The 72,089-nt window shown below is 44.1% G+C and overlaps 1 protein-coding gene, 1 long non-coding RNA gene and 1 pseudogene across 4 annotated transcripts; 2 read left to right on the top strand and 1 right to left on the bottom strand.

The window, feature by feature from the left end:
* The first annotated feature begins 9,781 nt into the window (after positions 1 to 9,781).
* Positions 9,782 to 10,328, top strand: LOC116552620 (annotated as a pseudogene).
* Positions 10,329 to 36,825: 26,497 nt separating this feature from the next.
* On the bottom strand, positions 36,826 to 59,359 carry LOC116553085 (Golgi apparatus membrane protein TVP23 homolog B). 3 transcript variants are annotated; one of them, XM_032280216.1, is made up of 7 exons: positions 59,005 to 59,359; positions 52,566 to 52,648; positions 51,232 to 51,376; positions 45,459 to 45,548; positions 44,180 to 44,311; positions 39,306 to 39,434; positions 36,826 to 37,992 (listed from the first exon to the last, which is right to left on the bottom strand). In XM_032280216.1, exons 1-7 carry the CDS (start codon positions 59,014 to 59,016, stop codon positions 37,966 to 37,968), a joined length of 618 nt encoding a protein of 205 aa, XP_032136107.1. In that variant the 5' UTR covers positions 59,017 to 59,359; the 3' UTR covers positions 36,826 to 37,965. The 3 variants fall into 3 exon arrangements, with proteins under 3 accessions (XP_032136107.1, XP_032136110.1, XP_032136108.1); XM_032280219.1 differs by lacking the exon at positions 59,005 to 59,359 and adding an exon at positions 58,817 to 58,949; XM_032280217.1 differs by lacking the exon at positions 59,005 to 59,359 and adding an exon at positions 58,014 to 58,032.
* LOC116553088 lies at positions 40,694 to 42,081 on the top strand. The gene is made up of 3 exons (XR_004269630.1): positions 40,694 to 40,780; positions 41,259 to 41,260; positions 42,035 to 42,081. It is a non-coding gene; the product is annotated as an uncharacterized LOC116553088 (long non-coding RNA).
* Positions 59,360 to 72,089: the final 12,730 nt, after the last annotated feature.

Below are 72,089 nucleotides of genomic sequence, written 5' to 3'. Positions count from 1 at the left end.
AACTAACCTCTATCTAGGGACTCTCCACTTGAACCAATCAAATATTTTCTTTTCTTGCTTTCTTGAACATTTTATGAAAGGTTCCCGTGAAACCCCTGCCATGTAGCACTGAACCACCTGTCATCTGGTACTGCCCAGTTCATGAATTGCTGAATGCTCGAATAAACGCGTTAACATTTTAATGTGCCTGAGTTTATCTTTTAACATTTCTTTTGCTTCCCCTTCTCGTCTCCATAAAATGTTTCTGATCTCTTCTTAAGTGAGAATATTTCCACTCCACAATGGGGAGGAGGCCAGCCACCAGGAGAGTGGAGAAAACAGTCCCGCATGGGGTACCCAGGCTTCTGTGCCTGAAGTAACCTCATAGAGTCCCACACACCCTTCAGGGTTAGGGGAGCAGCCATGTGCTTGTTCTCCCATGTAGCACAAAGGGGTGCAGGGATGGAGCTGAGAACCGGATGTGTGAGGGCCAAGATGACAAAGCAGATGCAGTGGGGACCACATGACTCAAGGCCAGATAGGGACAAGGACACATCCCTGGGTACCAGTGCAGACCTATTACATCCCTGTGACTGACGTCTCTCACCACTCCCCCTCTCCACCCCTGCCCCAATGTTAAATAATGGGTGTCTGAGCTCAGATACCTTTCCTGAAGGACACTGGAAGGTGGAAGAATTCTAGACTTAAATTTAAGAAAAAACACAAAAAATTCTTGAAGTGACTGAATTATCAGTTGTTAAGATTGTGCTTTCTGGTATCAGGTGAAATGAACCTTAGGATTGAGACTCTCGTCTCTAGCAATGATAGTAATAGTGTAAAGATTATAATAAACAAAACTCCCTTTCTTGCAAACACAAGTTACAAGGCTTGAAAATGGGAGCCCACCCCCCACCCACCATACACACGCAAATTTACACAGAAATGTAGAGGCTGAAAAGAAAATGTGGATTTTTATTCTACAGATGGGGCAAAGCTGAACTGAGTAAATACTTCAACTGGAGTCACCAACATCAGACAGTTAAAAACCAAAACCTGAGGATGGCTGTTTTTGCCTTGGCTTTCATCCTAACTACCATACAAGCACATGCTCAATGACTATGCAAGAAGTGCTTTGGCCTCAGAGACATTTGGAGAGCACTGAGAACAAACATCAGTAATTTAGAACGTTCCCTTGGAACAGATCGCTTGGGCGTTGGGTTCTTCAGAAACACTAGAATTTTCTTTACGGAAACCAGGATGAAGGCAGGAACTGGAAAGAAGAGGTGGTTAAAAGAAGCTAGAGTTCTAAAAAGGCTGCGGATCCTTTTCAATAGAACAAAATAAGCAGTTTCAAACAAGTTCTATCTTGAAATTTCCATACAGATTCAAGTTCCCAGAAAGCGGCAAATTAATCCCGACAAGTGATAGCTGTAGTCAAAGCAAGTCCTTTTCTCCTGGCAAGGGTGAAAGGGCGTAACTACACAATTCCAATCATTTTTAAAGCCATCCTTTAAAGCTTGCTCCAAAATTAAGCATATACCCCACACACATAAATCAACATACTATAGAGCTCATCAAATGTTAGAACTGAGAAGTGCTTCCAAAATTATCAAGTCTAGAGATCTCATTCTGCAGATAAGGACTCAGGCACCCAAGGACGTGCCCTGCCCATTATTACCAAGTTAGTTAGAATTGGAAATAAAACTCTGGTCTCCCAGTTCCTAGTGCAGACCAATTTCATCCATTGCTACTATTCAAAAAAAAAAAAAAAGTGGTAGCATTGTTTGTTTTTCCAGTACTGACTTTCTCCAATATGACAGCAGGACACGGCAAGGAAATAAAACATACCAGTGTGAGTTGGAAGATGGTAAGTGGACAAGAGGCTTCAGTCAGGTGAGCTTTGACCCCTGAGTGAGGAATTAAGTTAGTTCCAATAGTCTGGAGTGATGGTTTCCAAATGTTTTGATCATGTTGTTTAAAAAGTTTGAGCATTAAACAACATGTGATCAAAACATTCGGAAACTATGATAGAGATAGAGGTAGATAGATATAGATATAGATATAGATATAGATATAGATATAGATATAGATATAGATAGATATAGATAATGTTGGACTTGAAGATGTTTAACTCCTGACATTAATATTTGTAAGCAGGCCAGACATAGTGGCTCACATCTGTAATCCCAGCACTTTGGGAGGCTGAGGTGAGCATATCACTTGAGGTCAGGAATTTGAGACCAACCTGGCCAACATGGTGAAACCCTATCTATACTGTGTGTGTGTGTGTGTGTGTGTGTGTGTGTGTGTGTGCGCGCGCGTGCGCGCACATATATATATGTATATATATACACACACGCACACACACACATATATATATGGGGGGGAGAAACATAGCAAAAGATAAGGAATTTTAAAAGATGATATTTTAAAAATAAATTTGAATAGAAGTTGACATGGCACAAGGTAAATCACTATAACAAATATATCTCCCAAATTTCAGTGGCTTGACAAAATAAAGTTTCTTTCTTTCTCGTGTTGGGATTGGTAGAAAGGGTGTTGGCCCCTTGCATTCATTTGAAGATGCAGGATCTTTCCATCTCATGGCTTTTCCATCCTCTAAGGCCTTGGAATCTTCTTCATTTAACCAGAGAATGGAGAAACAGAGGAAGACTTGAGGCCTGCACGGTGCAAGAAAACTTAAGACCTAGACCTGGAAGGGGCAGCACTATGGTAGCATGACTGCCCTGACTCCATTCATCCAAAGACAGTCATGTGGTCCCAGCAAGGGAGGCTGGGAAACATAGTCTAGCTTGTGCTTGGGAGGAAAAGGCAGTGAGGTTTGGTGAATACATAGCAAACTCTAACACAGAAATTCAAGTCTCTCCATATCCCAGAAGATTTTTTGAGCACCCTGCAGGGTTTCCCATTTGGAAACTATTAGCCTGGAAGACTAAACTATTAGCCTGTTAACCCCCATTCCTCTCCCACAGAGCAGAACTCCCTGAGGAGAACAGATTTAGGGTCAGATGAGAAGATGTTAATAATAGCTAACATTACTGAGCATTTACCCTGTGTCCAGCACCAGCTAAGCAGTTCACATGCATTGACTCATTTAACCCAACAAAAACTCAGTGATGTAGATGCTATTATTATCCCCATTTTCCAGACGAAGAAATGAAACTGAAGCCCAGAGAGACTGTAACTTATCCCAAATCACACAGCATCAGCTACGGAATTTGACATCCATCACTGGCTCCCGAGTCTGTGCTGTGCATCACTATATTGTGCTGAGCCTAGAGGGAAAATGCGAGAATAACTCCCAGCTCGGCAGGCTTTCCACGCCAGGTAGAGACAGGGCAGGAGAGTGGCAGGCTGGGGCCGAGGTGGGTGGGTGCCATGAGTGGGGCTGCACAGGGAGAGCAGAGCCAGACAGGAATAGGAGGGCTGGCACGAGGTAAGAGAGGTGAAGAAAAGTGAGCTTGCAGAGTCAAGCTGTTGGAGCTCAGCCATGCCATGCAGAAAGCAAGTGCCATGTGGAGGACTCAGAGAGCCCAGGTAGTGCCCGATGCCCAGGGGAGCCCCTTTCACGCTGGTCCCTGCCCTTGATTAAACTTGGAATGACAACTGGGAAGAAGTTAGCCCAACAGAGGTGGTCATGGCCTGCCCACATCCCAGCTGCTCCCAGAGCTCATGCCTGTTGCACCCCCAGGACAAGCTCAGCTACTTGCCTGCCCTGGCAACAGGGTCTGAGTGTCACCAGCATTGCAACAGCCCCTGTGGCGTGCTGGGTCCTCCAGACTCACGCTGGCCCTTCTGATGCCCTAGCCCCTTGGGCTGCCTTCTAAGGAGTCCACCCTATCCTGGTCTCCACACCAAATGGACCTAATCTACCCAGGTAGAAAAACTCTCAGTGGGTGTTTCCAGGGTACTGTCCCCACTGTCACCGCATCATATTCTAAGCCAGTGGCTGAACAACCTCGGTTCTGGCTCCCCTTGGAACGTGATCAGAGTCTGTCCATGGGTAAGAAAACAAACTATCAGGTCACGCACTCTTGTGTTGCTCCCGCCATAACTTTGACCTCCAGCAAATCACTCAGTGCCTCAGTTTCCCCACAGTAAAAGTAGCTCAGAAATCTGATGACTCAAGCCCCCAAGGAAATTCTGGGTAGTTCTGTGTGTCTTCACTTCAACACTGCTGAGTCTTTTTTCCAGGTGGCTGGATGACAAATCTTCCTCAAGGACGTGTGGGGTTGTAATTTGCACTCAGAGATGCAGGTGGCCCAGGGGTCTCCTTTCACAAATGAGAGGCCTGTCTCTGCCACATGAAAGGCTGACTGTGAACATCACAGAGGTCACCCTAACCTCGTCACAGAGCTTCCCTACTGTGGTGGCTGTCAACTCTCCCTCTCTGCTGGTCGGAGCCCACATCTTGTTCAGGGATCCGGCCCCAGGAAAGAAGGAGCTGCATGCCTTCTCTGCTTCTATTCTGATTTTTTTTTAATTGTCCTATTTATCAATCCGGCATGTTACCACCTGTTTTAATCAGTTCGCACTAGATGTAATGGGCAGAAAGTGCTAAGCCATGCAGTATATTATGGAATATGACTGGCCCACCCTGGAATACTTTGCAAGGCTCTGTCACCCCCATATCCCACTTAGCCCTTATAGCTGTCCCAGGAGAGCCCACCCCCGCCACCCTTGAATAGACAATAGAACTGCTGCACAAAGAACATAAGAGACTTGGTCAAGATCACTGAAGCAACTGGGATTCGAACCTAGGACTTGCCTGACTCCGAATCCCAGCTATTAACACCTCGCTCTGCCTCATCAGGAGGAGAGAAAAATTATATAAGCCAAGGAGTGGTAGGTTACATGGAAAGAAAATAAAGAGGGGAAGTGAGTGGTCTCAGCCATGGAAGGTTTGACAATTCAGGCCATGCACTAGATTATTATGGTAGACTTACTATTTGACCTCTTTGAACTTGTGAAATAGTTTTTATTCTATAATTTATTTATTCTTTCTTTCACTAAGAATTTACTGAAAAATTATCATGTGTGAAAATGTCTTATAAACTCTTCCCCCACCCGCCAGCCGAGACGGAGTCTTGCTCTGTCGCTCAGAGCTGGAGTACAATGGCATGATCTTGGCTCACTGTAATCTCCACCTCCCAGGTTCAAGCGATTCTTCTGCCTCAGCCTCCCAAGTATCTGGGATTACAGGTGCATGCCTACCACATCTGGTTAATTTCTGTATTTTTAGTAAAGACGGGGTTTCCCCATGTTGGCCAGGCTGGTCTCGAACTCCTGATGTGATCCACCCTCCTCAGCCTCCCAAAGTGCTGGGATTACAGGCATGAGCCACCGCACCCAGTCTGCAAACTCTTAAGTACATAAGCAATTATTAATTTCTAAACCTTGTGAGAGCTGCAAAAGATTTCTGCCCTTAAGGAATTTATAACTTCTTGAGCCTAGAATACGTATTTCCCTTATATTTCTTAGAACAAGAATGAAGCATCCTCTAATAACAGTGGGAAGGTACAGGATGTAGCTAAAGCATTTGTGTCCAGATTTTCCCACTGTCCCTTCCTATTCATCACTGTCCCTGCCCGTTGACTCATTTCAACTTGGGATTCACTATGACCATTAGATCCTTTTCTTCTCTATTTCTCTTGAAGTTCATTCTAACTACTTGGACATTATTTAATCCCATATTCACAATGCCCACCTTCCCAATCTTTAACTGACTTGGTGACCTATTAACAAGAGTTCTGTTTCACCCAATGACTCACTGAGGAGAGAAGAGAACCTCACATTTGTGGGACCGGCCACAGTATGCACCCAGAAGCTGTGGGACTAATAGCCACTCCCCAGAGAGTCCCTGGGGAAAGTGAGGCATAACAGACCCTAACTGCAGTAAGTCAGCTGGCCCTGGCCTGGTAGCTCTGAGTCTTTTCTGTCACATATTTCCATTGAAAGACTGCCTTCAGGAGCAAGGGAGTTTAATGAGGCTGTCCACAGTGGGGCAGCCAGCGGTAGTGGAACTGAAGTGGAAATCATGTGATTTCGGTGAAAAAGTATAAACTGACCAGATTTAGTGAGCCACCACCCAGCTAGAGAACAGATGTGACCTCTCAGTGGGCAGAGCTGCACAAGGCCACATCCCCTCCCTCCTCAACCATGAAGGCAGCCACTGGCCCAAAGAGAAGGAGGGAGAACCAGACCTCACTCCCCAAGCCAAAGAGGGATCACCACTGAGGCACAGCCCAGAGGGAGCTCAGGGGCCTCCTCCCCCATCCCTCTCCGTGTCCTTCCCACTGTGACCTCCTTCAAGGGCGTGATCACCCAGCCTGTTAGGCACTACGTAGTAAAACGGGTCAGCCTTTAAAAGCACTTTTCACTACGAAGGCCCAGAAAAAGATAAAAGATGACATTAAATGGGGGTTGGGGGGGAGGGCAGGGCCCAAGAGGGTGATTGAAAAAAAACATAGATAGTTTCTGGAATTGGACTTGTTAAGCCTTACCCATTAGTCCCCGCCCTCGGAAGTAAGGGCCTGTCATTCTGTAAAGGGACACAGCCACACGCAGAGAAGAAGGTGGAGGCCTCCACCCCTTCCCTCTTGGTCCCCGCCTAGGAGGGACTGTGGTGCCAGTAAAAGAGGGACTGCCTGGCCCGGAGCCCTGGGGATCCCCTCCTTTGTCTGGAACCCTCTGGCTCACCGCGTCCTTCCTCCAGGCCACGTGGCCCTGCCCCGCAGGGCAGGCGCGCTGGGGGCTACTCAGACCGCGCAGGGAGGAGAACCTTGCGGGGACCGCGCTGCTGCCTCTCCTCCGCCCTTTTCCCCTTAGTTTTTCAAGCTCCCAAGAAGAGGAGCTTCAGATTTGTGGGTTGTTTTTAATGCATTCCACATGCCGGAAGAAATGTTGGCCCGGCCTCAGCAGTTGCTCTGCCTTTGGGAGTCTCCCCGCCTCCCCTCCAGGCCCCAAAGCCGCAGGGAGAGAAATAGGCGGACGGGCGCCATCTGTTGGCAGCTGCCTGGACCCGCACGGAGACGCGGAGGACTAAGGTGGGGCGCAGGTTGCCTGTGAAGAGTTCGATCAGGGATCTTCGGGAAAGAATTAATGTCTATCTGATGAAACGTCCTCGAGGGATGGCCCAAGCTGCAACTCCCGCCTGTGATCCCAGGGCTTTGGGAGGCAGAAGCGGGAAGATCTCTTGAGCTCAAGAGTTTGAGACCAGCCTGGGCAATGTAGCAAGACCCTCACTCAACAAAAAATAAAATAAAAATAAATTAGCCGGGTGTGGTGGTGCACGCCTGTGGTCCCAGCTACTTGAGAGGCTGAGGTGGGAGATGCAGTGAGCTGTGACCACGCCATTGCACTCCAGCCTGGACGACAGAGCAAGACCATGTCTCCAAAAAAAAGTCCTTGAGGCAAAAGGTGACATGCTTTAGAACCCTTCAGTCCTTAGGAACAGTGAAGCGACTGAACATTGCAGGGGCACGTGCAGGACCCTCTTGGCCTCCTTTTGCTGCCTCATTATGTTTTATTTCAACTTTAAAAAGAGTTGCTGGCATTAGAATGTCAAAAAATTGGTGACATTAGAATGTCAAATTCTTTGAAGGATGGAGATTTTTGCATTCAGTTATGTGTTCACCAAAATCAGCTAGCAGAATATGCTGTGCAAGTTAACGTGTAAGTTTATGGTTTGGTGAAATCTAATAGGTAGAGAAGGGGGAAATGGAGCAAATGGAAATAAATGGTTGTTATGGTTAGGAAAAGGCCACAGTGAGACTTTTCATGGCTAGCATGCAGACCATCGAAGTTCTATCCCAAACGGAAGGAAGCTCTTGTAGGATGGTGAGTTATGGTAGGGTTCTAGGAGAGGTTCTCAGTCTATTGGAAGGGGGAAGGGAAGGGTTGGGAAGGGTAGGGGGAAGTGAACGAAGTTCCAAAGCCAGGGAGCTAGGCACAACCCCATGAGTAGCACCAAACCTAAGGATGGTTTCTCAGGGACACTCAGAAAAAAGACCCCTGTCTCCTGAGAGCAAGCATGTAGCCCTGACTGTCTCCACATTTCCGCTGAACATGGTCCTGTCCACCAAATCAGGCCTGAGGATTCTGAAACACCTCCAGGCCCTGGGCCGTCACCCCCTAGACAGCCCAGGAACCAGGGGCCTAGGCCCAAAAAATGGGAAGCTTCTGGTACTCGGCTTTATATTACTGCATTTTTTATTTTTTTAATTTAATTTTTTTTTTTTTTTGAGACAGAATCTCACTCTGTCGTCCACGCTGGAGTGCGACGGCGCGATCTTGGCTCACTGCAACCTCCACCTCCTGGGTTCAAGTGATTCTCCTGCCTCAGCCTCCTGAGTAGCTGAGACGACAGGTGCGTGCCATCACGCCCAGCTAATTTTTGTATTTTTAGTAGAGACGGGGTTTCATGTTGGCCAGGCCAGTCTCTAACTCCTGACCTCGTGATCCACCCGCCTTGGTCTCCCAAAGTTCTTGGATTACAGGCGTGAGCCACCACGTTCAGCCTAGTCCTGCATTTTCAACTGGAACAAGACTTTGTGATGTGTGGGTTTTCACACCCTTTCTCTAAGAGGGAGCCCTGCCTCTTAGAGCCACTTTTGTCTTTGCCAATTTGTCCCTTGGGTTTGGCAACACAGAGGCAGTGGCCAGAAAAGAGAGGCAGAATTGGAGTCATGATCATGGGACTTTGGCTTTGGACAAGGCCAAGATTTACTTGGATAAGAACATAAAAACAAGGAGCTGCTGGAAGAGAAGAGCTGAGCTTTGGAGGGGTTTAGTAAGAGCTGAGAGCACGGAAGATGACAGTTTTGGAAATCGGCTGCAGTAACGTGGAGGATACTGACAATCACTTCAATAAGGACAATTTAAGAGACAGGGTCTCACGCTGTGGCCCGGGCTGGAGTGCCATGGTGCGATCACAGCTCACTGAAGCCAAAATCTCCTGGGCTTAAGCAATCCTCCCACCTCAGCCTCCCAAATAGCTGGGACTACAGGCACATATATCCATGCCCAGCTCATTTTTAAAGTTTTTTGTAGAGCCAGGTTTCACTGTTTTGTCCAGATTGGTCTCAAGCTCCCAGGCTCAAGGGACCCTCTCTCTTCAACCTCCCAAAGTGCTAGGATTACAGCTGTGAGCCACTGTGCTCCACGTAGGATGAGGTTTTTAAGGTGATTTCTGGTGCATCGAGAAGATAATTCCTCACCTCCCTCTGATCTTTAGGGGTTTCTTGAGGAACTAAAAATTGGAAGGTACTTATCATTGCTCTGCTGGAAAAAGAAGAGGGTCCAATAAAACTGCGTTTCTTTGAGCCCACATCATGCATAGCGCAGGCCACAAGGACCCCCAGTTACATACTGATGACACATTCAATGCCTGTGTGTTCTCAGCACTGACGAGGTAGTGGTAATGAAGGCAGACGTGGAGCTATCGTCCTAGACTTTTTTCCCTTTAATATTTAAAGCAAACCTGTTCAGCAAAACAAAGGAGGCCAGAGGAAAAAAAAAAAAAAGTCCATGTCAGTTTTTAGAAAAAATCTGGACTATGTGTCTTTCCAAGATGCATGAAAATCGTTGGTCCAAGTTGCCGCTGATGAGCCGGTGGGCGGACTGGGAGTTTATTAGTGGAGACCTACAGTACACCGTGGAGCGCATGTCAATTCTCCCAGCAGTCTCAGGCAGTGATGCTAGCGGTTTAGAGCACAGATTCTAGATCAAGACATTCCTGGGTTCAGATCCCAGCACTGTCACTTCCTTCCTGTATAACTCAAGAAAGTCTTGGCTTTTGCAGAGGCCACCGCTGCTGGGAGCCCCATACTATCAGCCATGGTCAACCCCACCATGTCCTTCGACACCGCCACCGATCATGAGCCCTTGGGCCATGTCTCCTTTGAGCCGTTTGCAGACAAGTTTCCAAAGACAGCAGAAAACTTTCATGCTCTGAGCACTGGAGAGAAAGGATTTGGTTATAAGGGCTCCTGCTTTCACAGAATTATGCCAGAGTTTGTCAGGGCAGTGACTTTACATGTTATAATGGCACTCGTGGCAAGTCCATCTACAGGGAGAAATTTGATGATGAGAACTTCATCCTAAAACATACAGGTCCTGGCATCTTGTCCATGGCAAATGCTAGACCAGACACAAATGGTTCTCCGTTTTTCATCTGCACTCCCAAGACTGAGTGGTTGGACGGGAGGCATGTGGTCTCTGGCAAGGTGAGAGAAGGCATGGCTATTGTGGACACCGTGGAGCGCTTTAGGTCCAGGAATGGCAAGACCAGAAAGACGATCACCATTGCTCACTGTGGACAATTCTAATTAAAGTTTGACTTGTGTGTGTTTTGTTGTTGTTGTTGTTTTGGGGTTTTTTTGTTCGTTTGTCTGTTTGTTTTGAGACGGAGTCTCACTCTGTTGCCAGGCTGGAGTGCAGTGCGCAATCTCGGCTCACTGCAACCTCCACCTTCCGGGTTCAAGCAATTCTACTGCCTCACACTCCTGAGTAGCTGGGACTACAAGCATGTGCCACCAAGTCCAGCTAATTTTTTGTGTTTTTAGTAGAGATGGGGTTTCACCATGTTGGTCAGGATGGTCTCAATCTCTTGACGGATCTCGTGATCTGGCCACCTCGGCCTCCCAAAGTGCTGGGATTACAGGAGCGAGCATGGCCCCAACTTGTGTTTTACCTTAATCACCAAAGCATTTCTTCCACAGCTCAGGAGAGCGCTACTCCACCCCATTTGCTCGCAGTATCCTAGAATCTTCGCGTCCTTGCTCAGTTCCCTTTGGGTTCCTTGTTTTCCTTGCTCCCTTCCATGCCTAGCTGGATTGCAGAGTTAAGTTTATGATTATTATATAAAAACTCAATAAAAAAAAAGAAAGTCTTTATCCTCTTATGCCCCCATCTTCTTATCTGTAAAGTGGGGATAAAAAAAAAGGACCACTCCTTTAGAGTTCATGTGAGGAGTAAATGAATTCGTAGGTGAAAGTGTTAGCACAGTGGCTGCCACATTATAATGTTTATTAAGTGTTAGTTACCAGCCAGGGAAGGAGAACCATCTCTTGACACAGACAGACTCAGGACCTTTGGAAATATTTGTGGTCTGACCATTCAGTCAGATCAGCCCAGAGCCCAAGCTGCACACATGTCCCGTGGACTGACTGCATCCCTAGGAGGCACTCCTCTGCTGGGATGAAGGCATCTCTGAGTTGGTGGGGACCAGCTCCAAGCCCGTCACCTGACCCTGGGGTACTGTGATTCTCTTGCCCACCTCCCTGGCCCACAGTGCCTGTCTGTCATTCTCTGATCTGGCTTCAGGGAGGTTTTCTTGCTATATCAGCCCCCAGGGTTGTTCTCCAACCAGAGTAATAAGCACAGCCTCTAACAGAGGGAAGAGCCTGGCACCAACCAACCAATCAGAGGGACCTGGAGGCTCTGGCCTCAGCCCACATGAACCCCATAGTTGCAGGACCAAGGGGAAGTGCTAAGGGGCAGCCCACATGACAGGATGCACTTGGGAGGCCTGGAGCAGCTGCTGGTTACAACAGGCAATACTTTGGAAAATTCACAGCAAGGAGTGCTGAATATCAGCACTGACTACAACTTCTTTCCAAGTGGTCGTTCCTACCAGCCGCACCTTTGCGAGTTTCTTGGTCTTTGCTTATACAGATCCCTGAGAGTAAAATGCCCTTCCACACTTTCTCTGTCTATTAAAATTCCACTCATCTGGCTGGGCACAGTGGTTGACACCTGTAGTCCCAGCACTTTGAGAGGATCACTTGAGCCCAAGGGATGGAGGCTGCAATGAACGATGATTGTGCCACTGCACTCCAGCCTGAGCGACAGAGCAAGGGCAAAAAGAGAAAAATCCACTCATCCTTCAAGCTCTAGTAGAGATCCTCCCCTATCACGGAGAACCCTCTGATGCTCTGAGTTAGATGGAAGTGCTCCTTCCCTGACTCACAGGGCGTGCTCTGACTTAGCTGTTACTGTGCTGTTGCTCACCGTGAAGGCAGACTGTTAAGCTCCTGAAGGGAGAAACTGTTATATTTCAACAAGCCTAAGATGCCATGGTTGTAAAATACATCATTATTTTATGTATCTCTAACAAAGAAAAGAACCTGCCAATGGACCATTGAGTGGTAAGACATATCCTGATTTCAGAGATGTTGAAATTTTTGTAAAAAAAGCAAAAGTGCTACTTAAAATGAATGACATGTGGTGGCCAGCTGGCCTGTGTCTCTGCATCGTCCATGTCTAGCATCGTGTTTGATTTGCAGCAAGTGTTCAGGAAATGTTCCTCTTTGCTGTTTTCAGGGTTCTAGTCAGGAGTTCCAGGGGAGGAAGTAGAGAGGAGAGCTGGGCTGGAGGAAGATGACGATGAGACCCGAAGGACTAAGACTTGAGCTAATAAACAAATCAACAAGAAAAAAGCAAACGACCACATAAAAAGTGGGCAAAGGACATGAACAAACACTTATCAAGAGAAGACGTACAAGTGGCCAATAAACATGAGAAAATACTCAACATCATTAATTATCAGAGAGATGTTAGTCAAAACCAATGAGATACCATCTTACACCAGTCAGAATGGCTATTATTAAGTCAAAAGTAGCAGATGTTGGCCAGTCTGTGGAATAAAGGGAATGCTTATACGTTGCTAGTGAGAACATAAATTAGTTCAGCCTCTATGGAAAACAGTATGCAGATTTCTCAAAGAAACAAAAATAGAATTACCATTCAACCCAACATTATACCCAAAGGAAAAAAATTGTTCTACCAAAAAGACACATGCCCTATTCACAATAGCAAAGACGTGGAATAGACCTGAGTGCCCATCAATGGTGGATTAGGTAAAACAAATGTGGTACATGTACACCAAGGAATACTATATAGACATTAAAAAGAACAAAATCATGCTTTTTGCAGCAAGATGGATGCAGCTGGAAGACATAATCCTAAGCAAATTAAGACAGGAACAGAAAACTAAATACCATATATTATCACATACAAGAAGGAACTAAACTTTGGGTACTCATGGATGGCAACAGTAGACACTGGGGACTCTAAAAAAGTGAAGGGAGAGAGGGAGGGAGGCAAGGGTTAAAAAACTACCTATAGAGTACTATGCTCACTATTCAGATGACAGGTTCAGTTGAAGCCCTACCTCTGCATCAGGCAATATATCCATGTAACAAACCTGTACATGTGCCCCCAGATCTGAACTTTTTTAAAAAAGGTTTTTTTAGGCCAGGCACTGTGGCACACACCTGTAATCCCAGCACTTTGGGAGGCTCAAGCAGGCAGATCACCTGAGGTCAGCAGTTCAAGACTAGCCTGGCCAACATGGCGGAAACCCGTCTCTGCTAAATTAGCTGGGCATGGTGGTGGGAGTCTATAATCCCAGTTACTCAGGAGGCTGAGGCAGAAAAATCACTACAACCTGGGAGGCAGAGGCAGCAGTGAGCCGAGATCACGTCCCTGCCTTCCAGCCTGGATAAAAGAGCAAGACTCTATCTCAAAAAAAAAAAAAAAAAAGCTTTTTTTTAAGCCTTGAGTTGAAATTGCTGAAGCCTTCCTCAAGTGTCACGTGTCTGCTGCCTGCTTCGTAGTGTTTCAGGGAAAGGAGTTTGGAGCTGATTTCCCAGTCACCTTAGTCATAGTTCCAACTCTACAATGGCCTGTATGTCACCAAAAAAGCCCCTAATTCACTCTGAGATTCCCCATATTAAATGAGATAATAGGATAATAAAAATGACTACAATTTGCCAACTTTTAGCAACATGTCAGTACTTTTATACATATTCATGTATTTTCATGTGTTTTCTGGAAAAAAAAAAAAACAGAAAAACAGTATCATTGGCCCTTTTTATTTTTAAAAAAAGACAATGGGGCCGGGCATGGTGGCTCACGCCTGTAATCCTAGCACTTTGGGAGGCCGAAGGGGGTGGATCATGAGGTCAGGAGTTTGAGACCAGCCTGGCCAACATGATGAAACCCTGTCTCTACTAAAAATATAAAAATTAGTTGGGTGTGGCGGTGGGTGCCTATAATCCCAGCTACTCAGGAGGCTGAGGCAGGAGATTTGTTTGAGCCCGTGAGGCAGAGGTTGCAGTAAGCCGAGATCACACCATTGCACTCTAGCCTGGGCAATAGGGCAAGACTCCATCTCAAAAACATGAAAAAGAAAAAAGACAATGGAAGAGGCAGCCACTCAGGGGTCATGGGACCTTAGACAAGCCCCTTCCTACATTTCATAGCTAAGGAAACAGGATCATAAATGTTAATCACAGGTAACTGGTCTACAATAGAGAGTTTTTATGAAAATAAAATACAAGACCAAATTCAAAGAGCTTTAAAAACCACAGAGCCAGACAAATGTGAGAGGTTATTATGAGCAAACAATGACATTACAGAAGTGAAAGTGCTCAGTGCGATCAAGAACAAGGACTCTATTTCACTCCCATGTGTCACCATAATAAAGACAGAGTCCCTGATCTTAAAGGCATCAATTTTGCCCCACTGGAAGCCTTCGGAAAATGTTAAAATCGTAATTCATTAATAGAATAGCATCCTAAAAGTTCCTGCCGTTTCCAGGAATACAAACAACTGGTTTTAGGTCCTAAGGAATTTGAATCATTAAGAAATATAAAGTACTAATGGAGTTTCTGGTAGTTCTACAGTTTTAGGTTTCTGCACAGTTAAGAAACTAAAGGACAGATGATTTTTTAATTGGTCCAATTTTCCCAGTTCTTGTTGTTCTAATCAAAGAATTGTTCAGGTCCTTATCCTTCCTTCATCAGAATGTCCCCAAGTTTACGGAATGGGCTTCCCATGTCCCCATTTAATGGCTCAAGAATACCGCTGTTGTATTCTTTTTTTCCTTTCAATTGTGTTTAATGACTCTGGGAAAATACTGTGTACTTTCAATATCTGACATGATATGATCTCATAATAGTTTTATATTATTTTCAATATTTAATATGTAAAATTAAGTAATCTGAGATTTTTAATGTTTACTAGCAGACAAATTAATTATAGGAGTACCAAGGGATTGGAAATTACGGCTTAATTAGTGGTTACGTAGAACAGCTCTTCTCAAAAATCACCTGGACAACTTGTTGGAACACAGACTGCTGGGACTCATCTCCACAGTTGTTAATTCCGTAGAATCGAGTGGGACAGTATGATTTGCACTTTTAATAACTTTTAATAACTCCCGGGTAACAGTGAGGCTGCTTGTCCTGGGACCACCCTTGAGAACCACTGACTTACATGGTTATTGGAGGGACCAAGAAAGACAAACCACAGAAGCTTTCTCTTGTGTCTTTCTTGGGATGTGGGTTGCTCTGATGTGGATGTGGTAGGGTTAGGAAGAGACTGGGGAACATACTGTAAGCCAGGATGACAGGTTTCATTTGTAAAATCTTTGGGAGAGTTTCCTTCTTTAATCCAGGCTTTGTCTCAAGAGCAAGAAATCATGAGATCTAAGGTCCTTCTGACAAGACCAGGCTCTAAACTGTCTCCATGTGACCCTCGGATCCCAAAAGGATCTTCCATAAGAAGACACAAGGAGGACAAGGCTACAGGGGGAATTCACCGGTATCGGTAACTATGACAACACCCAAATAATCCCTGCAACGTTCGAAGGTTCATAAGAAAGGAGAGTCTGTTGTCCCATCTGGTGGCATCCAGTCCCCATGTGGAAAGCGATCTCTGTTGTTACAATGCCCAAACTACTGAAAGCCATGCTCTTTGCTTTACATATTGCTGACTGCATGAACATCATACACACACACACACACACACACACACACACACACACACACACACACACATAAATTTAATTATTTATTTATTTAGAGACAGAGTTTCGCTCTTGTTGCCCAGGCTGGAGGGCAATGGTGTGATCTCAGCTCACCACAACTTCCACCTCCCAGGTTCAAGCAATTCTCCTGCTTCAGCCACCCGAGTAGCTGGGATTACAGGCATGCACCACCATGCCTGACTAGGTCTGTATTTTTAATGGAGACTGAGTTTCTCCATGTTGGTCAGGCTGGTCTCAAACTCCCAACCTTAGGTGATCCGCCGGCCTTGACATCCCAAAGTGCTAGGATTACAGGTGTGAGCCACCACACCCGGCCATACATGTAAATTTTAAATAGCGCATAGAATAACATTAATATATCTTTATTACAGATACATAGTTCATATCAGGAAATATTAGCAGCCATTGTATTTCAAGCAAACCAATCCTACTACCATGACTAAACCTAATTGGGCCAAAGAAAGATGCCTGATTAAGGACTATATCAAATCAAAAGGGAGTGACCCACCCACACCCCTGGAGTCCCCTCTGCTTGGGAAGGCTGAGGACATGGCACAAATGGGCTATGTGGGACCTTAGGCAAGTTCCCTCTCCTCTCCTCCCTGGACTTTAATTTCTTCTTCTAGAAAGCTAGGATGCTAGATTTCATTTGCTCAGAAGCACTTTTCGTTCTGACAGCCATAAGCACAGTAACTTTCTGTTCTTTTGCATGCCACTCCTGGGCCCCTTCTCTTTGTACTATGCGAGGAACTTACTCCATCATCAGATTTGAGTGGGGGAGGATGTGGGGCTCCACAAGGCCGGGAACAGTCCCTAGGAAGCCAAGGCAGACTTCAGAATATACGGTCAGACTCAAATGGCAAGGAACTCAGACAATGTCACATTGTGGAGTTTAAAAACATGCATTTTTAAGAGCCTGGGCTTACTGAGTCAGCGATCTGGAACATTCTCAAGAGACTAAAAATATCCTGAACGCGGACTGAATTTTAAACTATGCTTTAAAAAACTTTCTATGTGAAAACAATTGAATATTTCTTCCTTAAAACAGTTATCCATTTTCTTTATTTAGATTTTCACAACTGGAATTGGTAAGTATAGAGGAGGCTCCCGCCTGAGATGGGAGATTGAGCATCACGGTTCGAGGACTGTCCAGTCCTAGCGTCGACAGCAAGGGGCCAAAATTCATAACTTTAAATCTCTCAAGCAATCTACATTTTCAAAACAAAGAGGTAAAATGCTTTCTCTTTTCTTTTTGACAGTTTGAGGATTCTCTTTCACAGCATCAAATAGCAGGACAAAGGGTTCTTTTCAACCAGGAGGTTAGTATCTGCCAAATGCTTAGCTCATGGCATTGCCTGGCTTTTCCCAGCAATACACGAGCAGCAGATCTGTAAATGGACTGAAATGTCCAGCAAAATGGATACCCGAGTACCTACCTATCACCATCCCACCAGGTCCATGCAACCTTTCCCTAACTGACACTAAAATAACATGGAGGCAGAAAAGGCAGTGAAGGTAAACTACTGTCTGAGTCTCAGCACTGAGCAGAAGAAGCTGGATGTAGAAAGTGCTTTCCATCATTTTCTCAAGTGTGCTTTAAATGCAGGGGCAGACAGTGAGGGAGGCCCAGAGACCCACGGCCTGTCACCAGCCAGAAAACCACAGCATTAAGAAGCAGCCTCTGCACATTTCCAAGAGAACGTTCTTATCACCATTCGTGGGGTGCAGCTATTTACTCTGGGCTACTTGCTTAGGAGCAGAGGCTGGACTCTACGGTTGAATAAGGCCCGTCCATCCGGCAGCAAACACACTTTCTAATAAACTAAGAATCCTCTTTCAGGTTGGAGCAGCCTTTTCAACTGTCCTGCCTCGGCTCATAACAAAATACTATAGCCTGGGTGGTTTAAACAAGTCAAACAAGTAAGTAGGGTCACTTCAGAAGAACAGGAAAGGTTTCTAAGCAGGCACTCACTAATCTTGAAAAATGAATCTTAGGATTTCTGTTGTAACATTAAACACATCACCTCTTTTCAACTTAGGTACTGCATGTTAAACTGTAAGACCTGTGTAGCTTTCTGATTACTTGGTTAAAGAAGTGTGTGCACCCTCTGGCATTTATTTATTACTTTTAAGAATGACAAAAATGCTAAACTGTATGTGATAGAAAACAAGCAGCATGAAAGAAAGAGGAAAAATTGAAAATAAGGAGCACAAAATTCCAAACGTCAGGGAAATAGGCAAGCTGATATCAGTGTGGCGGAGTATAATGTAGGCAATTTATGGCAAAACGGAGAGAGTTGTACAAAATAAACGATTGGGGTCAAAGGTTAAACACATAAAATAATACAATGTTTTGCCTCGTCAAAAGGGTTCGCGCTACTCAGCACTTGAGACCTCTGCTGTTACAAGGACAACTTACAGGAGATACGCCCGAAACAAAAGGCCACAGAGGACAACGCAAGTGTGAAACTGAGCAAAGGGATCCCCAACCTGAGCCACTGCTCTGGCGGATGAAACAACAGGGACGTACGTGCACGTGGCTGCGGCGGACACTGGGGGCGTGCCACCCAGCTCGCCGCCGATCCCCTTTACAGGTTAGAGGCATCTTTCCCCAGCTTCAGTGTGCTTTAGGTTTCCAACAGCCCAGAAGTGCGACTCCTTTTTCGAGGACTGCCTTTGGGGTGCCGGAAACACGGCTGCCAGAATACAGAAGCCGGAAGTGGCTGGGAGCGCCCCTACCCGCAGTGGGCGTGGCCCTGAGCCGATGACTGACAGATGTGCGAGCGGGCAAAGGGAAAACGTAACACTCCAGAGACACCCGGTGCAATCCGACTTAATCTACACCCTGGAACTTAGCCTAAAATTCCACCCCCTCCTACCTGACGCTTCCCCAACTCAACTTAGGAACCAGAAAGAAATCATCTGAGTAGGAACCAGAAATAAATCATCTGAGTAGGAATCCTCACGTAAGCGTCTGCTCCTGAGGGCCTAGCCTCAGACAAGCACCCGTGTGAACCAGGCACCGGGCCTGGCACTGTTGGGGAATTAGCCCCTCAGAGGGGAATCCTCCCTCCACTGGGGAAGCATATATGCCCAGTTGGGAGCTTGAAACGCAAACAATGAAAAATGAACTACGCGAGATACGATTTTCATGCTGAAAAAGTACTTTGGATTCAGAGGAGAGTGAAAATACGGGTATCCTTTTAAATGGTTTTTATTAGTGGAGAATAAGAATCTAGAAAGGCCAGGTGATAGAGGACAAGTCCCTGAACATCACACCCAGGGAGTAGAGACCGTAACGATCCTAAACCCCAGCTTTCACCACGCCCTTCCCTTGCCCTAGGGTCTCCAAATGTCTTCTGGGTGGATTGCAGACTTGAGCAAGATGAATGAATGGCAGGCACCCTGACATAGTTTGGGTCTGTGTCCCTGCCTGTCTCATGTTGAAGTGTAATCCCTAATGCTGGATATGGGGGCTGGCATCAGGTAATTGGATTACGGGGGTGGCTTCTCATGAATGGTTAGCACTATGCCCATCGTGCTGTCCTCCTGACAGAGTTATCACGAGATCTGGTTGTATTAAAAGTGTGTGGCCCCTCCACCCCCTCTCTCGGTCCTTCTCCTGCCAGGTAAGATGGCTGCTCCCCCTTTGCCTTCCGCCATGAGTTGAAGCTCCCCGGAAGCGGATGTTGCCATGCTTCCTGTACAGCCTGCAGAACCATGAACCAGTTAAATTAACCTCTTTTCTTTATAAATTACCCAGTCTCAGATATTTCTTTGGACCAATGAAAAAACAGTCGAATACACGCAGCGAGGCCAAAGGCCACCTGCCACAGTGCACAGCCGGGAGGCAACAGCAAGAATGGAAAAGAACTACAGGTGGTGGTGGTGAAGGAAATCTAGGGGACTTGGTAATGCATGTGACAGGAAGAAGGGAGAGAAGACTAGTGTGTTAGTCAGCCCAGGCTGCTATAACAAACTACCCTAGACTGGGTGGATTGAACAACAGAAATGTGTTACAGTTCTGGAGACTGGAAGCCCAAGACTGAGGTGTCAGCAGGGCTGGTTTCCTCTAAGGCCTTTCTCCTCAGCTTGTGGATGGCATCTTCTCCTTTTGTCTTCACGTGGTCCTTCCTCTGTGTGTGTCGGTGTCCTCATATCCTCTTCTTACGGAACACCAGTCACACTGAATTAAGGTCTACCCATATGACCTCATTTTATCTTACCTCTTTAAAGGTCCTGTCTCCAAATACAGTCACCTTGAAAAGTAGTGTGGGGTTAGGGCTCCAACATATGAATTTGGGGGTGGAGGTGGACAATTCATCCCTTAAGAGTTAGCAATATTGGGCCAGGTGAGGTGGATCACGCCTGTAACCAAAGCACTTTGGGAGGCTGAGGTGGGTGGATCACGTGAGGTCAGGAGTTCAAGACCAGCCTGGTGAACATGGTGAAACCCTGTCTCCACTAAATGTACAAAAATTAGCCAGGTGTGGTGGCAGGCACCTGTAATCTCAGCTACTCGGGAGGCTGAGGCAGGAGAATCGCTTGAACCCTGGAAGCAGAGATTGCAGTGAGCCAAGATCATGCCATTGCACTCCAGCTTGGACAACAAGAGCAAAACTTTGTCTCAAAAAAATAAATAAAAAGAAAGAGTTAGCAATATTATGGTGGGGTTGATTCCAGAAAGACCATGTTTGAGGTGATGACCACACCTCCCAAGTATGAACATCCAGCAGGTGTATCAGAGATCTGGGCATAAACTTCAGGAAAGAGGCCGTGGCTGCGGAAGACTAGAAGATCCTGCTTGTCTGCCCTACTTCAGCGGTGCATCCCACAGTGTGTGCTGTCTGGGAAAAGCACAGGCACGGCATCTCACCCCGGTGTGCAAGCTGAAAAACTCAACTGTATCTGTTCAAGTGCTGAGCAAGCCCCCACCCCAGTCAGTTCTTTTGTCAAGCAAACTCAAAAGACACTGCTTTATAAATGAGAGTGTCTATTGAATAATTTACCCACAGAGATTCCTGGCAGCATAATGCACGCCAGTCATTTCCATGGGACACTTCTTTCTATGGACTACTTGGCTGTCCACCCTTTTCACCTCCCTGTCATCCCCCAACTGATAGTAAGCTTTCTGTGGCTTGGGACTGTGTCCCACTCAATTTCACAGCCCTGTTCATTCATCCTATATGTACCCTCCTAATATGTGTATCCTCCCCAGCGTCTAAAACAGCTTCTTTCAGGGAGCAGGTGGTCAATAAGTATGTGTCAATAGTTACGCAGAGAAATGGGTACTGATCTCTAACAGGTGTACAGTAGCTAAGAGCACAGACTTCCATGCTCTGCATTCTTGTCTTTACCAAGTATTAGCTGTGTGGCCCTCCCTGAGTAGAATGATCTACTCTCTGCCTCAGTTTCCTCATCTTATCCAATAAGGGTGATAATCACTTTTATCATCCACCTCATCAAGTTGTTGTGGGCATTAAATGAGTTAATATATGTCGCACATGGTGCACAGTCAACCTATATGGGTACTGGGAATTTTTTATATCCATCATGTGCTTGACACATTAGCTGGGTTGTCTCATTAAACCTCCAAACAGTGGTTTCAGGTGGATGTTGCCATCCCACCCTAGAAAGGAGGAAGCCACATCTGGTGAAGGTAAGTAACACCCAGATGACTACACAGGTGGCAGGCAGCAGAGACAGGAGGTGAGCTTGGAGCTGAGTCCCATGGCCATTCTCTTCCGACTGTGCCATAAGAGAATTCTCACTCAAGAATGTTCCCGGTCTCTCACAGAGAACCCCACAGGCACTAAGAGTCAGGAGCTGAAGCCAATACAGCAGCAGGGTCTACTCAGATATAAGGGGGTTCAGAGATGTGATCATGTCCCAAATCCTACCCTATATGGTTGCAATGCTGCACACTGTATCAACAGCACATCCAAGCTAAAAAGCGACACATCCAAGCTAAAAAGCCTTTCATGTGCATCATCCAGAAGGCATCCCTAGCATTCAGGGGCTCAAAATGTCCCCCTTGGCACTCAGCTGAACCATCAGCATGCCAGCAATACCCATGTAACTCCTACATCTGGAAAGCAGATGACAGCTGGGCTCTCAGCAGCTGGTCAACAGCAGACCGTGATAGGACAGATTGTCACTGTGCCTTAGAGAATCTTAAGCATTCCTTCAGCTCTAGGATGACAGACAGTGCCCATGCTAACTCTAATTAATTAGAAGTGATTGTCTAGAATCTGTGTTTTCCAAAGAATTCCATGGCTAAGACTGGGCTCAATAGAGAAGAGCTCCATGGTTGGCTAGTGATGTCTGTCCTGGATACAAGAGGGAGAGGAGAACATGAGACAAAGGTTTTCCAACCCTTCTTTAGGCCAAATCACCTTGTGATATGGTTTGGCTCTGTGGCCTCACTCAAATCACATCTTGAATTATAATCCCCACGTGTCCAGGAAAGGACCTTGTAGGGTGACTAGATCATGGGAATGGCTTTCCCCATCCTGTTCTTGTAATCATGCATGAGTTCTCATGAGATCTGATGATTTAAAGATATGTGGCAGTTCCCCGCTCTCTCTCACTCTCCTGCTGCTATGTAAAATGTGCCTTGCTTTCCCTTCACCTACTACCATGATTGTAAGTTTCCTGAACCCTCCCAAGCCATGCGGAACTGTCCATTGAACCTCTTCTTTTTATAAATTACCCAGTCTCAGGTGGTTCTTTATAGCAGTGTGAAAATGGACTAATATACCTTGCATTCACTTAGGTATCGACAAAGAACCTGGTATGCACATACTACCAGTTTATTACTGGAATATGAAAACATGTCTATGAAATGGACCCGGCCTTCAAGAAAAGACAAACAGAGGTGAGAAACCAAATAAAAATACAAATACAAGCCAAGCATGGTGGCTGCTTCCTGTAATCCCAGCACTTTGGAAGGCTGAGGGAGGAGAATCACTTGAGCCCAAGAGTTCAAGGTTGCCGTGAGCCATGATCACGCCACTACATTCCAGCCTAGGTGTCAGAGTAAGACCCCATCTCAAATATATATATACACAAATTATGTGCTAAGCGTGGGGGAAACTCTCTTTTAAAACCCTGTCTACTGCATTTTTTAAAGGTTGGGAGGCAACGGTTGAGAAAAGGACTCACTTTCCTCAACAAGCTTTAAAAGTACTGTCAGTTGGTGACAGCTGCCTTTTATGGAGGCCAAGCTATGCAAACCAAACTATGAAAAACTTTAAGAGTAAAATCTGGAGACAACAGATGCTGAAGAGGATGTGGAGAAATAGAAACACTTTTACACTGTTGGTAGGAGTGTAAATTAGTTCAACCATTGTGGAAGACAGTGTGGCGATTCCTCAAGGACCTAGCAATAGAAATATCATTTGACCCAGCAATCCCATTACTGGGCATATACCCAAAGAATTATAAATTGTTTTATCATAAAGACACATTCTCACGTATGTTCACTGCGGCACTGTTTACAATAGCAAAAACCTGGAACCAACCCAAATGTCCATCATCGATAGACTGGATAAAGAAAATGTGGCACATATACACCATGGAATACTACGCAGCCATAAAAAATGATGAGTTTGTGCCCTTCATAGGGACATGGATGAATCTGGAAACCATCATTCTCAGCAAACTGACACAAGAAAAATGGTACCAAACGCCGCATGCTATCACTCATAGGCGGGTGTTGAACAATTAGAACACGTGGACACAGGGAGGGGAGCATCACACACTGCGGTCAGTAGGTGGGGGCTAGGGGAGGGACAGCAGGGGGAGAGGGAGGTGGAGAGGGATAATGAGGGGAGAAATACCAGATGTAGGTGATGGGGGGGGGTGAAGGCAGCAAACCACCTTGCCATGTGTGTACCTATGCAACAATCCTGCATGAAAACCTTTACACCTTCATCCTAAGACCCAAAGTTGCAAATAGCACCAGGAGCTGGAAACAGATGCCCGCTGAGACCTAAGAACAGACACAGTGCATGAGCAGTGTCCCAGCAGGACCACCACTTGGCTCTTGGCAGTATCAGGCCTGCTCATGGCTTCTGGCAATGACCATCAGTTGCTTCATCTTCTGAAAAGGAAAACTACCCAGCTGGCCAAGCCAGATCTCCAAGAAGGAGGTGTATCTGTCTCCTGCTTTGAGATCAGTCCTTCCACTGCTCCATCCAGGGAGCCCCAGAGAAAGTAATGCGTGAGTTCAACACACTGAAAATCTGTACCTAGCCCAGTCAATAGTGGAAAACAGCTGGTATGCCACGGCTTTCACTGACATTGTTAAAAGGTGGATACATGCCCAGTAAATGTTTATTGAGTGCCATTAGGTGCCCGGCATTGGGCCATGCACTGACAGTGTGAAGGCAAATGAGAAAAATAGGCTTCCTGCTGTGGTAGCATTTACAGACAACTGGAGGCATGTGATGGTTAATTTTTTGTGTCAACGTAGCCAGTACTGAGTTATTTAATCAACTTAGCTAGTACTAAGTTATTTAATCAAACTAGGTGTTGCTTGTTGTGAAGCTATTTCATAAACATGTACAATCTGTTAACATTAAGTAAAATAGTTTACCCTTTTACTGTGTGGGAATGTCTCATCCAGTCAGTTAAAGGCCTTATGAGCAAAACTAAGATTTCCCTGAGGAAGTGGAAAGTTGACCTCAAGATTGCAACATCAGCCCCTGCTTGAGAGTTCCAGCCTGTGGGCCTGCCCTTGTCAGTTCCCACAACTGCATAAGCCAACTCCTTGAAATCAATCAATCTGTGCGTGTGTGTGCATGCGTGTGTGTGTGTGTGCGCGCCTGTGCTCATCTCTGGCACAAGGAGACCCACATACAAAGGTGGTGTCATAAGGGGTATGATCGGGGAAACTGCATGTAGTACCCAGCACTGTAATGCTAAGGCACACTATCCAGATAGGAATCTTGGTTCCATCATGTACTAGATGCACCATAACCTTGGATCCACTCCTACATTCTCTAACCCTCAGTTTCCTCATCTGTAAAATGGAGATAGTTTCTCCCTCATAGGGTTATTGCAAAGAGTCAAAGAGATTATCTCATATTTAAGAGGTTAAATGCTATGAACAACACAGCAACTAAGTATGAAGCCAGGATTTAAACTCAGGTTTGTCTGCACTGTGTATGCCCTTTACCCTCTGCCCTATCGCCTTGCTCTTTGGGAATTATGTTTCAGCCATCAGTTCTTTAACTGACACAGTTGCGGTAGACCACCCCTGCATTGCTGCAGCTTCAACTCTGCTCTACAGAGATGCCTCTTAAACATATACCTTTGGCCCAATCCTAAGCTTGAGTTCCAGGTTTCCACTGCACTTTGCTACTTTGATAGGACCCATTGGCTTCAAATCTGACATATCTTAAATTCAGGCTCATCATCTTCCCCTCACCGTTGACAAGTGCTGGCTTCACCTCTCCTTAGGTATATGACCCCGGGAAAGCTACAGATCCCCTAATCCTCAGTTTCCTCACTTGTTAAATGGTAGGGTTTGTCAAGATCAGGAAGGTAGACACATCACACATAGCTCTTATGTCTCACTGTGTCTACAGTACCTGTCTTGATGTCTGGTACATGGTGGGTATTTTATTGTACTTATTTATTCATCTATTCATCCCCTTGCCCTGATTTTGACTAATTTCACAAGAAGATGCATGGATTTAGTCTTAACTCACCACTTGTAGGAAAACCATCCTTTCTTACTAAACGAAGTAAATCGGGTGCTCCAGTACCCATTTGTTTCATTTACATCATACAGTAGTATATTGCCATCTAGAGGATTTAGTGCAAGTTACAAGCAAGAAGAAGGAACTGGGCTTGCAGAGAAAGGCAGTATCCTAGAAGAAATGTTTAAAAATCATTAAAACTCATTTGTAGCAGTGTTGGATTTCAACAATTATCGAAAAATATAAATAACAGGATGTGCTTTAACTATAAAATAAATTAGAATGAATGTTATAGCAAGTTACCAGCTCGTAAACCTATGATCTCTGTTACATAAAATTTATAGGGGGTCATTGGTTTGAACTGAGTTCATGCACTAGGCCCCAATGGACCAAAATGGAGTTACTCATAGTAAAGTTCCAGGTCACCAAGCCAAAACTACGTTGTTTATCTGACCTTCCAAGAAATCTAGAGAGAGAGGAAGATAATAATAGCCAAATCTGCAAACGGCCAGTTTTAGCCTGCCTGATAAGGAAGTCCCCTCTGCTTTAACCTTTACAAGGAAGGTAACTTTGAAACAACCAATTCACTTTGTGTTCTTTGTTTCTGCATTCTTCAGCTTTTTCTGCCTATAAATACTCCCTGCCCATGTTTCAGAGCAAAGCCCAATTCCCATGAATCATTCTTTGCTGCAACTGTTAAAATTTATTTTGTTTCAAGTTTTTCTTTTATGATCTCTAACTTGTTCTGAACAAAATAAAAAATAAAATCAGCATTCTTTCCTATAATTGACTGCTTTGCTGCATTTGGAATATCCATGCCCTATACTAGACGAGAACCTAAATTAAAGAGGAGCCACCGAGCTAGGGGTTTGGTCTCCTGACTGCTCCACCGGTAACTTAGCAACTCAGTTTTCCATCTGAGCAAGTTACCGTTATCAAGTGCTTACTGTGGGCTTGGGACTCTACGGAACGTCTTACATGAGTTATCTCATTTAATCCTCACAAGCTCCTCCCACCTCAATAGGGTAAGTATTTATTTGTGCTTATGACTCTCGGCCTGCTGCCTCATCTGTAAAAATGCGGTAAGTGGCCAGGCACGGTGGGTCACACCTGTCATCCCAGCACTTTAGGAGGCCGAGGCGGGCAGATCACGAGACCATCCTGGCCAAGATGGTGAAACCCCGTCTCTACTAAAAATACCAAAAAAAAAATTAGCTGGGCATGGTGGCGCATGCCTGTAGTCCCAACTACTCGGGAGGCTGAGGCAGAAGGATCATTTGAACCCTGGAGGTGGAGGTTGCAGTGAGCTGAGGTAACGCCACTACACTCCGGCCTGGCGACAGAGCAAGACTCCATCTCAAAAAAAAAAAAAAAAAAAATGGGATAAGTGATCTTCTCAAAATCTAAACCAGGATATTGAATTAATCCACAACTCAGATCTGCCTGAATCCAAATTCTTAATGATTACCATTTACTAAATACAACTGCTTCTGCATTCTAAGAATGTTATGAGGTTGGAACAATTCATGGAAAGCACTTTTTGGAGAAGGAACAATGTTTGAATGCTTAACAGAAAGTTCACACCAAAAATAGGTGTAAAGCGATGTATATTCTTTTGGGATAACCCATAACTTTACAAAAGCATTCAGTAAGGATTGCTTTTTTAGTAAACAGTAGTGGGATCTTCTCTTTCAATCTGATTCCAGGTTTGTCAATTTTGTTAATCCTTTTGAAGAACCAACTTCTGGTTTTGTTGATTTTCTCTATTGTTTTTCTGGTCTTTATGGCTTTTATTTACTTTCTAATCTATTATTTCCTTCCTTTGCTGACTCTACTGTGGTCATCTTCTGGTTTATTAAGATGAAAGGTGAGATCGTAGATTTGAGATCTCTTCTTTAAAAAAAAAAGTGTTTACAGTTATAAATTTCTCTATAAATACTGTTATAGCTGCATCGCATAGTGTTGATATGTTGTGTTTGCATTTTCATTAATCTCAAAGTATTTTCTAATTTCCCTTGTGATTTCTTCTTTGACCCATTGGTTATTTAGCAATATGTTGTTTAATTTTCACATCTTTGTGAATTCTCAGATTCACAAATGTGTTGTTCATTTCTAATTTAATTCCGTTTTGACCAAAGATTATATTATACTTTGTTTGACTTTATTTTAAATGTACTGAAGCCTGTTGTATGGCCTAACATATAGTCTATCGTGGAGAATGTTCCAGGCACGTTTGCGTAGAATGAGTAGTCTGCTGCTGCTGGATAGAGTCTCTACAGATACCTGTCTTTTGTTTTGTTTTTGTTTGTTTGTTTGTTTATTTTGAGATGGAGTCTCACTCTGTCACCCACGCTGGAGTGCTGTGGCAAGATAGGTCATTGCAGCTTCCGCCTCCAGAGTTCAAGCAAGCAATTCTCCTGCCTCAGCCTCCTGAGATGCTGGGATTACAGGCATGCACGACCACACCCGGCTGATTTTGTATTTTTAGTAGAGATGGGGTTTCACCATGTTGACCAGGCTGGTCTCAAACTCCTGACCTCAAGTGACCTGCCCACCCTGCCCTCCCAAAGTGCTGGGATTACAGACATGAGCCGCTGTACCCAGCAGATTTAGTTTGTTTATAGTGCTGTGGAATCCTCTTTTTCCTAGTTGATCATCTGCCTTCTATGCATTATGATGAATGAAGTGTTGCTGTCTCCAGCCACTATTGTTAGATTTTCTGACTTCTTCACCTTTAACTAGCAAAGCAACTCAGTTTTTCCTTCTAAATAAGTTATCATCATCAAGTGCTTACCATGTATCTGGGACTATGCTGACTCTTTTACATGGATTATCTCATTTAGTTATTAATAATTATTAAGAGTAAATTGTGGCCGGGCGCGGTGGCTCACGCTTGTAATCCCAGCAGTTTGGGAGGCCGAGGCAGGTGGATCACGAGGTCAAGAGATCGAGACCATCCTGGTCAACACGGTGAAACCCCGTCTCTACTAAAAATACAAAAAATTAGCTGGGCATGGTGGCGTGTGCCTGTAATCCCAGCTACTCAGGAGGCTGAGGCAGGAGAATTGCCTGAACCCAGGAGGCGGAGGTTGCGGTGAGCCGAGATCGCGCCACTGCACTCCAGCCTGGGTAACAAGAGCGAAACTCCGTCTCAAAAAAAAAAAAAAGAGTAAATTGTTATGCTGGGCGCAGTGGCTCACGCTTGTAATCCCAGCACTTTGGGAGGCAGAGGCAGGCAGATCACTTGCGATCAGGAGTTTGAGACCAGCCTGGCCAACATAGTGAAACCAGGCAGGCAGATCGCTTGAGGTCAGGAGTCTGAGACCAGCCTGGCCAACATGGTGAAATCCCATCTCTACCAAAAATATAAAAATTAGCCTGACTTGGTGCTTGCAGGCCTGTAATCCCAGTTACGTGGGAGGCTGAGGCAGGAGAATTGCTTGAACCTGGGAGTCTGGGGTTGCAGTGAGCCGAGATAGCACCGCTGCACTCCAGTCTAGGTGACAGAGTGAGACTCTGTCTCAAAAAAAAAGTAAATTGTTAGTAATTATTAAATTGTTTAATTTTGTCAGCTTTTGCTTCATGTATGGGATTTTTAAAGTGCATATTTGTTTTTAAGTGTTAATGTCTTTCTGATGGATTGGCCCTTTTATCAATATGTGATATCCTTCTTTGTCTGTTGAAACAGTTTTTGTCTTAAAAATCTGCTTTGTTTGACATCAGCATTGTCACTCCAGCTATATTTTGGTTACTGTTTGCATGGTATATGTTTCTATACTTTTACTTTCTACCTGTTTGTGTCTTTGAATCTAAAATGTGCCTCTTAAAGCATATAGTTGGATCATGTTTTTTGCCAATCTATGTTTTCTTTTTTTGGAGTCTTGCTCTGTCACCCACACTAGAGTGCATCTCGGCTCACTACAACCTCCGCCTCCCCACTTCAAGAGATTCTCATGCCTCAGCCACCAGGGTAGCTGGGATTACAGGCGCCTGCCATCATGCCCGGCTAATTTTTGTATTTTCAGCAGAGATGGGGTTTCACCATGTTGGCCAGGCTGGTCTTGAACTTCTGACCCCAAGTGATCCAATCTACCCACCTTGATCTCCCAAAGTGCTGGGATTACATGCGTGAGCCACTGTGCCGCCCACCAATCTCTCTTTTGATTGGAATATTTAATTTATTTACTTTTAATACAATTACTGATAAGGTGGGAGTTTTATCTGGGACATCTGCTCTTTTTCTTTTATGCATCTTTTGTCTTTTGATTTATTTTCTCCACTACTGCCTTTTGTATTAAATAGGTATTTTCTAGTATATCATTTTAATTTCCTTCTTGTTCCTCTTAATTTTTTTTTAGACTTTTCTTAGTGGTTGCTCTAGGGACTATGATTAATATCTTAACATAAGCTAGGTTCAGATTAATGCCAAGCTGATTTCAATAATACTCAAAAACTTTTTGTTTTTTTTTTTTTAGACAGAGTCTTGTTCTGTCGCCAGGCATCTGGCTGGAGTGCAGAGGCACAATCTCGGCTAACTGCAATCTCTGCCTCCTGGGTTCAGGCAATTCTCCTTCCTCGGCCTCCCGAGTAGCTGGGACTACAGGAGCGCGCCACCACGCCTAGCTAATTTTTGTATTTTTTAGCAGAGACAGGGTTTCACCATGTTGGCCAGGATGGTCTCGATCTCTTGAACTCGTGATCCGCCCACCTCGGCCTCCCAAAGTGCTGGGATTACAGGCATGAGCCACCGCGCCACGCCCGAAAAGTTTAATACAGCTCTATTCCCTCCCTCCTCCTTCGTGCTATTATCATCATACAAGTTGCATCTTTGTAAGTTATAGCCCTATCAACATTGTAAGTATTGCTTTATGTAGCTGTCTTTCAGATCAGACAGGAAAAGGATTACAAACAAAAATACATTTATACTGTATTTCATGTTTACCTATGTAGTTACCTTTAATGAGGCTTTTTATTTCCTCATGTGGATTGGAGTTACTGTCTAGTGTCCTTTCATTTCAGCCTGAAGGACGACTTTTAGCGTTTCTTCGAAGGCAGATCTGCTAGCAGTGAATTCTCTTAGTTTTTATCTGGGTATGTTTTTCTTGTTTTTCTTTCTTTCTTTTTTTTTTTTTTTTTTTTGAGGGAGGGAGGGGTCTTATTCTGTCACCCAAGCAGGAGTGCAGTGATATGATCAGGACCTCAACCTGCCAGACTCAAGTGATCCTCCTGCCTCAGCCTCCCAAGTAGCTGGGACCACGGGCACATGCCACCACACCCAGCTCTTTGTTGTACTTTTTCTAGTACTTTTTTACCATGTTGCCCAGGCTGGTCTCAAATTCCTGGGCTCAAGCAAACCTCCTGCCTTGCCCTCCTAAAGTACTGGGATTACAGGTGTGAGCCATCATGTTCATCCTTTCCTACAGCTTTGAAGCATAGTTTTGCTGGATCTAAAATTCTGTTTTTTTCTTTTAGCACTTGAATATGTCATTCTACAGCCTTCTCACCTCTGTAGTTTCTGATGAGTAGTAGGCATTTAATCTTATTGAGGATCCCTTCTATATAAGTTGTTTTCCTCCTGCTGCTTTAAAGATTCTCTGTCTCTGGCTTTTGACAGCTCGACTGTGATGTGTTTCGTAATGGATCTCTTGGAGTTTATCCTACTTATAATTCGTTGACCTTCTTGAATGTGTGGCTCATGTGTTTCATTGAATTTGGGAAGTCTCAGCCATTATTTCTTCAGATATCATTTCTGCCCTTTTCTCTTCATCTTCTGGAACTTCTGCAATGCCTATGTTGGTAACTTGATAGCATCCCACGGATCCCTCAGGCTCTGTTCACGCTTCATTTTTTCTCTCTGTTCTCAGACTGGATAATTACATTTGTCCTGTTTTCAAGTTTGCTGATTCTTTTGCCTATTCAAACCTATAAACCTAAGAAATTTTTCGTTTATTATAATTTTTTAGCTCCAGAATTTATTTCATATTTTCTGTTTACTGATATTTTCACCTTTTTATACATTATTTTCCCTTTCTTAGTTCTTTGTCCATTGCTTCCTTTAGTTTCTAAAGCATATTTGAGGGTTGACAAACTTTTTGTCTAGTAGATCCAGTGTCTGGGTTTTCTTAGGGATGGTTTCTGTTTTCTGAGGTTTCTTCCCCCCTATATATAGGTGGCCATAATTCCTGTTTCTTCACGTCTTTTGTTGTTGAAAACTGGAAAATTTAAATAAGGTGGCAACTCTGGAAATCAGATTTGTCCCACACCCCAGACATTTGCAGGGTTTGTTACTGTTACTATTTGTTGTTGCTATTTTTAGTGTGATGGTGGTATGTCTAGTACCTTTCCTGGACTAATTCTGTTGTCTGTATTTTTTGTCCTGTGCAGTCACGAAATCTCTGCTTGGTTACTTTAGTCTTGAGCATATGATTAGACAGGGATTTCTTCAAGTAGTTGAAGCAATTCATCTCTCATCTTTACCTGACTTTCTGAAAGCTCCAGAGGATATTTTGGCACTTTTCGAAGCCTCTATAGACATCACACTGCCCTTATTTTTCTTTGTTTTTTTTTTTTTGGTTTTTTTTTTTTTGAGACGGAGTTTCACTCTTGTTACCCAGGCTGGAGTGCAATGGCGCGATCTCGGCTCACTGCAACCTCCGCCTCCTGGGTTCAGGCAATTCTCCTGCCTCAGCCTCCTGAGTAGCTGGGATTACAGGCACGTGCCACCACGCCCAGCTGATTTTTGTATTTTTAGTAGAGACAGGGTTTCACCATGTTGACCAGGATGGTCTCGATCTCTTGACCTCGTGATCCACCCGCCTCGGCCTCCCAAAGTGCTGGGATTACAGGCGTGAGCCACCGCGCCCGGCTGCCCTTATTTTTCTTTTAAGTTCTCTGGCCAGTCTCGTTTGTCCCAGCTAGTATATCTCTGTCAGGGAACTGTTCTGTTTAAACAATTGCCACCAATTTTTCTGACAAATAACCTGAGGATAGGGCTTTCCTCATTGAGTGACCTGAATCAGGTTAAATGAAGACAAGCCCTGTGATTGGGACTATTCCAGGGAGCTACCAGACAGGTCAAAGAGTGACAGATCTCTGGGGATGGGGCTTCTTGGAAAACTCCAAACCTATCTTGGGGGCACTCTGAATTCTTCCAGTGGTTTCTCGGCTACTGGTTTTCAAGGTTGCTGATTTTCAAGGCTACTGTGGAGTTGGGAGAAGATGGGGACGGGGCAAGTTAAAACACCACAAAGCTTACTGTTCATACAGATTCAGACTTTTGTTCAAATATATTTTCTTTGAGTTGTTGTAATCCTTTTGTTAATTTCCAGAGTTTCAAAAAGTTTGTTTTGACCATTTCTGCCAGTGTCCTCGTTGATTTTATGCAGAATCAGATATTCAAAGATCCATACTCCACCGTTGTGGAAATGCTTCTCTAGGATTTTTCTTTTAATGGGATACATAGGATTTCTCTTAAATTAATATAAGCAGCATCTACTACATTCACTTAGAACACTAGAAATTACCACCTATGATAGACTGCCTAAATGAGAAAATTGCTTCACTTCTCAAATTTCATAGAATGTCCATCCTGGTTTCCAAAGTATATGGCATCTACCTTTAGTAAGCAGCACAGAATATTAGAACATCAGAGCTCAAGTCCATATCTACCCACTCTCCAGCTCCACCTAAGAGGGCCTAAGGAACAAACTGTTCATCAATGACTGTAGACTAATGGCTTTCACCCCTTCAGGCCCACAGCCACTTTTTATCAGAAATATTTTTAAACATGTTTTATTATTCTACTACACAACATAACTTACCTCAGGCATAAATCATCTATCATGATTAAAGGTATCTTTAATACCTTTACTAACTGTAATGTAACAGAGAAATAAAATGAAGCAACCTATGATAATACGTAATTCCATCTGCAAATGAATCGCCAAAACTCCTGAAGACACAATGATTAGATACTTGCAAATGTACATGTAATTACCATTAATGTGGCCACCACAAATGCAGACCACTGCAGTTTTGACTTGGAACTCAAATGCCAGGAGCAATGTTGTCCCTAGTGACAACTTCCAAAATGATGGAAAACTCTTGCTGAAGTACTGAACAAAGACTACAACCTTCCCTCACTTCATTGGTAGTTGCATTTTTGGGTAAGTCAAGTATTGCAGATCTGCAACAACAAAAATATAAAATGGAGTTATAATCTAGGCTCAAAAAATTGTCAATGTCCGCCAGTCCAAGATCGTGAGGAACAGCTCTGCGGTGGTTGAATCGAGTTGGGTTTATCAGGACACTTTTGCACAACAGAGACCACATATCATGAAGAACCATGGGGTGCCTCAGTATGAGGGTGCTAGGAGGGGCTTTTTATAGGATTTGGGGTTGTGTTGGGTGGTTTGAAGAAGGGCTCCATGAATCATAGTTTTACTCTGGATTGAGTGCTTTCAGAAAGCAAGGGCAATTCTAAGTGAGTGTAAATAAAATTTTTCATCTAGAAGGAAAGAAGGAGCAGAGTGATCTAATGGGTAATGGAGCAACTATCACTCATGTAAGCCAAGAGACAGAATGTTTGGTCACTCTTTATGATTTATACAGGATCTTGCTTCTGTGTTCGAACAGGACTATGGAGTGTCCTAATTTTTGTCTTCCTCCACTACACTCAGTGGCCTTGTCAGATGTTGGTCTTCTATAAAATTGTTTATATTCAACAGAGTATAATAGCCTAGCCATTAGGGCCAGGTCAGCTTTCAGCTGCCAGATGTAGGGTTGCTTTTCCTTTCTCATCATAAACAGGATTTCCATGTACGTAATTGTTCAGCGACATACGAAGAAGTCATGAGTACAGGACAATTCTTTGTTGTCTGTAACTGTCCTATGCAATTCAGGCACCTAGCATCTCTATTCACTTTCACTCACGTTTCATTGGCCATTGTTAACCACATGGCCTCAAACTAATTAAGGAAACTGGGAAATGTAGAACAAATGGGACATTTAGTGAATATTACTATCCTTACTACATGCAACCTTCAACAAATTACTTCTGCCAGTATTAGTTACCTACCTGTAACATGAGGTTACATGGTACATAATGGTCATTCTTCCCTCTTGGGAAGAATCACGTAATACATAAAATAACTTTAATAAGCTCTAACAGTTATACAGATTTAGAAGGCCCACAGTACCTAAATGTTGGAATTAATGTGCCGTCACCTCTACACATACACACATCCTCACCTATCTATTTAGAGGTGTCAGTCAAAGAATAGGGATACTCTGGCAGCTGTAGAATTAGAATGTGATGCTACTTTCATTTTAATAGCACCAATCAGTCAATTCACCTGTATCTAAGGCTGACCCAGGGACAATAAAAAGGAAAACCACTGATCCTCAGTCTCTCCCAGGTAATTTCTCCAGTCTTAATGAAATGATTAGCATTACAGATTTTATTTTCCAAAGAATATGTCCCATCCCACATACTCTTATTATTAGGTAATCTTAACACTCCTCTCATCAAATAGTGGGCTCTATGTACCCTTCTATTGAACCCAAATGGACCTTGGTTACTGCTTCATCCAATAAAGTATGACAGAAGACACATCATGTGAATTCCAAGACTAGTCATTAAAATTAAAATGCCATGCACTTTTCTTGCTCTCGGAAGGGCTCACTGTTAGAACCCAGTGCCAGGTTGTGAAGAAGCCAAATGTGCCCACAGGGAGAAACTACACAGTGTACGTGTTCCAACCCACAGCCTAGCTGAGGCCACAGCTGATGGCCGATGTCAACCTCCAGGCCAGTGGCTGAAAAGCTCCCTGCCACTGCCTGGCTCCTTCCCTAGCCATCACTGTGCTCCATCCAAATTCCTGTCCCACAGAATTTGTAAGCATAATAAAATGACTTGTTTTTCACCAGTAATTCTGGGGGTACATTTTTATGTAGCAACAGCATCTGCAACAGTACAACTCGTTGGCACCTATAACATTTCAATTACTACATGAAGGTCAAATATGTATTTACTAAATTATTATATCTCTAATACTGTACTAATAACTAGAGTTGTTAGTACAATTTAGAAAGTTAGTACAAATTGAAATAATCATAGATAATGCTCAAAGTGCACTATATTGACAAGAATCCAGTTAGGCTATGAGCAACAGAGAAGACAGAACAGTAACACTTAAAGAAGATAGTTTCCTTCACTTAAAAGTTTAGAAAGGTGGCCAGTCACGGTGGCTCACACCTATAATCCCAGTGCCTTAGGAGGCCGAGACGGACGGATTATGTAAGGTCAGGAGTTCGAGACTAGCCCGGCCAATGTGGTGAAACCCTGTCTCTACTAAAAATACAAAAATTAGCCGGGCACAGTGGTAATCCTAGCTACTAGGGAGGCTAAGGCAAGAGAATTGTTTGAACCCAGGAGGCAGAGGTTGCAGTGAGCTGAGATCACACCACTGCACTCCAGCCTGGGTGACAAGAGCAAAACTCCATCTCAAAACAAAAAATTCAGTCAGGCAGTTCGGGGCTGCTATACTCCAAGATGGGAGGCAGACACTATCTACCTCATTCCTCTGCCATTCACAAACAAGGCCTTTACCACATGAGTCCAAGACGGCTGCTCTAGTTCCAGCTATTCTAACTTTCAGGAAAAAAGGGGAAGGGATGGGCATGCCTCCTTTTAAGGATACTTCCTGGAAGTGTCCCCATTGGCCTAAACTTTGTCATGTAGCCACACCAAGATATAACAATAAAATCTAGGAAAAGTTATCTCTATTCCAGGATGTCATGCCCTAGCTAATTAAGTGGAAAATCTGTAGGAGAAAAACGATTATTAGGGAATACATGATAGCTCCTGCCATGTGCATATTCTAAAATTCAATTGTTTCATGGTTTAGAATTGCAGTTCAAATAACACATTTACCTAAAGAACTATGACAATGTATCCTCTGTTAGACTCTAACACTAAAGATTTAGATCTTTCAGATTAAATTTTAAAATGTCTTTAGTGAAGTATCAACTTTTCTCACCAGACAGAACAGCTGAGTATAAGTAAAATAAACAAGGCTTTAATAAATTAATAATTCTTAAGAAAGGAAACAGCATTTAGAGCAAATATTTTCTCTAAATGCTAATATATCGTGTTTCATAGCCTACAGATACTCCTATAGTCTGTTTTCCTTGGGAAAGTCATTCAATAACCTGAAGTTCAGCTTCATCATCTAAAGTATTATGTATTTGTCATGAGGGTTAAATGAGGTTACACATGTCAAATGCCTTGTAAACAGTAGAATTTTATACAAATATAAAGTTTTGCCCCTTCAAAGCTATCATTCCAATAAGACACTTATTCAATAAACAAATAATCTTAAAAATATCTTTAAAATGTACAAATATATTCACAACATAATCTGCTGATTAAGAAGACTTCAACAAAGTTTATAGTACCTACAACAGAATTGAGATGCCTACAATCGTTTGTAGATTGGTTTAGTTTACAGTTACATCTATTGCTTTAAGAAATACCATTAATACAAATGCATAATTTACAATATCCCCATTATAGCAAGAAAAAAAATAGATTCAGAAAATAAAATGTCTTTTTAGGCATTTATTATGCCAAGTATGTAAATGATTATTCCCATTATCACATGAGAATAATGCTCTTTAGGTAAAAGATACATTTATTAGCTCAAGGTCCACTGAAGAGTTTTCTATCTAGCTATCCTTTCTGCAAAATAAATAGAACAGCAGCAATCTCTGGGTATTCCTTAAACAAGCTATGATGATTCCATTTAAATGACTTCTTACAAATAAAAACAAAATTTTAGAAAGTAGTTGATATCATTGGCCTTAATTGTTTTCACTTGCTTGCATATGTCTAAGAAATTTCCCCATGAAATACGTATTAAAAACTAACAATTATTTCTAAATTATACATAAGCCAAAGTGCTCACTCTTAACCATGGAAGCAAAACTTACTTCTGAAAACAATCTAAAGAAATAATATAAACACACAGAGCTTTCAGACAGACTAAAAACATCCTTCTGTGTTCTGTGGATCAAAATACAAGGGTCTCTATTACCTATGTAAATGAACACTTTCACTAACTTGGGATATATTGATATTACATGGCCGTGTGCATACCTATAGAACATGTGCATACAAACCTACACCACAGAACAAATCTTGACAACGTTTCTAGAGCCAACATATACTTTCTAGCCCCAACTGCTAGAAAGGAAATAAAAGCTTAATAAGAAAACTACTTTTTCTTTTTATAAATAAAGTTTTTAAGTGGAAAAACAAAGCCAACACTCCTTGTTGCAACATGGACTAAGCTCCAAAATGTTCAGAGTCAAGAATCTCTTCGGTTGCTCCCCAATGTAACAAAGCACATAATCTTTCTCTCTTCAGGAAGTCTGATCATCTCCAGTGTTCTGCAAGAGACAAAAAAAAACTCCTTAATATCAAAGTTATTTCCCTTCACACACCATGGACTTCAAGGCCTACGCCTAGGAAAACATTCTATATTTCTAAGCAGAGCATTGCCTTACATACACCCAATCACATTAAAAAAGTAGACATGCTACAGAAGTAAATCCACAGATACCATCATCCACCCAGCTGTCCAATTAGCCCCATTTGCACAGATGCCAGGTACCATGTAAGATACTAACCCTATTCATGTTATGTCAGGCTTAAGGTTTAATTTCACCTGTATTCCATGTCCCGCCGCACCTTCAGAAACACTGAAAATTCTAAGGGAAAAAACCTAATAAGCACACACATGCAAGTCACCCTAAGGTGGACCACAGTAAAGATATATTGGGGCCATGCAAAGATCCTTCAGAATGAGATGACATGTCCCTACACGAATACTCATTTTCTTTACTTTTCATCTTCTGTAAGAGAAACTGTATGGTAAAATAAAAAGAATACATTTTGAGTACAGAGGGCTGGGTTCAAGATCTAGCTGTGTACCACTTTTTGGCTGTATAATCTTAAGTAAATCATTTAATTTCTCAGGACTTTAGTTATTTAAAATGTAAACCCTGGACCAGCGCCCTCAGTACCACCTGGAAACTTGGGAGAAATGCAAATTATGAGACCCCCACCCCCAGATCCACTGAATAAGCGGCCTGGGAGTAGAACCCAGCAATCCTGTGTCCTCTAGGTGATTCTCATGTATGTTCGAGTTTGAGAATCCCTGTACTACATAACATATAACATCACTTCCCCAACCTACTGTACTAACCAAATGCAAGGTATTACTCATATAAAGATCTACTCATTTTTCCCAGGAGATTTAACCAATAATTATTTGTCTATGATTACTACTTATCCTCCTGAAAACCCTGACATGGGGGTATTGTAGTAAAACCTTTTATGTACTGGGGGAAAGAAAAATCAACTGTTCTCCCTAAAACCATACAACATACATTATTCAAGGACATTCATTTAAAGCTCCCATGGTTAATGAAAAACAAATGAACCTAAAGTAATTTTTAAAACACAAGTTACTATCAATGATAGTTTATCTTTCCTGGCTTTAAAATAATTTTAGGATACTGACAATATACTTCCAGAATGTCTTCAACATCTCCAAAGAGCAATTCAAACATATTTATCTTATATTTAAGTAACTATATGCCTTTAAAAAAACTTCTGTTAAGGAGCATTTCATAAAAATTAAACTATAAAAGTTAAAAATCATTGCATTAGTCACTGATAACATCCAGAAAACACTTACTTGTCTTAAAAACTGCTTTCCAAGATATGAAGTAGCCATGCTGGTTAAATTCTTTCTGCTGCCCACCTTACACCTGATGTAACCATACAGGTTGGCACCCTGTAGCACCACACCCATGATAACCACTGCCTGGGACAAGGGAAAAAATAATCAATAATTACTGGCCTGAAATTGACCTTTCTCTGTGCCATAAATGAGACAAGGCAGATTGTCATGAGAAAGAGAGGAAACAGGAAGCTCTGCAAAGTCACGATTGTGCCAGTGAGACTCTTCCAGAGACAAACCAGAACAAACCCATCTGATAGACACTCTGTACAAGGCACAAGTTGTTCACCCAGCTAGTATTTACTCAACACAACTGCTCTATGTGCCAGGCACCATGCTAGCCACTGGGGATGCAGTGAAGGGGGAGCGTTCTTTACTCTGTTTCCCATTGGTCTGTGAGTAAAGTTAGGAAAAGTAAATGAGACTCAGGAAAGGCTCAAATGTTCATTATTCCTTTAAGAATTACAAAAGAACAGTAAAGAGGCAGATCAAGTTCAATAAACTGACAGCAGGTAGAGATGACTCTCTGCTCTATGTGACAACTGGCTTCTGGTAAAGTGGACACAATGCCCTAAGACAGCAATCAACAGATGCCTGCCTTAGGTGAGGAGGGAGGGAGACAGCTCCGAGGGGAACTGTACTTTTGCAGAGCTGTTTGTTCCTTTGAGTTTCTTTTTCTCACCTATGGTGATCTCACTAGGATCAATAAGTGAGAAAAAGAAACTCAAAAACCCACTCTTTAAAAATTTCTAATTAATCTTAATTAGAAAAACTAATTAAGAAAATGTGAGGAATTCCCAAGGTTAAAAATTCTAATACTGTGATCAGCCAAGTTCTTCTGTAAAGGGCCAAATCATAAACATTTTAGATCATATGTTCTGTGTTGCAATTACTCAACTCTGCTGTTCTAATCCAAAGGCAGCCATAGACAATATATAAAAAAAAAATGGGCAAAGCTGTTTTTCAATTAAAATTTACAAACAGAGGTGTCAGGCTGGATTTGGCCTGCAGGCCAGTTTGCCAACCCTTGTTCTGGAATAAACAGCTCATCGGACCTTCTACTCTTTTATATTTGTGATAATCAAAACAACTAAACAAAATGTCTTTTTCCAATCTAGATTTATTGTCCTTACTCTTAGCAAGATAGATAGTTGATTTAATTGTTTAATTAATGGATTTAAATGTTCAATTAATGAACAGGTTCACATTCCTAGTAAAAGAAGAGGAGGCGGTACTTTCTGTTCTAAACTTATATTCCAGGGAATTAAATGTGTTGGTGTAATAAGAGGTTGCTAGTTACCTAAGTAAACATAAAACTGTGTCTTTATTTGAATAAATTTCCTTTTAATTTCCCATGCTTCTCAAACAGGGGCACTACTGGGTATGTATATATCAACATGCCAGGGTGCACCTGAATTCACAGACCAAGGGTCCTGCTAAGGCATCAATTTACTCAATGGCAACAAATTTTAACATCTGTAAGTTAAACATCTGGTTTAAGATGGTGCAGTGAAGTCAGACATGAAGATCTCCCTCCCTTACGGTATAAACAGCAAACAGTGTTTTTAAAAATGCAAACAAACTAATACCAACAAACATAAAAAAGGGCTAGTGGCCAAAGAAAGAGCCAGCTTGGAACAATCCTAAACAGTTCCAAACTCTCCAAAGAAGCTCTAAGGAAAATTTCACTAATAATTACCATCCCCAGCAACTTACAGAGAAGCAAAAAAATGCAGAGAAAAAAAATGCAGAAATAGTCATGACAGCAGAAACTTCTCCCAACTAACAATGACCCAAAAAGGCAGGAATATCCCTGCAGCTGGCCACAGTGGTACCACCAGGTGGGAAAAAGGCAGGAGAGGAGGCATTAGAAGGACCAACAATCATGAGAGCTGATCATCTTAAGAGAAGTGAGGAGGTGGGAGACTCATGGAGAGCCTGAGTTAAAGCCCCTTCGTGTCCTGTGGTCTTAACCCATTTATGCTGTAGGCTGCAATTTTTTTAGTAAAAAATCAAACCTTGGTGACCTTGAGCAGGATATAAATAACTCCCACATGCCTAGCGTTCCAATAATGGAACCCTAGGCATAAGTAGGTTAACACAGGATCAAACTGGCTTTCACATAACCTCTCCCTGTTTTGTTTTAAGGAAGTAGAAACACTACTAGAAAAAGACTGGGCTGACTCTCCTGGATGGATGCTAAAGCTCCAAGGTCTCACAAACAATTCAAAGCAGAAGGGGAGAACCAGAAGACAGCGCACAGCCAACCAGGAGACAAGAGCTCCACTAAGGAAGAGAGAACGCAAAACCCAGGCAGCCCAGCAAAGAGCCAGGGCCTGGCCAAGTTCTCCACCTTGCACCTCACACCCGTGTCTTCAGGCCACCAATCCCAGCACTGCAACTCCAGCTCAAAGCAGCAGCCACATGCCTCAGACATCAGGGGAAGGTGGTCAAGGAGGATTCACCAACACTAAACCAGCAGAAAGAGAAGGGCTGGACAGGGCTGTCGCCATAAGGATGAGCAAAATGGATTAAGGAAAAAGGGAAGTGCATTTATACAAAACTATAGCAAAAAAAGAAAAAAGAAGCATAGTATCCAGAAGACAAGTGAAGAATCTACTCTGAAAGAAAAAAACCCCACCAAAATAAAAGCATTCCTGGGAATATTTCACCCTATAGAGGAGCCTAAAGATAAGAACTCAAAAAGCTTGAGGGTGAGATAACAGGAAATGGAGCTGGCAGAGCTAAGGAAATACAGAGAGAAGCTTTAGCTTCTCTAAATAGTTCCTAAAATGGTTGTTCTCTCCTCTGCACTCTCTACCCCATTACTTTGTATCATTAACTAACATCCCCTACTGTACTTTTTACTGTCTACCTTCCACTAGAACATAAGCTCTACTGGAGCAGTCATCTTGCTTACCTGTCTCCTAACTTATCCCCCTGTGTCCCCAGACAGCTCTGATTTAACAGTGGTCTCTTAAAAATAACTGCTGAATAAATAAGGAAAAGATGAATGTTTAAAGCAATGAGAAAATAGATGAGAACAGATAAAAATGATCCAACATAGACATAACTGGTACCTCAGAATTAAAGGTCAAAAAATAGAACATAAATAAATGCAAAGATTTAACAGAAAACAATTTTCCTGATTCCAAGCAAAACTTTAGTCTGCTTGTCAGAAAGGCACACGGGCCCCAGAAAACTTAATATGGAAAGATAAATACAGATACATCCGTGTTATATTTTTAAATGTCACAAACTAAAAAACGAAACCTTATGGGGAGAGATTACAAATCTTAAGTAAGCCTGGCTTCAGACTTCTCGAAAATATTTAATATAAGAAAACAATGGAATAGTGTCTTCCACAAAGAAATAAACTGTGACCCAAGAATATTAATCCAGCCAAGTCACCATTCAGGAACAGTCCATAGGCTCATATGTTTAAACATGAGTCAGAAGAAAATAATGCGTACATGTTCTTTTACAAAATATCACCCAACAGTGAAATGTAGCCAACCAATAGGTAAAAGGAGAAGCTGCAGTAAGCCTTGCGATAGGCAATGAATTGACTTTAAAAAAAAAAAAAAAAAAAAAAAAACAGATCAAAGACTGAATATGTTTTCAAAAGATAACTATTATGAACTTGACAACACAAAAATAATATTGGAACAAACAAGAAAGAAAGAAACTCATAGGAAGGAATATGAGTGTTTATTTTCTTCCCTTTCTAAACAAAGTCTATTAAGTCATTAAACAGGCTTAAGTACATTAACAAATGTTACAAAGAAAACCACTAGAAGGACTAAAATAAGACTATAAGAAGCAAAAATCTAGAAGTAGGAGCAGGGAGAAGTTAAAGAAAGCATATGAGTGTAAACTTCCGCATTTTCCAGAGCAGGAAATCCATAAATATTGAAATGAATTTCCAAATTCAACAAAGAGGGTATGATATAAACATATAAAGTATGTACTAGAGGTAACTACTAGAACTGAAAGACAATAAGCTTCCAAATCCAAAAAAGGGAAGTATGAATGTATGAGCACACACAAGAAAAAAAGAACCTATATCACAAAATAGGACTAAGAAAATACTACAAATTAGGAGGAAAAACATAATTAAGGCCAAAATACATCTGATATCAATAAGTATTGTGTGATATCAGATATAAAATAAGAAAAAATAATGTAAGCTACAAGAAAGAATAATACTCACAAATTGGTCAAGTGAAAAACTATTTTCCAAAGACGGCAGCAACAATGTCTCCTATTCTACAGTCTTCTAGTACCTTCTTACTCCTTAGCAAGAGTAGAGCCTAATTCCCATTTCCTTGAATGTGGGTAGGCAGCAGAAGTGATGCCATGACATCTTAGGCTAGATTGTAAAAGCTTGTGAGCTGTGACACCCCCCAAGTGGAGTCCTGGGCCTACATGCAAGCAGTCCCACCAACATGAGGCCACCACGCCATGAGGAAGCCCAAATTGAGGCATATGGAAAAACATGTGGAGAGGTCATGGAACCTCATGAAGAAAGGATGCCTCACAACCCCCAATCATTCCAACTACTGTCTGACTACAGCTACTCAGACAGTAGTTGCAAGACTACTGAAAAGACCACTAATATCCTAGAAAACTGGTGGGAAGGAGTCTTTCATAGAATCTCTTCTCCAGTACTACAGACAAAGGTAGAGTTGGGAAGCAAAACTTAGGAACTACATGATGAAGCTGCCTATTCAAGATAGGTCCCTAAAGATAAGGACTAGGCTGTTGCCTCCTATGATTACCATCAGACATCTTAATGGATTATTTGAAAGTTCTACATTGATACTCACCAACCACTTTATTCTGAAGGAGAAGAGGGCACTAAAGGCAAATATCACCCAGAGCACTGGACAGGCAATAAGTCCCAACCAAAAGATTCTTGATTCAGCCTCTGACACGGTTTTATTCTCTTGAGAGGACTCCTATAAAAGAACACAAGTTCAATTATCATGTTGTGAGATTTATCAATAAAAGGTTCACCATGTTTAATAAAAGACATATTACCCAAAAGTTCAAATATTAATACAGACAGCCCAAGTCCTAAGTTAGAACCCAAAAAAAAAATCACTCTATCACTCTTGTAACTTTAGGAACTGATTTATATTAACCCATGAATTTTGCATTTTCAGGGCAGCATAGACAGTTTACCACAACTCATGACAGTAAATAGTGGTCTCTGATAGGCTTCTATTCAATTCTTCTTGCACTTGTACTATTTATTTATAAGAAAGCTCTAAATGATACCTTTCTGACTAAAGATCAAGGAAATCACGGTTACAATCATTCTAGAAACTAAAAGGTCAAATTAGGGTCCAGAGGGAAAAAAAATGGAATCAAGCGATACGGAACAATTATCAGAATGTCTTAACAATACCCAGGAATTTACAAGGTGGTAAGTTGTTTCCAAGATAGATTCTATAATATAAAAGAATATAGACTCATTGAACACAGTACCACTTTCTTAGAATTACTTGTCAATGCCCTTGGTGTACAATCACCAGGAATTCTGTCCTCTGCTTCCAAAACGTATTTCCAAGAGGAAAGTGAATATTCCCTATAGTGTAGCAGGCTAACCCAAAGCAGACACGGGACCCCCAGGGCTCCTGAAGTCAGCAGCTTAAAGAAGAGAGTGCTCCAACCAGATTTACTATCCAACTGCACTCCTCCTCCTCCTCCTTTTTCTGCCCAGAAATAAAAGACAGCCATAGGAGCAAAGACAGAATAAGATGTTGAAAGCAGTTACCTGCTGAGCATAGTGGGACACATGGAGATACCCACCAAGACAACAAAGAGATCTTTTATCAGCAATTCCTGACAGACAGCTTAGCACACTGTATAAACTCTGACCCAGTATCTTCCCTCAAGATTCTATTCTGTATATTGCTTGTTTCTGGTCTGAACTAGACAGAAGAATGCATTAAATTCTACAAGGCCATCTCATTTAGTACTGGCATGCTAAGTGATTTGGTACAGTGTTTTTAATTCTGAATAATTTATCCTCCAATATTGAAATATAATCTACAAATAATTTAGCTGATAACACTATTTACAACAAAAAAGGCAGTTTACCTTTCTAGATTCAAACACCCAATGGCTCTTTCCATCTTCATCAATGTGATTCCACCAACGCAGGCCAACCATCAGTCTACCTGTGACATTCTGGTGAAGATTAATATAAACAGGTATATTTTAAAAGCATTATTTAAAGATCTATCATAAGCTCATATCTTAGTCTAACATTTCGCAAATAAAAATCTTCAGCTTTCCTCCATAATATCCAGTTAGCAAAGACTACTATGTATCAGGCCTGGCTAAACGATTATGTAAAATGGTAATGGCAGGACTAGCAGGGGGGTAGAGATAACAAAGCAAGCAACAAGTCCACCCATAAACATTACCCCTTCTCAATGGCCGGGTGCAGTGGCTCATGCCTGTAATCCCAGCAGTTTGGAAGGCTGTGGCAGGTGGATCACAAGGTTAGGAGTTTAAGACCAGGCTGGCCAAGATGGTGAAACATCATTCTCTAGTAAAATACAAAAATTAGCCAGGCATGGTGGCAGGTGCCTGTAACCCCAGCTACTCGGGAGGCTGAGGCAGAGAATCACTGGAACCCAGGAGGCGGAAGTTGCAGTGAGCCGAGATGGCACCACTGCACTCCAGCTTGGATGAAGAATCAAGACTTTGTCTCAAAACCAACCAACCAACAAACAAACATACATTACCCCTTCTCTTTTCCCTCATGAACAATTTGCCCTTTCTCCAGTTCCCTAATTTTACCTAAACCCCTTGCTATTTGATTACTGTGACCTACCCTATATCCTGACTATAGCTACATATATTTTGCAACTACATATCCCTAAAAATGGTTATAGACACTGGCCTTCAGTCTCTCAAGTGTACCAAGCTCTTTTCCTACTTACTAAGGTAACAAATTACTTTGATAGCTTTCCTAATGTTTACTCAACAAATATTAACTGAGCATCTACTATGTGCTGGTAATAAAACAGTGACTAACAGATACCATCTCTTTCATCAGGGAAAGAGACGAAGAGAGGCAGGCAATGCACAAATGCACCACTACCAAATGAAGTGCTGCAAGGGAAAAGTGTGGGATGCTTGAAGAGCATAACTGAAATTTAATCTAGTCTGGGTATCAGAAAATGACTCCATGAAGAGTCAACATTTGGAATGAAATTTAAAGGATAAACAGGAATCAACAGTACTGGGTATGTTTAATTAATGATGTTCACTAATAGATTCAGTGGTTCTGCGAACTTTGATGGGGAAAAAAATGTTATCTTCGCTTTCATTAACGTCTGGCTGAAATTTAGCATAGCTTTAAATTACGAATGTAGACAACAAACTATGAATGTAGGCAAAATTAAAAATACCCTGATGCAATTTTTTCATTTTGTACTATACTTGCTGCAGTTATCTCGAAATATTGCTTATGCTCACCACTTATTTGAAAGTAGTTATTAAACCTGCCACTAGATCTTATCATTAATACATTCACAAAGCATAGTAGTCTTCCCTGATCTGCAGGGGATACATTCCAAGACCCCCAGCGGACACCTAAAATTGTGCATAATACCAAACCTTATATATGCTGTATTTTTTCCTATACATACATACCTATGATAAAGTTTAATTTACAAATAAGGCACAGTAAGAGGTTAATAAGAACTAAAAATAGAACAACTGTAACAACATACTCTAATAAAAGTTACATGAATGTAGTTCTCTCAGGATATGTTAGCGTATTTAGTACAGTGTACTGCAGTAACAGAAAGTGAACCTCAGATAATGGGGGGACTACTACACACGTAACTCAATCAGAAATGTACCTCTTTAATAATTTTAAGTTATATTCCAATATAAGTACTTCCTTTGTAATCTTATATATTTTATGTATGTGAAAACATTATTCATGAGACTATGAAAGGGGCCCATAGCATAAAAAGATTAGGAATACTTGTATTAATGTGATGTGGGAGCAAGAAGAGCTTTCCAGATAGAGCAGTAGGCAATGAAGCCCTAATGAAGAAAGTGCAATCTATGGATTTATGGGATTTGGTCATTAATTGGATATGGAGTAGGAAGGAGGCAACTGATCCATTTCTAGTTCACTCAAGTAAAAAAATAGTGACTCCAGGCCCTGTGAAAGGAAACACTTAAAGAAGAGCTTCTGGGGAGTGGAAGATGACAAGTAGTATTTTACATGTTAAGATATGAAATGCCTGGCCAGGTGCAGTGGCTCACTTGGATTTGAGACCAGCCTGGCCAACATAGTGAAACCCGTCTCTACTAAAAATACAAAAATTAGTTGGGCATGGTAGCGCGTGCCTGTAGTCTCAGCTACTTGGGAGACTGAGTCAGGAGAATCGCTTGAACCCAGGAGGCGGAGGTTGCTGTGAACCAAGATCACGCCACTGCATTCCAGCATGGGCAACAGAGCAAGACTCTGCCTCAAAAAAAAAAAAAAAGATTTGAGATGCCCTCAAGACAGCCACATAAAAGTATCAAGAAGACACATGAAGAGGCCTTGAGTTGTGAGGACAAATCTGGATGGAGATACAGGTCTGGGAGGCAACACAGTTTACAGATCAGCAATCAAAACAAGCAGCACAGATGGCACCCCTTAGGAAAGGAATACAGGAGAAGAAAGGGAGGAGTCTTATGAGACCAAAATTCCTGTAAGAGAGATTCTAATTAATGGCTAAGTAAAAAATTTAAAAAAGAGCTGGCAAAGGACCTAAACCAGAGGTCTCTTCTATAGGTATTTTCAAAGAATGCTCTCAGAATACTTTCAAACTCTTCTATGTTTCCATTTCCCAACTCTTTATTTCCTGTTTTTATCTTTATTAGTTTGTTTTCCTAATTTCTCAGGCTTATTGCTTGTTTTTGAAACTTCTGGACTCAAGTAGTCCATTATTTTCACTCTTTGTCTAAGATAAAAGCCTTTAGTCTATGATTTTACCCTGAATTCAGTTTTTGACATATTCAGAAAGCTTGACCGTAAATGATCACCACCACTAAGGTATGAATAACCTATATTTGCAGTTTTTGCTTCCTTTTAAACCCAAGATACATAGCAGTTAGCTTTTTAAAAAGCATTTCAATTTTGACAACCACTTTCTATTAATTTCTAGTTTTGTTTCATTGGACTAGAAAATGTAGATGCTTTGAGCAATTTTATTTGGATTTTCTTCACACTAGTCAATTTTAACAAGAAAGTATTCTCTCTGTACATACACAGTCCCAAATACTGCTATTAAATCGATGTTGCTAATTATTGCAATCAGATTCTTCAGACCTTATTTATTTTTTGGCAATTTGGTTTGTTAAAGACAGTAGTTTGTTAGATTTTTCATAATGCTTTTCTATCTTCTAATATTCCTAACTTTTTTTATTACGCATAGTTTGATATAGTTTTATTCTGTCAGTGATCTTCACTGTGATTCACAAAATGATCTTTTTTTGTTCCGCTTAGTGCTTTCTTATTCTGATTCCTATCTCATCTGATAATAATATATTGCCAGGTTTCTTTTTGTTTGAATTGATCTGATGTTATCTTTGCCATATTTTATTTTTTCTAATGTCATTAATTTGGTTAGATCTTTTGTTTGGACTTTGATTTCTGGCCCAATCTTAGTATCCTTGTCTTTAAAAGGGTAGTTTAATCAAATTATATTTACTATTATTTGCTATTACTTACATCACCTTATACATGTGCTTTCTGATATTTACACTTCCTTGACACTTGCTTTGTTCTCCTCTTTTGCTATATGAACTGTTTTACTTGCTCTATCTTTTCCATTGTTGCAGAAGATACATGACTTGTTTTAAATTTTACTAATAGTTGTCATTAAGTTTTTAAAACCATTACTTAACCTTTTTTTACTCAATTTGTCAGAGTGAAGAATAAAATAAAAACCAATATAAGCTTTGGCATTTAAACATACCTTTAAATAATTTTCCCTTCTCTACCTCTTCTTTATCTTCATTAACACCACCTAGGGTAAGCCTATCCAACCTGCCATCCACAGACCTCATGCTGCCCAGGACAACTTTGAATGCAGTCCAACAGAAACTCATAAACTTTCTTAAAACATTATGAGATTTTTTTTGTGATTTTGAGTTTTTTGTTGTTGTTGTTGTTTTAGCTCATCAACTAATGTTAGTGTATTTTATGTGTGGCCCAAGACAATTCTTTCTTCCATTGCGGTCTAGGGAAGCCAAAATATTGGACACCTAGGGGTTTAGATGAAGACTGCTTGTTTGTTTTTTCAGTAAGTACACTGAGATTTATGACAATTATGGCACATTTCTATTTTAACTGTATTAGAACCCTTCTTATCCCCTTTCCCAAGTCCACTTAATAATTTCCTTATTCTTGACTTCTTAATTTTGCTTCCTATCTCCATTGTTTGGCTATCTATAAGTAAATTGTGCCAATGATAAAAGAATGCCATTTTTTAAGCCCTTGTTTAAATAAATAAATAAATACCTTATAAAAAAATAAACTATTTTGATCACATTTTTTCAAACTCTAAACCCAGAAAAATTTTAAGAGTTTGGAAATTACCAGGAAGAACTGACTAGAAAGCATGTTCTATTTAGCTGAACAGAAACTGTATGAACAACAAAAAGAAACATCTATCAAAACAAAACTGTGACGAGTATGTACTAAATACTTTAGAGCATAAAGTAACAAAAGAAATTCAAAGAAATGTAAGCCAAAGAAGAGTGGACAAAAGAAAAACATAAAGAAAACAGACCTCTGAAATCTTCCTTCTAAGCATTTTGTGGCCTGTGGAAACTGACCATTACCACGCCAACCACTTCTGATATCTCTAAGAATTAAAAAATCTAAAAATGGCTACCTTGGTGGGTGTGAAAAGACTTGTAACATCTTACCGGTCTTTGAATCAGTATACGCCTCCAAAACACCAAAATCAGTCTTTATGATTTCTTCCCCACTATTTTACCATGAAAATTTTCAAACATAAATTTTACAGTGAATACCCAAATATATATCACCTAGAGTCCATATTTAGTATTTTATTATGCTTACTTGATTCCCTATTTATCTATGTACCTATCTATCCAACCATCCATCTCTCTAATCATTGTTCTTGAATTTCAAACTATTTCTTACACTCCCTTCTATCCCCTACAGCAGGTGTCTCAACCTTGGTACAACTGACATTTTGGGTCAGATAATTCTTTGTTGCAGGGGGTGCTGTCCTGTGTCTTAGGATATTTAGCAGCATTCTGGCCTCTATCCACTAGATGTCAATAGCACACTCCCCACCTCCAGTCATGACAACCAAAAATGTCTTCAGACATTGACAAATATTCAATGGGTGGCAAACTTGTTTCTGGTTAAGAAACACTGCCCTAAAGCATTCATAGGAGCCTTTGCAAAAGGTAGGTATTTTTCAGGCATTTGTAGACAAACTATCCTGGAGCCTCATCTAGAAATCCTATACAGCAAGCCTACAGGTAAGCCTGAAGCAAACCATGGTATAGATTAGAAGCAACATTGTAGGGTCTGTGGTTGCTAGTCACATTTGTTTATGAGACTTTAAAGCTGATGTAGGTTAGAAGATGGCACAGAAAAATCAGCAGCACGGTAACCTCTGTGTCTCATCTTGTGTTGTCAAAGGGAAAAAATGAAAAAAAAAAAAAATCTACATGTGATTTGATATATCTAGCACTTCAACAAAGATGAGGTTTGAAGTAACAAAAGATTAACACTAATGCAAAATACTTTTTTACTATTTATACATCATTTTCATATTAAATATAATTTTAAAATAAAAACAATCAAAATTACCTTCACTGCCCAAAAGTCACATGACAGCAACAAGATAATTGTCACCATACAGGCAATAAAGCTGCTGCTGAGAAACTCACAGAGAAGATAGACGACGACTGCACTGACTCGAAAGAATAAGTGGAAAAAGGATGCTACTGGATGTCTGTAAGCCAAAACACAAAGAAACGCAATTACATTTTACTACAGGTACCAGCAAATGTAGGGAAAAATGTTTCAGCCATGGTGTAACTGTGAAGGGCTTTGTCAAAATAAAAGGAGCAAGCAAACCTCCTACCTCTCTTTTTCTTAAGTCCCACTATTTGACTAGGCCCTAGCGTCACAGAAAATACACAAGGCACACATGACTTTAACACCTCATTGAATATAAACTTTCACAAAATATATAAAAAAGACTTTACCTCACTTGGAGAAATAAGGAAACTGTATCTTAGAATTTGAATCCTATTTTTAAATCATGCCAATCAGTAGCCCTCAGAAATCACTTCAGACATTAAGACAAAGTTTTCATCAGGTACAGTTTGTTTCTTGTTTTTTAATAACTTTTTGGAGATATAATTCACATATCATACAATTTACTTATTTAAGGTGGACAATCTAATGGTTTGTAGTACATTCACAGAGTTGTAAAACCATGAGTCCAATCAATTTTACAACTTCATTACCCTAGAAAGAGTATTTGTATACACTGGCAGTCATTTCCCATTTACCTTCAAATCCCTCAGCTTCTAGCAACAGCTAATCTCTTTTCTGTCTCTACAGATTTGCCTTTCTGGACATTTGAACATAAATGAAATCATACAATACATGGTTGGTTGTGACTGGCATGAAAGATGAAAGAAAAGTGACAGCATCTTAGCAAAGTTCAGGTATAACAGTTGGCTTTCAATAAGTGAATTTATTTACAGAGAATTAAATTTAGAATAGAAATGTTATATAATTTTGAAATGTGCACGACAAATCAAAATGTAATGTATCTATAGAAACTATATAAAGAAATGGTACATTCTTGGAAAACAGCACAGAATTAAAAACACAGGTGTTCAGATATTTGGATTTGTTAATTTTAAAACTCATTAAGTTTTAAAATATTAAATAACTAATATTTTACTAAAAATAATGTTACTAAAAAATATTAAGTAACATTCCATATGCCAATTATTCCCAAGAAAATCTGAAATGTCATCTTTGTCTTACACTAAATGTCAAACTAGCAACGTGCAGTATCCAAAAGCATATCAAAACAACTCTGCCTTGACTCCCATCAGTTAGCACCGACATACATACAGAACAGCACTGGACACTAACACAGCTCATACAACTTCTCCTCCTACCTGATCTTGGATTTTCTTGGTCTATTAGTTGTCTCCTCTTCCGCATCAAACAGTGAAACATCTTCAGTGTCATCATTACTATCCTAGTAGGAAAAGTAAATGTTCAAGAAGCAAAAGGAAATTCAATGTTTACATGGCTACTGCATGCAAAGCTGCATACTCATCAAAACAGAAGAAAAAATAATGACATGGTCACAGCATCAGAAATTCAAAATTTAGAAAAGGACACGTACAGATCCTCAAAAACCCCAGGGAATAATCCAGGTCTCTGCTGATCCATCCCTGCCCATGGGCTGTACGCTCTGAGAAAATTGTGGGGTACAGGTGATGCTCCTACAAACTTACTCCTATCCTCACATGTTCTCTCCCAAGTCACAGAGCAAGTCAAGGCTACTGGGGATAATCTCAACGTTCTGGCTCCTTCACAAAATCATCTGACTGCACGCTTAGTTCCATGACCCCTTCTCACAACTCCTTCTCTTCTTACCCAAGCTAAACCAATTATTTGTGCTCAGAATCCCTTCTTTTCATGCCTCCTCACTTGGGGACTTATTTCATCACTTTTCCCTTTATTTACACTTTCTTATCTTCAAGGCTATCTATGGGATCTTTCTTTGTTGTTGTTGAGACAGAGTTTCACTTTGGGAGGCTAAAGCAGGTGGATCATCTGAGGTCAGAAGTTTAAGAAGAGCAAGGCTCTGTCTCAAAAAAAAAAAAAAAAAAAGACCTTGCCCTTTAGGTTCTCCAGCAGCTTAATCGATATGGAGGTAACAGGTGTGAGCCGCCAGGTGCCAACTGTTCCCACTTGATATATTTGTGACGGTGAACCTCAGTTGAGCCCTTAGTGCTGCCGGGCAGTCATTCTACATCTCCATAGCCCCTTCACCCTCTCACCTTAGGCAACTATTAAAACTCAAATTTTCAACATTTCTTCTCTTACACTCTCTCAGCTGGTAACATTTCTTGTTTCACTAAGAAAAGAACCCATCAGAAGCGAATTTTCACACTGCCTGCCTATTTAATTATGTGTTTACTCATAGTCTGCCATATATTCTTTAGATAATTGGACTGTCAGTGCTTCATTCTCAGGTCTTCCTGTCTACTTGTGTCCTGGTTTCCAACTCCTCTTGCCTACCGCCAGGTATTGTTCCAGTAATTCTTGCAACATCAATTTTTTAATCCTTTTAAAAACATTTGTTCATGTCAACATATAAACATGTTTTAATTTCACCTACCTTAAAAAATAAAAACTTGATACCACAAGCCCTTTTGCTTGTCACCCCATTTTTTTCCTTTAAATACTTGTATTATATAGACTTGTCTCTTAATTCATCTAGTCTCTCTTGTATTCACTTTAGTCAGCCTTTCCTCCCCTCTCCCAACCATACTGGAACTGCTCTTACTGAGGTCCCTGATGACCTGTTAAAAATAGTGGTCACTTTTTGGTTTTCATCTTACTTGTGAGCAGCATTTGACACAGATGTTGGATCTTCCTCCTGGTGGCACTTCATTTGGTTTCCAGGACACGACCAACTCCTGGCTCACCTTTCATTTCTTGGCACTTCTTTTGCAGTCCCCACTGTCTATTCCTTCTACCTCTCTGACCTCTAATTATTAGAATGCCAAGAGTCTGTCTTAGCCATCTTCATCTTTCTAGTTGTTCAGGACAAAAACTTTGGAATCTTCCTTTATTCCTTTTATTTACCCTCTATCTCCCCAATCAACCCATCAGCAAATCCTGGCAGCTCTACCTTAAAATGTATTTGGAATCTATTTTTCATCACCTCCACTGCATCCACCCTAGACTAAGCCATTACTTCTTGGCCTCCTGATTGAAGCAGTTTCCTAATCAGCCTCCTAGCTTCATGCCTTTATTCCTCCTTTCTTGCCCCTCCAGATTTTTACTACAGTAGCTAGAATTTTCTTTTTAACAGGTGAGTCAGAACATGCAGTCTAACAAACACAACACTCCAACGGGTCTCCCTCTCAGTGCTTTTTGGTTTTAAAAATACTAGCATCTTGGCCAGGCGCGGTGGCTCACGCCTGTAATCCCAGCACTTTGGGAGGCCGAGGCGGGTGGATCACGAGGTCAAGAGATCGAGACCATCCTGGTCAACATGGTGAAACCCCGTCTCTACTAAAAATACAAAAAATTAGCTGGGCATGGTGGTGCATGCCTGTAATCCCAGCTACTCAGGAGGCTGAGGCAGGAGAATTGCCTGAACCCAGGAGGCGGAGGTTGCGGTGAGCCGAGATCGCGCCATTGCACTCTAGCCTGGGTAACAAGAGTGAAACTCTGTCTCAAAAAAAAAAAAAAAAAAAATACTAGCATCTTAAAATGTCCAAAATCAAACTGCTGATTTTGCCCTGAAATCTTGTGTGTCCATAGTCTTCCCCAACTTAGTAAATTTAACTCCAGGAGTGCAGAGCTATTTGTCTTTTTTTTTTTTTTTTAAATCTATACCGCTTATAGCAGTACCAGGCACTTGGTAGGCACTCAGTATTTACTGAATAAATGAGAAGAAATCAGTCTTTCAAAGAGCAAGATAAAAGAAGCATGTTCTAGGTAGTATGAACCATAAGTGCAAAAGAACTGGATGGGGCCCAAGTTTGGCATGTTTAAGGAACTGAAAAGAAGGCCAGCCTGGCCATGGTGGCTCATCACAGCAGTTTGGGAGGCCAAAGCAGAACTGCTTGAGCCCAGAAGTTTGAGGCTAGTCTGGGCAACATAGTGAGATCCCATTTCTACAAGAAATTAAAATATTAGTCAGGTATGGTGGCTTGTAGTACTCAGGAGGCCGAGATGGGGAGATGGCTCAGACACGAGAGGTAGAGCCTGCAGTTGTGGCCCCTGATTGCTCCACTGCACTCCAGCCTGGGTGAGAGCCAGACCCCGTCTCAAAAAAAAAAAAGGCCAGTCTGGCAGAAGCTGATGTACTATATAAGTTTCCTATTGCTGCTGCAGCAGCAGCAAATTCCTATATACTGTTATAAAGTTCTGGTGGTCAGATGTCCAATGAGGCTCAAGGGGTTAAACATCATGATGTAGGTAGGGGTTCTGGAGAATCGGTTTCCTTCCCTGTTTCTGCTTCTAAACGCCCTTAATATCGTCAGCATAGCATATTCAAACCTGTCTCTGATCTCTACTTTGCTTGTTTCATCACCTTCTCTAACCAACCTTCCTTTGTTTCTCTTGTAAGGACCACTGTTGATCACATCATCTGGCCAGCCTGGATAATCAGGATAATCTCTGGACCTCGAGATCCTTAATCGCAATTAATCACATTTGTGAAATTATTTTTGCCAGGTAAATCTACATATTCACAGGTTCCAGGGATTAGAACCTAGACATTTTTGGCAGGGGTAAGGAGGTATTATTCAGCCTACCACAGTTAATGAAAGGTGAGTGGCCTAAGATAAGGTCTTAGAGACTGACAGGGACCAGATCATGATAGTTCATGATAGGTAGTCTGTTTTTTAGTCATAGTGCTGACGGGTTTCAGTAGGGGAATAATATGATCTGATGTGAAAATGTCTCCCTAACCACTGGATGGCGATTAGACTGTTGGGATCGACAGCAGAAGGCCTCAGCTTTTTATTCATAACATCATACAGTGGATCTCAATCTTGGACATTATAATCACACCTCAGAGCACTTATATCTGAACCCCAAGTATCAGGGGGCAGGACCCAAGTATCAGCTTTTTTTTCTTTTTGAAAGAAAAAGAGCATTCTAATTATAGCCAAAGTTGAGAACCACTAGTCTCATAGATCTGAATCCATTTTACCTTTTCAGCCTTAGCTCAATAGGAGCTTCTCCCATCGGTCAGTTACTGCATGGGCTACTTGGCCATTTCTTAGACCAACTTCCTGTATTCCCACCAGTGCCTTTGAAAATATACCTAATCCAGGGACTAGAGTGAGCAGAGGCCTACATGGACTGGCAGGGCACAGTTGATAAACTCTCCTCCAAAAAGTTTCTCTGGTACCCTGTAGTAGGAATGAATTGCTTCTTTCCTGGCTCCCATTTGCACTTAGATTTCTCAGCCCCGTTCACAGTCAGCTGTGTATTATAGCCTCCTTTGCTTATTTACTCATGCCTTCAACAAATATACCACTTGATTGAATGCTCTGCTAGACACTAGGATTTATTACAATGTAAAGTCAGTCCTGGTCAGGGGTGGTGGCTCACACCTGTAATCCCAGAACTTCAGGAGGGTGAGGCAAGCAGGTCACTTGAGGTCAGGAGTTTGAAACTAGCCTGGCCAACATGGGGAAACCCTGTCTCTTCTAAAAATACAAAAATTAGCCAGGCTAATTAGCCATGGTGGCACACTCCTGTAATCCCAGCTACTCAGAAGGCAGAGAGGCACTAGAATCACTCGAACCCAGGAGTTGGAGGTTGCAATGAGCCAAGATCATACCACTGCATTCCAGCCTGCGCAACGAGTGAAACGCCGTCTCAAAATAAATAAATAGCCGGGCGCGGTGGCTCAAGCCTGTAATCCCAGCACTTTGGGAGGCCGAGGCGGGTGGATCACGAGGTCAAGAGATCGAGACCATCCTGGTCAACATGGTGAAACCCCGTCTCTACTAAAAATACAAAAAATTAGCTGGGCATGGTGGCGCGTGCCTGTAATCCCAGCTACTGAGGAGGTTGAGGCAGGAGAATTGCCTGAACCCAGGAGGCGGAGGTTGCGGTGAGCCGAGATCGCGCCATTGCACTCCAGCCTCCTGGGTTCAGGCAATTCTCCTGCCTCAACCTCCTCAGTAGCTGGGATTACAGGCACGCGCCACCATGCCCAGCTACTGAGGAGGTTGAGGCAGGAGAATTGCCTGAACCCAGGAGGCGGAGGTTGCGGTGAGCCGAGATCGCGCCATTGCACTCCAGCCTGGGTAACAAGAGCGAGACTCCGTCTCAAAAAATAAATAAATAAATAAATAAATAAATAAGCCAAGATCATACCAATGCACTCCAGCCTGGGCAACGAGAGTGAAACTCCATCTCAAAAATAAATAAATAAGCAAACAAATAAAAAGCGGGAACAGTGAGCATGGCCATGTTTCTCCAGCCTCATCTGGACTGGGTGCAAGTTCAGATGTCAGAAGCACATGAACCAGAACAACCCCATCTTGAACAGGAGCTGGGTGAAATGAGGCTGAAACATACTAGGCCTTACCAGAGAGTTAAGGCATTCTAAGTCAAGGATGAGACAGGAGGTCGGCACAAGATACAGGTTATAAAGATATTGCTGAAAAAAACAGGTTGCAGTAAAGGAGCCAGCCAAAACCCACCAAAACTAAGATGGCCGTGACAATGACCGCTGGTCATCCTTACTACTATACTTCCCACTGCCCCATGCCAGTTTACAAATGCCATGGCAACGTCAGGAAGTTACCCTATATAGTCTAAAAACGGGAGGAATGAATAATCCACCCCTTGTTTACCATAGCACCAAGAAATAACCATAAAAATGGGCAACCAGCATTCCTTTACTTTCTTAATAAACTTGCTTTCACTTTGCGCTGCAGACACACCCTGAGTTCTTTCTTGCCTGATCCAAGAACCCTCTTTTGGGGTCTGGATCGCGACCACTTTCCTGTAACACAGGAGCTGAATTTAACTATCACTGGATTTTCTCCACTCAAGGCGTCTCCTCTTAAGTGGTCTTTTCTGACCACAAATCCTAGTTGTCCTATTCTCAGACACTTGCTATTTTATCACCCTTTCTTTGCAATTATCTGAAAATATCTTAAGTTACATAATTTATCGTGTCTCACTGCCCCACCCCAATCCCCTAGAACCCACTTCCCTAACCTGAAAATACAGGGCAAGAAACCTGTCTGTGCTGTTCACAGCCCTATCCCTGGGCCCGTGTCTGAGTCACAGTAATCCCTCAGTATATTATGCGACCTAAAAGAAAAAAACACTTAAGACAATCTAAGTGACAAAACAGTGATGTTTTCTAGAAGTAAGAGATTATCAATTTTACCAGTCTCTGGCTGCCAAAACGTGTACTACAATTAACATAAAGGAGAGAATCACCAACAAGGTTAGTTTGGTAACAGCAATTGGAAAGCGAAGCTCTGGCGGTGTGGTGGATTCCTACAAATTCGCAGTGCACCCCTGAAGGTCAGGGAGCTAACAGAGGCCTGCAGGCCGCCCGCTCCTCCTCACCTAAAGGCTGAGAAAAAAGAGACCCCGGCTCGCGCTGGTTAACAATGGGCGTCTTCACAGCCGAAAGCAGTACCTGTTCGGCGGCACACGGGTCACGCCTCCTCCAGAGGCCTCGGAGCGCCCAGCCGCCCTCCTCAGACAACTACCCACAGCCCTCCACTCCCGCCCGCCCAGCTCCTCCTAGAGTTCGAGTAGCGGGCAGGAGGGACACGAACTCCAGTCCCAGGAGCCACCACCCCCCCGGCGCCATCAGCCCCTCACCTGCTGCAACATGGCGGCCCTACGCCAGCCCTACTTCCGGGAGTCACGTCAGCGCAGCAGCGTACAGGTCCGGGTAGGAACTGAAGCGACCAGTCACCAAAGGCCAGGAGGAACCACCGTACCAGCCTCAGTCCGGCTTCACTTCCGCTTAGAAGCAGGTAGCCAGAGGAACAACTCCCGGAGCGGGGCGAGCGGGGGCGGAGCTGGTGCGTGTAGCGGAGCGAGAAGCACTGACTCGGCGGAGGCGGAGCCTGGTCCCAGCAGTAACGAAAACCAGCTGCGAAAGGCACCAGGACCACAGTGGGCTCCAAGTGGAAAGCTTCGTGGCCTGTTTCCAGGAAATGTTTGGTATCCACCCTGTGCAAACTCTAAAGTCGTTCCCGCCAGCGTCACTGAATGCAGGGGGCGGGGTTTTATTCTATAATTAAATTTTCTTTGAATGTTTTACAAAGTCGTACTCCTGCACATTATTACTTTTGTGCTTAAATTGTAGAAGCAACTTTTTAAAATATGCTATTGCGAAGAAATAAAACGTTATTAAGGAAAACAAGGCAGGAGGACTCTAGAGTAAGAAATGGACGGTATTATGGGAGTTATAACCTTAGACTCCGGGAAACTAAGGAATAGGAGTTGAGACCGTGCGCCCTGGGGCTTGGGCGCCTGGGTCCCCTATTGTCAATCATATTACCAGTCTTTATGTACTTCTTTCATCAATCGTAAAGCGGGGGTAATAATGGTATCCTTACAGTGTAAGTAGTAAATGGGAGACGTTATTAAGTCCAGCTGCTCATGCTGTGATTGAAGGTATTCAATTAAGGAAAATTTTACCTGGCTGTTTGCCAGTGCCATTTAAATCCTAATAATAATAGGAGAAAACACACAAACACATTTCTCAAAGGGGATAAAGTTCGGCAGCACAATTGCATTCGTGCCCATGGAAAAGCTGACTAATTTGGGGCCTGTACGTCCAGCCTGCCCATGGCAGGTTTTCAGTAGCCCACTCAGTGCTGTGGAGTTTTGTGCTGTTTCTTTGTTGTTTTTGGTTTTTGAAGGCATTTTGTTGAAATTCATTACCATCTTTTAAAATTTAGGACATTTCACAGAAAAATCTGAATGTGTGGCTTTTCTTGAAGAGGCAAAAGATGTGACTTTGTTGAGCAAAACTATCCGCTATGTACAAGGCTTGAACTTTCTTTTTTTTTTTTTTTTTCTTTTTTTAGTTAAGACGGAGATTTGTTCTTGTTGCCCAGGCTGGAGTGCAATGGCGCGATCTCGGCTCACTGCAACCTCCACCTGCCTCAGCTTCCAGAGTGCCTGGAATTTCCGGCACGTGCCACCACGATTGGCTGTTTTTTGTAGTCTTAGAAGAGACGGGGTTTCACCAGGTAGGTCAGGCTAGTCTCGAGCTTCCGACCGCACGTTACCCACCCGCCTCGGCCTCCCAAAGTGCTGGGATAACAAGTGTGAGCCACCGTGCCCGGCAATAAGCTCTTTCTTAAAGAGAAAATATTTCCATCTTTAGCTACAAAATCCCAAAATGTACCTCAAGAATTTAGTTTTAAAAACCTCTCAAAGATCATTTAGAAGTTTTTAAAAATAAATTGTTACCACAATAGAAAAAGTAGAAAAAATTGCACAGGCCCCTGAAAATACGATTATATACATTTTCTTTTTTGTTTTGTTTTGTTTTCTTGAGACAGTTTCACTCTTGTCGTTCAGGTTGTAGTGCAGTGGCGGGATCTCGACTCACTGCAACATCCACCTCCCAGGTTCAAGCAATTTTCCTGCCTCAACCTCCGAGTAGCTGGGATCACAGGTGCCCACCACCACGGCCGACTAATTTTTTCTATTTAGTAGAAATGGGTTTTTGTCATGTTAACCAAGCTGCTCTCTAACTGCTGACTTCAAGTGATCCGCTCGCCTTCGCCTCCCAAAGTGCTGGGATTACAAGCATGAGCCACCTTACCAAGCCTGCTTATATACATTTTCAATGAACATATATGAAAATGGTCTCAAGCCTTTTCAGAATTAGAAGATCAAAATAAATAAAAACGAAATAACACTATCCACTATCCAGAATACATAAAAGAAATACTGAAAAAAATCAGGAGTTGGAAAGGATATCTAATTAGAACTCTCTTAAACGTGTGATTCAGTTGTATATTAGTGAAAAAAATTTGAAATTAAAAAATTGATAAATTATATGTATTTGTGGTGTACCACATTATTTACACACACACACACAGAGAGAGAGACACACATTGCAGAATATCTAAATCTGTGTATATATATATAGCTACAGACATACACTGTAGAATGGATAAATCAAGCTACCTAGTGTATCAGCTACCTTAGCTACTTATCTTTTTTTGTGTGGTGAAAACGTTTAAAATCTGCTCTCTTAGAGATTTCAAGCATTACCACATTGTTATTAACTATAGTCAACATGTGCAATAGAGCTCTTGAGGTTTTTCCTCCTAGCTGAAATTTTTGGTGACATACATTGCACTGGAACATACGCAGTTACTATGACCAAGCTATTTTACTTGTAGGTCTGTACTTCACTAAAATATCTATACATGTGTACCAAAAGAAATTTACAAGAATGTTCATAGTGCCTTTATTGCTAATAGCCCCAAAGTGGAAACAAACCAGTGTCCATCAGCAGTAGAACTGAGAGATGTGCCGTATTCACGCAGAGCACCACCGAGCAGGGAGAAGAAATGAACTGCTTCATGAAAGCACATGAGGGAGCGTCACAAATGTGATGCTGGGCCAAAGAAGCCACACACACAACCATTCCTACTGAATGGCCCTCGATGAATCCATTTATGAAACAGGCAGCACTAATTGGGGCTGCTAAAAACCAGGTGATTATTTGCTTTGGCAAGACAGATGGGCGGTGGTTAGCGAGCAGACCTTCAGGAGAGGGACTTCCAAATTGTTACTTTTATTTCATTTTCTTGGACTGTGTGGTAGGTCCAAGCGTGTGCTCCTTTGAGATAAACCCCTGAGTAGCAGAATACTAGGATTCCTGTGTCTATTATACTTTAACGTATTTGAATTCATTTTGCCATTGGGACAAAAAATATAAATCATAATAAATCTTTGCAATTTGAGTATTTTTTCTAGTTGATGAAAAATAAGTTGCCCGAAGGATTCCAAACTTGGGTATTTCAATATAGAACTTACGCGTGCAAATATATATTTCTGGAGATCCAAAACAGTCTGATTAATGTCATTTGAGTATAAAAAAGCACAGTTATGTTTACAATTTGCTGACTCTCTAATCTTTTACTTCAAGTTAATTATCCACATTTATCAATGAAACTGCTTTCATAGAAGAACCCAATCCATAGCATAAATGGTAGGAACTTCAGAAAAGTCATTTTTTCTTCATTATTCATGTAAAAATATTAAATCTCTTAGAAACACAGGCCATCAAACTCTCAGTTTAGTGTTGCTTTCATTGCTTTCTATAGTCTTGTTACCATAGATTTTTAGTTCCAGAATTGCAAGAGGGAATAGTTGACTATCATGGTTACCACTGTGGCCATCAAGACAAGGCACACGATTCCTAGGATCCCAGCGGTGACCTCCCTGGAGGTGATGGGAATTAAGAGACTTGACGTGGAAACTGGGGGGGCTGAGTAAACAGTCTCTACAAAGTTTTCTCTGTGTCTGCTATTCAAAGTCCACAGGCAGTAAACAAGGGAAGATTACAAAACAGGCAGGGATTCCATGAGCGAGAGCTGGAACCTCACAAAAATAAAGTGAAACCCATGTTCATAAAGCTAAACACAGGCCAGCAACCCAGCAGTGCACACACACTTGCACACTTGCTACAAAATTCATTTTATTCCAGTGTGTGAGTGTGTGTGTGTGTGTGTGTGTGTGTGTGTGCACGCGCATGCGCGCACGCGCACGCACTCCTGTTGACCCAGTGTCTGCTCTATGTCAAGGTCCATGACACTAGACGACCCCAGGTGTACCCTTGATGACACCTGCAGGGGGCGGGCGCAGCCCCTGCTGCTGGGTATTGCGCTGTGTGACGCCAACCTCGGGGCCCTCGGAGTGATGGAACCCAATAGGCTTCCTTAGGCTTTCCTTTCGCATGGAAAGGAAATAGATGATGTTCTATTGTCATTTTGTTTCCTTCAGTGGATTCTGTGAACATCTTCCACTCCTCACTGACTCTGCAAGAAAGGGATTTCTGGTGGGGGAAGGGTAGCTGGTAAGAAATGAGACACGAAGAAATTAGCAAAGGGTCTTCTGGCCATCTGGGGACAGTCCTCATGTGGTCCCTGGCCCAGTCTCAAGAGTACTGGGCCGATCACCCTGTGGCCTCTGTGGTGTGTCTCCGGATCCAGCCTCTGCAGGAAGGACCCAGGGAGACTCAGCAGACTGGGGTGTCTGGCCTGACAAACGTTCCTGCTTCCTCTGGGTCTGTGGCTCAGGAATAGGCTCAGACATCATGTCCAGGCAGTGCCAGGCCACTTCACTGCCCCCTTTGAGGTGAACCCAGAGGGCTTTCAGAAGTGAGCATGAAGCTGAGTACCCAGATTCTGAAGCCAACTGCCCGTTTCTGTGTCCTGGAGGAGGGGCCCTGACCCAACAAGACCCCCAGGGCATGGCCCGTGGGTGCTGATGTGGGGAGGGGAGGGTCTGTGGACTGAGTGGGGTCATTGGTAGGGGATGCTGAGCACCGAGGCTCAGGGTTCTGCTCAGTGGGGGCCTGGTCAGTGTGGCCTGGTCAGTGGGGGCCTGGTCAGTGAAGGGCTGGTCAGTGAAGGGCTGGTCAGTGGGGGTCTTGCTGGCAGAGGCCTTGCCAGGTGGTCACTAGGTAACTTCAGGTAGGGGTTTGTCCTTGGAGCCTCCTTGCCGCCATCTGTAGTGGGAACGAGTCATGACACTCTGGAGGGCTACTGGGAGGAGGAGGTGAGCAGGTGTGTGGAATCCAGCCCTGACTCACAGACCTAGCACTTTACAGCCTAGCTGAGTCCCCTGCTAGGAAGGCACCTGCCCTTTGCCCTTTGCCCCCAATCCTCAACCTTCTGCCCCCACCCCCTTTCTGTATTTCCAGGAGTGCCTTGGATGGGGATGCTCTGATGATGACTATGGGTCCCAAGGTGGGAGACAGTGGCAAGGGTGACCCAGTGTCCTGGGTGCTCATGTGAGTGGGGCAGCCAGGCCCAGCCAGAGCAGTGACACACCCATGCCCACGTGTTCACCCACATAGCATGTTCATGCTGACACACACAAACACTGCACACAAGCATGTGGACACTTCAGGGGCTGGAGGGCGCTGACTCTGGGCCCTGCTGACCCAGGCAGGGGCCCATTGTGATGGGTGTCATGTGATGGGTGTCACCTCACAATGACACTGGTGCTGAGCACTCGCCTACCTGCCCGCTTCCCCTCTCTGTGTCTGGAGCTCTTGGAGACAAGACGTAGAGCTGTCTGATTATGCAAAGACAAAGTTTTCTAAGTGACACAGCTGACTCAGTAGACTCAGGTGAGTATGAACTGCCCTGTTCCCTCCCTGCTGACTTGGGGTCAGTCGCTACCTGGTAAGCAGTCCTGGCCTCTGGGGAGGGTCATCCCTGAGCACTTACCAGGTGCCTGTTCTGCACTGACCTGGTAGACTCTGTGGGGTGGGTGCTGTCCCCAAATGTACCCATATCACAGGTGAGTGAGATGCCTAGGGTCAGAGAGGCAGTGACTGGCCAAGGGACCCAGTTGTGACTCTCAGCCCTGCCCTGTGCAAGCCCTGACCTCTGTGACCTCCCTACCCTAGTTTCCAAATCTGTCTGGGGTTCCGGCCCCCGATGGGGCAGAGTCTGGCCCTGGAAGAGCCACTGGGACGGAGCTCTTATGTGTAGGGTGGAGGGGGTGGTGCTCGGTCCAAGTCTGTGCCCTAAGCTGGGTCCCCGCATGAGGAGGTCTCACCAAGTCGTGTGCAGTCACTGATGGTCGTTGTGGGACCCAGTGGACACATGGGGTCCCTTGTCTGGGTGCAGGGTTGGGAGCCCTCTGCCTGTGGGCAATTGAGGTAGGGGACCTTGAGCACTGCTGCTCTGGGTCTGGGCAGTGGGGACCTGGTCAGGAAGGCCTGGTCACTGGGCAAACGGTCAGTGAAAGCCAGGCCAGCAGGGGTCTGGTTAGTGGGGGCCTGACCAGATAGTTGCTGGTTGAACTCAGGCACAGGGTTTGTCCTTAGAACGTCCCTGCCTCCATCCATAGCAGAAATGAGTCATGGCAGCCTGGAAGGCTACCGGGAAGAGGAGGTGAGAAGGTGTGTGGGATCCGACCCTGCCACTCACACCTAGCATGTTACAGTCTAGCTAAGTTCCCCTAATGAGGGGGCCTACCCTGTGCCCTCTACTCCCTGACCCCCATTTGCATCTTCAGGACTGCCCTGGGTGGGGAAGTCTGAGGTTGGGGAAGACCATGGATGCTCTGATGCTGGCCACAGGCCCCAAGGGAATGTGACACTGATGAGGAATTGATGAGAACTTGGGTGCACATGTAAATGGGACCGCTAGGCATGGCCAGAGAAGCTACTCATGCACACGCATGTTCACCCACATAAACTGCATGCTCATCTGCACAAACACATCACACAAACACATTTTGGCACCTTGGCACCTGAAGGCCACTGACTCTGGGCCCTCTTGGCCTGGGCAATGGAACCATCGTGATGAGCGTCATGACCCCACATCACTGGTACTGAGGGACCACCCACCTGCCCACCCACCCACCTGTGTGTTGTGTGGCACTTGCACACAAGACACACACAGGTGTCTGGTTCTGTTCATAAACGACTTTTCTAAGTGAGAGAGACAACTGCCTCAGTAGACTCAGGTGAGTGACCTCTGGGCAGATGCCAAGGAGAGCCATCCCTCAGCACTCACCAGGTACACATTCTGCACTGACTGGGTGGACCATCCTCTCCTTTGTCCTCATAGTGACTCTGTGGTGTGGGTGCTGTCCCCAGACGTACCCATTCCACAGGTGAAATGTGAGAGTCAGAGAGGTGGTGACTGGCCCAGAGACCCAGATGTGACCTGGGTCGTGCTCTCAGCCCTACCTTTTGCCATGCAGGACTTGAGCTCTGACCTCTGTGGCCCCCCTGCCCTAGATTCCAAATCTTGCTGGAGTTCTGGACTCCAGTGAGGCAGAGTCTGGCCCTCGAAGAGCCACAGTGACAGAGCCGTGTGGGTGGGGTGGAGGGTGCGATTCTTGCTCCAAGTCTGTGCCCTAAGCTGGGTCCCCACAGGAGGAGGTCTCACCAACTCAAACTTCAGGTGCGGTCACTGATGGTTGCTGTGGGACCCACTGGACACATGGAGTCCTTCGTCTAGGAGTGGGGTGAGGAGTCCTCTCCCCTCAGGCAGTTGTGGAAAATGAAAGAGTCCTGGAGGGCTGCCTGGAGGGTGACAATCATACCTTCTGGTCAAAGGGGCTTGGGGACTGGAACTCTCCCACCGTGTCCCATTCTCTCTGTCTGTCCCTCTTGTAATGACAGCAGGGAATTGTGGAGTCTGCCGTCCCTCCACCTGAGATGGGGTCTTCACGAACACAGAGGCTGCTCCAGAGTCAATAGATCATCTTTTCCCCAGACCAAACTCCTTGGCCGGTGGTGTTCCTGAAGCAGCTTCACTGGCCAGAGTGAGTGAGAATTGGAGTAGAATGGAGCAGTGACCAGATGTCTTGCTTCCTACAGAAAACTGAGTGTATTCCTGGTCCTTGAACAATCCCGGGAGGATCCCCGGCCCGACCTGTCTCCAGGTGCCCAGAACAGCCCATCATGGGCTTTATCTCCTCAGTAAGTAGACGATGTTTGCCCTGCCGGGGCCGGTGCATGTCTGCCTTGGGGTGCTTGGGGACAATGGGCCTCTCTGTTCAGGTCCCTCATGTGCTCAAGTCCTCAGGAAGGCGCCCACCACTAATTGGAGGCAAGAACTCCAGAGATCCAGTGGAGTGGGGCCACTCAGTCTGGCCCCTGTCATCTGGGAGGGGTAGTGGAATGGGGCTTACCACACTGGAGTGCGTCTGGGAGTGCAGTGGGAGCGGTTCGGGTGTTCTCTGGAGCTCTCAGCTGCAGCAGAATCTTGGATGACTTTGTCTTGCAGGATAGAGGTGGACGAGGCCCTGGATACGCTCCCCGGCCAGGGGCAAGGCAACATCATCTGCCAGGTACAGGTTGGGCCGCTCCCTCGAGGGAGGCAGGGGCTCATCTCTCCTTCTGGGCCCTGTTCAGAGGGTCCAGGGCTCCCTAAGATCACAGGGCGGGGAGGGACTGCTCACATCCCTGGGCTGAAAAACCCTCACCTTGCCCCCCTACCCTGGCCACTTCTGGATTTCAGGAACACCAAGCTGGCGCAGCAGTGGACATGGGGCATGGGCCTGCTGATAGTGAAAAAGACACCAAGTACCTTGGGATTATGCAGTGAGTCATTTGTCCACCTCACCCCACCCCTTGCCACCAACCCCAACCACCAGTGTCGCCTCAGCGATGGGTTTTGTTTTTAGAAAGGCCCCTCTGAAGTAGGACATATGTTCACGGCTCGGGCCAACCTCTTCCCCAGACTCAGGACTCCTCCCAGGCTCTCCTGCAGGTCCAGCCCATGGTCAGGGTTGGGCACAGCCTCATGGCACATCTAGGGAGTTCAGGACAGTGGGTGGGGACAGAGAGGGGACTAGGACAGGTCCTTGGGCTCTCAGCACTGTGGTCTCCAAGCAAGCAGGAGAGGACGGGGCAGCCTGAGGGTCCGGCCCTGACCCCATGGGGCTTGCCCTGGTGAGATCTGAGGGTTGTGGCCACAGGGCTAGGGGCACCTGGCCTGTCCTCTGGGCAGTTGTATAGCAAATCTCTGAGAGCTCAGGGGGCTCAGCCAGTGGACAGGGCATGGGGACAGTGAGGGCCTTGGCCCTGGCCGTGGAAGATTGTGATGAAGAAGAGCAGAGCCCTGGACTGGGTTTCTCACTGAGGCCAGGGGGACAACAGAGCGTGCAGCTGAAGGCCCCGGAGTGGTGCTGGGAAGGGCTCTGGGCCTGGGAAGGGGAGCCCAGCCTGGAGCCGGCCCCTCGGGACTCACAGGATCGAGAGAGGAGGAGCCTGGGGGAGGTGACCAGGATGAGCCCATGAGACCTGCCACTTCTGGGAAGCACCTGAACCAAGCTGGCCCAGTGTGGAGCTGACAGTCTGGGGAGGACAACAGATGGGGTGGGCAGGGAACAGTGGCTCACCTGGGACCCCTCAGATGGGAGACTCAGTCAGTCCCCAAGGCTCTGCGTGGCCCTCCAGGGACCCTGCTTCCCGCTGGCTCAGATAGCACTGCAGAGGGTGGATGGGGCACAGAGTCGGGGCAGGCAGGACAATAGGGAAAGGACAGCCAGGCACCCCATGTCCTGGTTTCGCAGTGGCTGGGAGGAGGCTAAGGGCTGAACATCAGTGACCCTGAGAGCCAGCTGAGGCTGGAGGCGGGGTGGTGGGGCATCCCCACTACCTGCAGGGCCCTTGCTCACCCTTGTTGCCCTGGATTTCTCTGCAGCAGTGCTGGGCAGCCCAGTGAGAGAGAGGCCGAGGCATGGGTGTGGACGGATCAGGGAGGTCTCACTCAGACGTTCTGATAGGACAAGGGTCACAGAAAGGCCAGGGTGGCTTGCGTGAAAGTCATAGTATCTGGGCCAGGCAGGACAGGGGAAGACGGGGAACAGGCAGGGTCAGCTGCCAGGGTGCAGGCAGAGGCAGGTGCATGCTGGGAGGTCAGACCCTGCAAGGCCCATGGGGAGTGTCGGGTGGGACGGGCTCCTGCTGCGTCCTCAGGGCACTGGGCAGCTCTCAGGCCAGGCTCCCTGGACTCTGGTGGGTGATGTGGTCACTCCTGAGGCACTGCTGTCCGTCAGGGCTCAGGTACCCACCCTGGGTGGCAGCCATCCCATCTTAGGACTGGACTTGCTCAGCTCCCACAGAGGGTGTGGCCTCCAGCCCAGGAGGGGCAGCCCCATTGTGCAGCCAGAGGCACCCTACGGGCCCCAAGTGGCCCCTGCCAGGCCAGCATCAAGCTCCCTCTTCTCTAGGTTCCTGGTGCCTCTCTGGCATCAGCTCCGCAGGGAGCTTGCCTTCCTTCCCTGTGCCTTCTTCTGGGCTGGGACTTAGGGTAGATAGGGATGGGCTGGTCCTTCCCTGGGGTCTTCTCCGGGAGGGGGATGGATGCTGGCCTGGGCAGGTCCTTAGCTCTGCCTGGGTTGTCTTACAGTGAGACGGAGCTGCTCCCTGTCCATATTCCGGAGGTGAAGGTAAGAGCCTGGGCCTGCTGTGTGGGACGCCGGTCCTGGGACAGGGAATCGGGTGGTGGGTGAGGCAGCGGGGGGCGCCCACAGGCCCAGGCGGTGGTGAGTGGGCCACGGCTATCAATGGGAGGGGCAGCCATTCCTGTTGAACTCTGTTCCCATGAGAGTTTCACCAAAATGCAAACTGCAGTCCTGGCTCAGAGCCAACTGTCTGTTTGCACCAAGTCGCGAGCGGAAGCCTGCGACTGACCAAAACTCAGGGCGTCTGTGGCCTGAACATGGTGTGTCCTGGCATCACCAGTCCAGACTTCTAGCTGCAGTTAGTTCAGAGGGTCTCAGCCCCTGGGGTCTGCCCTTTCCTGGCTACTTCCCATTGGGTCCCTTCAGGGCCCCAAAGCCCAGGACCCAGCATCCACAGGCCGCTACCAGACGCCTGACAGCTCCGCTAACTCCATCATGGCTCATTTCACAGCAAAGACGTCAGGATGCCATACACATCCAGAAGTGGGTCAAGATGCTTAAAGACTGGCCGAAATATAAAAACACCAAGAAAGTACCATGGGGAGGGTTGGCCCCCATGACTGCTCTCTGCAGAGCCAGGAGACAGGTGCCCATGGCTGTGACCTGGCACCACCTGCCTCTCAGTGTGTGGGTGGCACCCATCCTCACTATAGGATAGCAGGCCTGCTCGCCAGCTTTCCTCGCTGGGGCCGCCCTGTGTCCTGTCTCACTGGAGTGTTCTGTCTGTAGCTCTCCCACAGAGCGTACAAAGGAATTCCCAAAACAGTACGAGGTCAGGCATGGTCACTCCTGCTTGACATTGGCCAAATCAAGACTGAAAACCCCGGGAAATATAGGGTAAGGCCCTCCCAGACTCAGCCAGGGCAGGACAAACAGGCCAGGCCATGGCAGGCACCCGGGACCCCAGCTGGAGGGAACGTGGAGCCCGGGTTGGGAGTGGGGGTTCTGGTCAGATGCACATCCAGGCACCCAGGCACAGACAGTGACTCAGGCACCACAGGTGTGCTGGGCTCTGCTGCCCCTCCCTGGCTTCAGAAACAAGGCACAAAGGAGCTTTCTGCAGAAGGAAACCTTCCTCCTTTCCTTGCAGAAGTGTTGACTGTAGGATGGCTGCTGTTTGGGGCAGGGAGTCTTTTGTCTGTTCTGAGGCTGCTTCCTCCTCTTGGTCCTTCCCTACAGGTCATGAAGGAGAAGGGCAAGAGTTCCTCCAGGATCATCGGCCGCATCAAGCTAGATGTCAAGCACACCCTCCAGAAGCACGAGATGTTCATAGAAGGACTCGGGGTCAAGTAAGGCCTATGGGGGCTGCAGGGGTGCCAGGGAAGATGGAGCAATCCAGAGGAATGAGGGCTTCCCCAGGGCAGAGGCCAGGGTCACCCAGGAGGGGTGACAGAGCCACCAAGGGCTCTCCTGCCCCAGGGAGCAGCCAGCACCATGGACTGAGCACCCGGCACCATGGACTGAGCATCTCCAGGGCTCTAAGCCCTGGTCCAGGCTGGGATGTGTGGGGCTAGAACCCAGGTGGTTCCCAAGGAGATGAAAGGCAGCAAGAAAAAAAAGAAATATATATATCTTTTTGCATATATATATATATATATATATATATATATATATGCAGAATGGTGAAAAGTACTCTCCATGACCCACAAGTACCCAGGGTAGGGACCCATGGGAAGGTGGCAGGATGCCAGGGCTCAGGAGCCTTCCTGGGCAACACTAACAGCCCAAAGCACCAGGGAGGATGCTGGGCCCCAGAAACTCTCATCCATGGCTGGTGGGAACGCGACAGGGCACAGCCACTTTAGAAGTCAGATAGGCCACGGCTTACAAAGCTCAGTAGCCTTGTACCACACAACCCCAAAGTGTCACAGATATTGACTACACTGATTTGAAACTGACCTTCAAGTAAAACGCACATGCCACGTTCACTGCTTGATTGATTGTCACTCACACCTGGAGGCTACCGAGATGATCTTCAACACGGGAACAGGGAGGAAGGAGTTTCTGCTCTTCAGACAGAGACGACTCAGTGAGGAAAAGGAACGAACCCCTGATGCCCACAGGAACATGGGTGGATTGTAGATGCATCTTGCTGAGGGAATGAAGCCACACCCAGCAGGCTACCACTGTAGAATTCCAATTCACAGAGCATTCAGGAATAGGGCAAACCACAGAGACAGAGAACAGGTCAGGATGGCCAGGGGCTGACGGAGCCGGGAGAGGTCGGCTGCAAAGGGGACACGCTGGGGACTTGGAGGATGAAGGAGTTGCTCAGGGAGGGGCTGAGTGGTGGACGGGAGGCCCTGCACATTAGTTCAGAGCCGTGGAACTGCACGTCTCAAAGACTGGACTTTTGCGTGTGTGCAAACCGAGAAAGGGGGGAAGAAAAAAATCAACCAGAGTGAAAATGATCACTGATCCAACTGTACAACTGTGATATTTGCATTGCAAGGAATGTGGATTTTACTGAAACAATTCCTAAAAATTCAGGTGTCCTGAAGAGCTCACTTATTTGGTGGATCATCTGAACCCAGAATTTTGTTTGTGGTCTGGGTTTGTAGACAAAATGAAACTGACAGCATCCCCACAAAACAAACAAAACTCTCTTTTCTAGGCAGCAGAAATTATGTGACATTCTCGTGGCCCACTCTGCATATAACCCTGTGAGTATTCCCGGGCAGCGATATTCCTGGGCCATATTCCCATATTCACAGGCATGGGTTTCTCTCAGGGGTGTCGGCACTTCTTGAAAATTCAGTGTTCGT

This window comes from Sapajus apella, unplaced genomic scaffold (assembly GCF_009761245.1).
Source record: "Sapajus apella isolate SASKATOON/1434 unplaced genomic scaffold, GSC_monkey_1.0 scaffold12, whole genome shotgun sequence".
Classification (NCBI taxonomy): domain Eukaryota; kingdom Metazoa; phylum Chordata; class Mammalia; order Primates; family Cebidae; genus Sapajus; species Sapajus apella.
This window is presented reverse-complemented; position numbering and strand designations above follow the sequence as displayed.

Coding starts and splice junctions, on each gene's coding strand:
- LOC116553085 (XM_032280216.1), bottom strand. Junction 45,549..51,231: donor GTGACTTTTGGGCAGTGAAG/GTAATTTTGATT, acceptor AATCTTCACCAG/AATGTCACAGGTAGACTGAT. Junction 37,993..39,305: donor GAAAGCAGTTTTTAAGACAA/GTAAGTGTTTTC, acceptor TGTCTCTTGCAG/AACACTGGAGATGATCAGAC.